At 34.4% G+C, this 72089-nt stretch overlaps 1 protein-coding gene and 1 pseudogene across 2 annotated transcripts; one reads left to right on the plus strand and one right to left on the minus strand.

Moving 5' to 3' along the window:
* Window positions 1-1624: 1624 nt before the first annotated feature.
* On the minus strand, window positions 1625-50700 carry CWC22 (CWC22 spliceosome associated protein). Of its 2 annotated transcripts, XM_039855236.1 has the most exons (21): window positions 50618-50700; window positions 37619-37756; window positions 35889-36024; window positions 33441-33508; window positions 32012-32122; window positions 29557-29802; window positions 26478-26606; window positions 24811-24979; window positions 24366-24419; window positions 22287-22422; window positions 21988-22194; window positions 21831-21893; window positions 17932-18033; window positions 16497-16578; window positions 13546-13606; window positions 10028-10105; window positions 9183-9335; window positions 7446-7573; window positions 5896-5997; window positions 5583-5803; window positions 1625-2474 (listed from the first exon to the last, which is right to left on the minus strand). In XM_039855236.1, the coding sequence occupies exons 3-21, from the start codon at window positions 35970-35972 to the stop codon at window positions 1888-1890; spliced, it is 2781 nt and encodes a 926-aa protein (XP_039711170.1). In that variant the 5' UTR covers window positions 35973-36024; window positions 37619-37756; window positions 50618-50700; the 3' UTR covers window positions 1625-1887. The 2 variants fall into 2 exon arrangements, with proteins under 2 accessions (XP_039711170.1, XP_039711171.1); XM_039855237.1 differs by lacking the exons at window positions 35889-36024; window positions 50618-50700 and adding an exon at window positions 50456-50512.
* LOC120597286 (uncharacterized) lies at window positions 40553-40671 on the plus strand (annotated as a pseudogene).
* Window positions 50701-72089: the final 21389 nt, after the last annotated feature.

A 72089-nucleotide genomic window follows, 5' to 3' on the forward strand; every position in this document is an offset into this window, starting at 1 on the left:
TCATGGCATTTATCACCACTGGATGTATTATGCACTTATTTTGTTTACTGTCTTTCACCACTCTCCCTCCCAACTATAATGCAAGCCCCATAAGAATTGAGATTGTTTTGTTCATTGTTTCATCTCCAGTTCCTAGAATAGGCCTGGGCGCATAGTAGAAGCTAAATATTATTTACATTTTAAAAAGCCTACTTTAATAACTCTTTAAGGTCTTATGTACTCAATAAAAGGGTTTCCCATTTTTACATTTAGAAAAAAGTTAAGAATTAAGGCAGCGGTCCTCAACTTTTTTTGGCACCTGGGACCGGTACTCCTACGAGAATCTAACGCCTGATGATCTGAGGTGGAGCTGAGATGGTGATGCTAGTGCTGGGGAGTGGCTGTAAGTACAGATGAAGCTTTGCAGGCTCACCAGCCCACTGCTCACACTTCCTGCTGTGTGGCCCACTTCCTAACAGGCCATGGACCCCAGAGCTGGGGACTCCCGAATTAAGGTTAAAGTGAAGAAAATAAACTAAAATTTCTAGTCCACTGTTTTTTTCCTTTTTACCACCCCTTATGATCAGTGTTCAGTTATAAAAATAAATTAATTTATTTCATTTATTTCCTTAAATACAATTTGCTGTTTCATAGTTCTGTGAAATGCACTATGTCCCTGACAGCCCCTTCTAATAACTCATTACCTTCTAACCACCACAGCAGGAGAACATGCTAAAAAGAATTTTTCCAAGATGCCACATTCAATTAATACTTATTTTAGATAGCAGGGGGATAGGAAAGGACATTTCTTTATTTACATGGACTTTATTGTTACTTATACTCAAGTTTTTAAGCAACAAAAATAGAAAGCATTTTGAATTAGAGTATGCCTAAAAGCCAAACATTAAGATGGTGGTCTGATTATTCTTGAATCCAGATATTGGCTAAAATGGATCGTGAACAAGCACAAGTTGCCTATTTACTAAGAAGGGTTAAATGTCTGCTGGCAATCTAAAATTTCAGAGGCAATATTTTATTTCAAAAGTAATAAATAATATGGTCACAATAATTGGTGAGAGTTACAATGATGGAAACTTAAAATTCTTATAAAAAATTGGATTTCACAGGTAGGCTGTTCACATTTCTCATGATTGTATGTTTCCCAATACCTATTAAGCCAAATTAAAAATTAAATACACATTAATTCACCAACAATGATATAACTTCAAGGCTGAGAAAAAGCACTAATCACAAAAAAAATTTCAATTAAACGTTGATCTAGCAGTCCAGAGAAATGTTATCAATGAGAGAAGTTCTAATTATAGATAATATAGCTGTGTATCTGTTTAAAGACTAATATGCACCAAACTTCATCAAAACACTTGTGAAAAAAAATTTTACATACCTCTTTTGTTTAAGACATAATATGAAACTTGAAATAATTCCTCTACTTTAAAAAAGATGACTCCTAAAAAAAGTTCACAGCATCTCATTTACAAAGCAAAAATGTTAAACTGAAATTGTTCATTTTGGTCTTCAGTTACAAGTAACAAACCAGTAATAATTCATTATAATAATTTTATGAACAATTGGAAACATTACCAGAAAAAAAATTTTGTCAATGAAAAAAATATCACTGATTCAATGAGCATTTGATCATTTTATTAACAAAATATAAGCAAGAATTACACCCCTCTCTGTGAAACTTTTCTCATCAAATAATTTTATGTGGAGGGCCTTGAGATGTATCAATTATATAAAACATGTTAAAGTGAAAACATTTTTTAAATGTACAAATACAAACCAGTACTTTATACAAGAAATTTCTATAAAGTTCGTTAATCAACGTAAAAAATAATTTGTTTTGAATGAATATAAGGCATGTTCAGTTTCTGTGATTTTGCACAATTATTTTTTTTGCTTTGTTGGAGACTTTTCTCTTCGCCGGTCTTGAATTCTCTTTGATTCTCTGGATTGTTCAGAGTATCTGCTAGATTTTTCCCATCGTCTCTCGGCACCATTCTGATACCTATCTTCATCACTTCTAGAGCCTGAATGTTTTCTATTCTTTTCTCTTGACTTTGACCTATCTTTTCTTCTAAAATTTTCACTGTCCTTATTTCGTTGTCTGTGCTCATTTTCAGAAAAAGAATTTCTTCTCTCTCCTCTCTTCTTTTTGGGATCGCTATACTTATTTTCCAAATCTAGATGCATTTCTTGGTCTCTGTCATTTGTGACTCTACTGTAACTATTTCGTTCAGAAGGAACACCTCTGTCTGAAGTGTATTTTGTCATGGGATCTCTCCAATTTGGATCTCTTGAATTTTTATCTCTGTGTTTTTCTAACCTTCTTTCTCTTTCAGTCCTTGTTTCTTGGTGTCTTTGCTCTGGTCTTCTTTCTTCTTGTTTCCTATCATTTGTTTGCTGTTTCCTGATCAATTTATCTACTTCTTTACTTCTGGTGTTCCCTTGTCCCTTTTTCCTTATATCTTTAGCTGCAAAAATGAAATATAATTAATTAACTTTAACTTAATTTCTTAATTTAACAATCACATTTACAGATACATTGTACATTTACTAATTCAGATAAACTGGATGAAAACCTAAATTGACTGAATGAAAAGTCTGATGACAGAAGATTTCACAATATGTCATTTTTAAGATTATAAAATATATCAACATTAGTTACCAAAGTACTGTTTTGAGCCTTAAGACTTAAAACGGTGAACAGGAACTTTAAATTACTATAGCGAATGTAAAATTTTTTACGAAGTGCCTAAAATGGTGCATTTCCACTGACAAATTTTACTCAAAAACAGAAATTCCAGTCCATGTGCATTATGTCATACAAAATATTGTGTCAGATCTGGTACATAATCAACATATAACAATCACACACACCAGCAACATCACTTCTTAAAGGTGAGAGGGGAGTTGGGATGACTGGGTTTGCTTAACAGCATGGAGATTATATATATATATATATATATATATATATATATATATATATATATATATAAAAAAAAAAACATATATATATGTATTTCAAAAAAAATTAGGGAAGCAATTAACTGAACAAGTAGGAGAAGTATGTTAAGATACATAATAATAGGCTTTATGAGAGCCACTAAGGCTTGATTTCTGAGAAAACTCTTCTAAAAAGGCCGTAAACAATTTAATTTTACTGATATAATTACAAATATGTTAAATAATTACCATGAAATAACATACCATTTTAAGCTACAAGACAAATTTAATCACTTTATTTGTTAGTTTAGGTATGTACATATATCAAAGGTGCCTAGATGACCAACATTTCTGTTGAATTCCTACATGTACTGAAAGAAGGAAATAGGGTAGAAAACTACCTACCCTCATCCTATCTCCACCCAAATCTCACTGTACCAACCTGTACTTCTTCTGCTAAATGCCTACCCTTGGCCCAGTCAGTTGGTTTGCCACTAAGGACTTATTTCTCTGGTTCCTATCAAGCTCAGCCGAGCTGCAGCTACCCAAGCAGAAACCATCTGGCTCTGTGCTAAATCAATGTCTCTCTGACCCTACTCTACACCATTCTCAGTGCTTTGTTGACACTAAAACACAAGCCATGTAATAATATGCAGTCTCCTTACTCTCTGGTGTCTGCTTTACAATTTTCTAATTTGGGGGCAACTCATACTGCTTTTATGCTATTTAATATTTTATGAATAAAACTGAAAGCTATCTACTGAAATTGTATAATGAAGCAAATTAATTTTGAATCAGGAAGCTTTCTTATTGCTGCAATTCATGCTGTGTTATCATCTGTTCTCAAAACGGGTATCATGAAATAGCAAATTCTTTAGAATTAAAAGAGGTGAATGTTAAATGAACAAAAGTTTGTATATTTCAATTCAAGAAGAAGATTTCCTGTGAGCAAACTGAATCTTGCTCTAATAATATAAAACACTGAGAGTCCAAAATTCTGGCTGGCATAAGCCAAGGAATAAGAGTGAAAAGACCAGGCTTCCAACCTAAAGGTGTAGAGAAAAATGCTCCTTCTATAATATGCATTAAAAAGGAAGACATGACATGCATTTTACACAATTAGACCATATTTTATTTAAAAAAAGAGAGAGAGAAAGAAAAAAGAAAAAAAAAGGACTAGAAGGGCCAAGATTCAAGAGAAGGCAGAACCACAGAGAGGTAAGCAGACACTGCAGCCACCCCCTCCCTGCGAGCATCTGCTGACTCGGGGCTGCCACTGAGGGATAGAGACCAGCAGAGCTCAGGCAGTCTTACAAGGCTAGAGAGACAGAATGGGATTAGTTTTTTGTAATAAGTATATGTATATATATCTTTGACAAGAGATACATATCCAGAATACATTAAAAAACCCCTAGAAATGAATAGGACAAGTTAATTTTAAAAATGGGCAAAACTTGAATAGCTACTTAAGAAAATTTCAAATGGCCAATAATCTATAAAATGGTGTTCAACTTTATTAGTGATCAAGAAAATGCAAATTAAAACTGCAATGCAATACCTTTACACATTGACCAGAATGGCTAAAATGAAAAAAATGATCAATTAGAGTGCTAGTGAGGATAGGAGCCACGGGAACTCTCATGCATGGCTGAAAGGGGCGTAAACTAAAATAACCACTTGGAAAACTGTTTGGCAGTATCTACTAAAGCTAAATATACACACAACCTACAACCCAGTGATTCCACTTCTAGGTACATACTCAATAGAAATACATATATGTACATACATACATACAGACAGACATATATGTGTATAGTCACCAAAAGATATGTACAAGATATTCATAGGAACACTAATTATACATCTAAATTGCCACTGAATAAAAAGGATGTCAAATATACTGTGGTATACTCATGTAGCGGAAAACTATACAGCAAGAAGAATGAATGACTATTAACTAAAGGCAATAATATGAATGGATCTAACAAAATAATTTTGAAAGATAAGCTAGATATAAAAGAGTTCATAATATATAATTATAAAATTAAAAATAGGTAAAACTAACTTATGGAATGACAAATCACAAAATGGCTGCCATGAGGCAGTGGATGGGAGGAGTGGCAGTATCTGGGAGAGGAAACAAGGACATCTGGGATAGTGGTAATTCTTGTTCTGCGTGCTAGCTACATGGATGTGTTGTTCTCTTTATGAAAATTTATACAGCTGTACACTTCTGAGGTATGCACTGAATGTGTGATACATGTCAATAACTAACATAAAGTATCACTATTAAAAGTAAAAACTAAAATTTCTTTAAAATATCAACATCAAGAAAGCTCCTGTAAACTAGGTTATAGATATTATGAATGGTATTTCAGGTATCATTGAAATAAATATTTGCCAATGAAATATCTTCATTTCTATGAAGTTTTCCAAAAGTTAATCTTAGCATTGTAAATGTTTTAATTCACTTCAGACTGCAACAGTAATAGGTGATCATGTATATTAACTGTCGCTTTTAAACAATTACACTCTAAAATAAATAAAAAATCAAATTATTATTTCCCTCATTGTAAACATCGCCAGCAATATACTTGTTAGAAAAGAGCATGATCGATTATAAAGAGTTTCGATACCTGAGGCAGAGCTCTGACTGCTGGTAGATGAAGAATCACTCTCTTCGCTGGAAGATTCCGAACTGCTGCCACTGCTGTCCGAATCAGAGGCAGAGGAGTCAGACTCTGAAGAGGAGGACACGGAAGAGGAAGAAGAGGGGGAGGATTTATTTGGTTCAACATCTGGTTTCTGTGCCACAATGACCTTTGGTGTATTTTTGAGATGCTCACGTAATTCATCCCTAAATCAAAAATATAATGTTAGATTTTGCTTTGAAGGCAACTGTGAGATAATTTTGTAAGTTGAAAATAAAAGTCTGACAATAATCCTTACGTTAAACCTCCAAGACCTATAGAAGTAAAAAAGTTGATGGCAAACCGAGTGTTTCTGGGATTATCTCGGGGTAACAACCCTTCGAAGAATGGCTGTAGGGTTCTAAAAAAGAAAAAAAATGAATGAAAGAGAATGAATGGCTTAAAGATAAAAAAAGCAAAGTTCTTATAAAATTATTTTTCAGATTTTCTATGTATTAAGTCAATAAAATACAACCAAGTAAATGATTTATATAATTTATTAGGTTAGGCTACCTGCTATCTAAATGAAATGGGTAGGGTCATCATAATTTATTAAACTTGATTTCTATAATTATACAACAGAAGTTAAAAAAAAAGTTTTATATACATCTCATACACACTCAAAGGATGTATATGTAAACAATATATATGAACATATTTATCTATGTACATATGCATATATATGGTATATGAATATATATACAGGAAAGTAAAAAATACTCCAGAGGAGGGAGGAAAAGCAGTTAACAAAAATGAGAAATCATGAACAAAGACTGCATAAAATTATTTCTAGGGAGGGGAAAGAACAAAAAGCATTCACTATATAATGTGGTTTTGGACATGTGGTTTTTAGTGTCATGAAAAATTGTTCCATAGAAAAAGGTAACAAATAAGAAGAATGATTGAGTTTGCAGGATAAAATGAAATAGAGGTAAGGAGGCATAAATGAGCCAGTCCTGCTTAACAAGCTGGACAATGTTGGTGTGGCTGAAGCTACTTACTGGAGAGAGCTCATTAAAGTTGAAAGAAACCCATTAAGTATATAAAGCCATGGGAAGTGGATGGAATAGAACAGACAGGGCATGTAGAACCTAAGACAGACTTTTGGTGATCACTGGAGAGAGGCAAGCTGAGGAAAAGACAGAGACTGAGAAGAGTAAGGCAGAGTGAGAAGAAAGTGAGAAGCCACAGTGAGCAATCGGTCAACTGCATAAGTGAGGCCAAGAAGTCAAAGAGCATGAGGACTGAGAAAGACTACTTGATTTGGCAGGCAGTCACCAAGACATTTGAAAGGATGATTTCAGTAGTGTGAATGGAATAGAAGCCAATGTGAGTGGCAACGGGAGATGTGAATAAATAGGAAATAAGAAAGCTGGAATAGAGATTACACAACAGTCCTAGAACAAGACCCTAGTTCAGTGTAATAATTTGAACAATTACATTACATATATCTGTATATATTCAAAACTGTCCATTGATAATAAAAAGCTAATTATCATTCTAAGGTTCAAAATTAAGGTAAAAATGAAGATAAAACTGGAGAAGTCCAATGAGCATGCAAAAGTAATTTTCTGTGTTTTAACTAAATTAAAAGAGGCATCAATTCTGTGTTTTCTCTACTAAACTAAAAACCATCATCAAAAACTGCATGTTTTCCTGGGCCACGGAACATGGGATTCATTGTAGTAACTAACAAAGAAAGTCCTAGGGGCTTAACTCTTGTTTTACAACTAAGGGTGGGCATGTCATTATAGTGAAAGAAAACATCTGAGGACAGTAAGAATAAAGAGTGCTTAATGATAAACTTACTCATCCTTTAATCTTGCATTAAGTTTAGGAAGACCCATGTATTCACATAGTTCTTGGAAAAATATTTTAACAAAAATTCTACTGGAGGACGTAGTGGTTTCTTCACTCAGCTTTATACATTCAAGAACCTGAAAATAAAAATGAAAAAAGACAATTTAATTTTCTTCAAAAGATAAGACAAACTGACCATTATTTATAATTCTAAGTTGAAATTATGACTTAGTTTCATCTTCAATCAGAATTATCTATGAATATTTTCCCTGTTCTGATATGTATTATTTCTTGGCAAAATTTAAGACTAGTTCTCTCTGTGCTGATTTTCAAAATGTTAAGATGCTACAGAAATAAGAGTGCATTCTCTTTCTTGAGTAATGTGCTTTTTATAGCAGAAATACAGTCTGTCTTGAGTATATAATGCTAAAGTAAAGATTACTAGTTCCTAAACTTCACTCATCAAAATGTGGGTGTATGCGGGTTTGGGGCAAAATGCCACTTAGAACATTAGGCTATAGTTCTGTATAGCACATATAATATACAATAAGGGTAGAGACAGAAAGAATATAGCTTGTTCTGAATACTAAGATTGAGGCTTTAAAAGTGAAACTCATGGAGACATGTTTTAGGACAAATAAAAATAAAAGTAACCTCCAGTTGTTGAGTTAAATGTTCGAGGAGCCCATTTGCTTCAATTGTTTAAAACTTTAATTTCGTTTTCTCAGAGAGAGGAAAACAGAAGTAAAAAAATATGCTCTGGCTCCTAGGTTAGCTTACAAAATGCCTATTATTGTGGCTGGACATACTTAGTACTTAAAATATTACAAAAATCTAGCCAATGTTATAGGCTCAATGATGTTGCTTCATTCTATCATTAAGTTATGGTATTCTACAATGTGATCCTCTTCTTTCTTTCCTCCTAAATGCAATTTCTTTCTTTCTTTTTAAATATCCCTTCAGCAACTTTATTCTCTTATAACCTATCACTTTTTATTTTGTATTACTGCTATGAGCATATCTTACCTCTTCTCAAACAGTAAGCTTCTGGAAAGCAGGGACCATATATAATTCACCTTGGATCCCCTGTATCTCTCTCAGTGACTGAGTATATAGTTGGTGGCTAAATAAATGATTGTTGAATGAACAGTAGTTTTACAATAAATGCCAGCTTAATGAATGCATTTCCAATTCCAATCCAGTGCACATCTCCTCATCGAGAATATCTTTCCTTGTTCTAAGTATGACTACAAGAATTCCTCCCCATCACTTACCCGAATTCTGCTAAAAAGAACACATCCTGCTAGGACAATCATTTCTCTCATGTCCTAACTAGAGGAAGCACTGACAGTTAGTCTCTCAGAAAACAAACAGTAACTCAGAGATGCATGAGCACCAAACAACTGGTGTATATTAATATGAGTGTGCACAGGTGTTTGTAAACAAAAGAGAAAAATCTATATTATTTTTCCTGAAAATACTCATAGCCATCAGTATTAAAAAGTACTTTGATGTTTGGACTTTTAGTATTATCCAGACTGGTATTTTTTAAACTCACATGTTATTTACCTAGCTTTTGATCCCATGTGACATGAATATAACCTCAAAAATAGTCATTATAGTAAAAACATTTCATTTTAAAGTACATTTCCTACATAGGAAAAGTATGGTCACATTACCTTAATACAAATTTGAGAATAACGGGAGATTAGAAAGGAAGTATAAACACTGACCCCATCTACTTACACTCCATGGAAGTGAATCAGTGTACAGAAGGTGAGCAAACATCTTAGCAACATTTCTCAATTTGTTTGTTTCCAAGCGATGGATGGTATCATATTGTTCTTTGAATATACTTTCAAAGGATTCCATGTATTCTTTCTTTAGCATGCAAAATCGCTAATAAATTAAAAAGATGAATGCCGATACCATTAAAAATTGAATATCAATACTATGATGAGCATATTAAATCCTTCTAAATTTACTGAATCAAAAATTAATAAATATTTTGCATATCATATCAATCTTTTTGTGATATATTATGGGATGCTCAAAAAATAAGTTAATATATATTATCCTTAGCTACCTGGGATTTATATGCTACAATAAAATTATACCAATCATAATTATACAAATTATACAAAATTATATAAATCACAGACACATACATTTGAATACTATACAAATACACTTCTCTGTGGGTCGAGTTTGGATTTTAAAAATTATTTTAGCTCATGCTCTATTTGTGCTGCCTGAACATACGCCTGACTTCAGAAGCTGCATTCAGATTTTGAAAAGATAGCATTTAACTGTTCTCTTTGGGAAATTTTAACAAAGCATGTATAATTTCAGAAAGTTCTGGAAAAGTGATATGCAATAGTAAGGGGCTACAAAAATGAAGTGGGAAAGGAAGAAGGAGCAGAGAGTGAGAAACCACTCTGGGGAGAGGAAGAACAATTTTCTTTTAGCAAAGATATGTTATTATATTAGACCAGACCACAAAGCAGAGACATTAATTCGCAATATTTATGTTAAGAATTCCCTTTGTGATTCCATTAAAATCCAACAAGAAAAATGAGGCTGGAACTCACCCCAGCTAATAAGCCAAAAAATTTTTCATATGTCCTTTGTTGGGCACAGCAGTCAAGTATCATGTTGCAGAGTTCTTTCTATTTGAAAAAAAAATAACAGTAATGGTTCAAAATACAATGACTCCATGCTGTATGATATTTATCAATACGCTAGAGACAGCTTGAATTTTTAAATAAGGTTTTAAAAACACAAAACTTCCACAATTTTGTAAACTTTAGTTATTAATACAAAATTAAAAACTCAATTTATGCGAAGCCTAATTTTTAAAAGCCTTTGGTCTGGCTGACAGTTTCCATATATTGCTTATGCTAATTAGACTGATTATAAAATTCTAAATTCATATAAGTATGAACCACTTTAAGAAAACCTAGCATATGAAACAGACACATCAAGAAGAGACTGAATATACTGTATTCTAAAATAAATCTATACAGAATTCTTTTAAACACAGATCAATACATCTAACAATTCACTTATACACCTTCCAAAGATTTAAACTCAATTAATATATTTAGTTAGTATGAAAAGGCAGAACATGATGAATCTTTACAGAAGCATATAGGCACAGCTTTCAATGTTAACTTAAATGACCCTCTGATTGATAACACACACACACACACACACACACACACACACACACACACACACACACAAAAGAACAAGGAAAAAAACCCTCTGTGAATGAGTTTTCTAGCCTCATGTTATGCATATAGATATGCCTATAGCTGGATCTATACAAATAGATAAAATCCTTCCACAACTGCTAGAATATATTGTCCAATCAGCTATTTATGTGTCTTGAAAACTCCTAAGTGAAAATTCTGTTAAACTAATAAATGCAAGAATAAAACCAGGATCAGGAAATATCATCACCATAAATGATTTATAATTAAAAAATATTATTTGTTAATTCTTAAAATAATCCTAATAAAATATGTGTTGATCGTAGTAGCAATTTCATAGATGAAGGAACTCAGGCAACATGGACAAATCAATGGAGACAAAATGAAAAAGACATAAATTCATTCTTTAACCACTGCTGCAGACTTGACTAAGTATCTTTTTCTATAAAATACTTATCGAAAAGTTTAAAATTTTTTTCCAAATATAGTAACTATTTGATTTCTACAAATAAAAAGCCTATAAAATTACCATATATACTCTCAGTTCATTTTTACTTTTATTTAATTTACCCTTATATTTTCAATTAAGGATTTTGACATTTTTATCATATTTAATAACACAAGCTGTAACCTAAGTAAATATTGTAAATACTTTTAAAAATTAGGTCAATGTGTATTTACTGAATATCTGTATGTGCAAAGGAGAGGAAGGGGACACTGGAGAAGCACAGAACAGACACTCTAAAACTATGCTGTCCAGAATGGTAGCCTGTAGTGACATGTAGCTATTTAAACTGAAATTATTTAATATTATATAGTTAAAACTTTAGTTCCTCAGTCACAATGGCCATATTTTAAGTACTTAAAAGCCATATGTGACTAGTCACTACTGTACTGGACAGAGCAGAATATGAATATTTCCATCACTGCAGAAAGTGCTATTGAACAGCACTGTTCTAGAAGCTGATAAAGCAATCTACTCAAAGGATTTACTTCACAATGCAGGATTATTTTTAGATGTCCTTATACTGCTAGATTATTATTTTTTTAAGACTAGTCACAAGTTACCTCAATTAAATGTTTATAAATGTATAAGTTCTGAAAAGAAGCACTTTGTCGAGATTTAATATAGTATCAAAACTTAAAATGAGGCTTTTCTGATTTCTACCTATATTAATTTGATATATTAAAATGTATTTTCAGCTTCTCTACCAATGCTGTATTGTACAATAACGTAAGAGGTAATCAGGTTGCGAACAGTATAACATGCTAATATGCTGATAGCATTGCTAATAAAGTCAGCAATACCTACAGAACAAATTACTTTCTTCCCTAGACTAAATGCAATTACAAGAGTTATTCCCCATGGCTTATAATAATTAAATATTTTAACATTTTAATTAAATATTATAGCAGTTTTAGGACAGTCTTTTGAGTGCATGAAAATAGATGCACTAAACACTTTTGAAATGTTATTGAACAACTATCCTCTGGATTAATATTAATAAAAATTACAATGACTTAATTATATTCCTTAAATAATGTGACAAGATGATACAGCAGCAATTTCAGTTTCAATTATAATTTTAAAGGATAGTTCACTAATTTATTTCCTTCCAATGACATCGAGTGTACCTAGAGCACAAACAGGTACACTATTATTAATATATTAGTAAACAGACTTTAAGAGGAAGAAAATAATTTCTAAGTTTGAAAATAATTTCATAGTATGGAATTTCTTCTCAAAATTCCATACTATGGCATTTCAAGCATAAATCTACATTCTAAAACAAAGGTTGGCAAACTTTTTCTGTAAAAGGCCAGAGAGTAAATATTTTAGGATTTAGAAGCCATACGGTTGTCTCTGTTGCAACTAGTCAATTCTGCAGCTGGAGGGCAAAAAAGCAACCATACACACCAATGGGCATGGCTGTATTTCAATGAAACTTTATTTACAAAAAAGGGTAGTGGGCCTAGGCCACAATCCCTGTAACAGGTCATGTTTAAAGCTGTAAGACAAAGGACTTACACCTAATATTAACAGTTCAGATAGTCAAGATCTTTTAGAAGAATTAGAAATGAGAAAGCCTATATTAGACAGTGGCATCTGTGCTGGGTTAGCACATGTAAGGCAGGGTGTGAAAAAAGAAGCCTGAAAAGCCTTGGCTCGGGTTCCAAAGATCTAAAATCTAGATGGGCAGTGAGCAACACACACAAGAACACAACTAGAAAAAAATAATCTATTCAATCTAGTCTTTATTATCCATGGCATAGAACCATAGAGTTCTATGATATTTTGCATAGTGAAGTATACTGAGTTTTAAGATTATGAGTCCGATGAGCTAGGAGGGGGCTAGTATGTATTTTATGGAATGCTAAATCCCTGACACTTTGCAGAGTGCCTTACTTATAGCATACACTGACTATACTTTGTTGAATTAGTTAATGAATGAAAAAAAGATACAGGTTCTTCTACATCTAATTAAAGCAATGTAATAACATAAATGATGATGTTTATAATTTTTACCACAAAAGAATACTTTAGTACATAAAGTAGATAGACCAGGTAATTCACTGAAGAACAAATTTCCTACTGTATTTAAGCCATAATTTGATTTATAGGCAACCACTAAGAAATTTATGTAAAGTGTGGTGATTCAGAGAGACTTCCTTCTTTCTTACATCCCATTCGAGCACTTGATTTAATTCACGGAAATGAGAAGCATATATGAAACACACCAGAACCCCTAAATTTTGAGTTATTTTAAATTTTAGAAAATCCACATTTAAATAATAAATATTATAGTTATTGTTTTAATTCATGAAAATTATTAACTGTCTTAAACATTTTTATAACCAATATATTTCCTAGTAGGAAAAAAGTATTAACTTACTGTTTGGCTTTCAGGAAACTCCATTTTCAGCAATTTGTGAGCGCATTCTTCAAAATCTAAACTGTAAAGATAAAATGGTCACAATAGATTAAAAAACTTGCAGCATAGTTAAATTGTAGTATTCTTTTATATACAAGAATCTTACTTTAATAGTTGTTTTAAATATTTATTATAATTTCATATTATTATACTGTGTATATAAAAAAGACATAGCTCTTAACTCTACAAAGAATGAAGTACTTATACATATTATTATATGGATGAACCTTAAATTATGCTAAGTGAAAAGGTCAGACACAAAAGAGCACACACAATATGCCATTTATATAAAATGTTCAGAAGAGGCAAATCCAGAGACACAGAAAGTAGACTTAATTTTTATACAGTTAGTTATTTCTACTTCTCTCTGATCCAAGTCAGGAAGAGGTAAAAGATGCTCCAAGAGCCCAGCATGACATCTAGTGCTTAATCACCATTTATTACAAGTTATCTTGATTCATATCCAAACACAGGGCTTCAACATTAAAAAAAAAAACAACTAAGTATAAAAATAGCAATTAACCAAACTGACTTACAAGGAAAAAGTTTTGCTTTTTTACAATATTTATATAAATTGCATTTAAAATATCTTCAATGTTTCACCTAAGAGAATTATCAAACAATGTGAACTTGACTCAGGAATAATGCTAATATATCTGTACTTTTTGTAGAATGTGCTAACCTTCATTCTTTTGTTAACAGTAGTATAAAATAATCATCCACTGAAATATAAAGATTACAAATTTAGTTTAATAAGTTCATCTGTATTCCTCAGCTTCTGTTAATTACTGGATTTCATAAGCGCAACAGGGTAATAACTCAGGATGATACAATCTAATAAAATTAAAAAATTATAATAAAATTTTAAAAATTTATTTCAGGAAAAAACTTTATACCAGGTAGTATTAAGCAATATCTAGCATTAAAATATTAAACTATAGTTGATAAACTTCAATAATACAGCAATACCAAAATGTATTTAAAAAGATCTGACATTTTATTTTCTAAAGCATTATTTCTAAAATCTGCCTATTTATCCAGTTAAGATAACACCTCTGGCATGGTACTATATAGGTTATGTAGTTTTTTCCCCACTTAACATTATATCAGATCACTTGTCTACATCAATAACAATGTTCCATTAACCTAATTTTCCATAGTGGCATAAATTGGACATTTTGATTATTTGTGTTGAACAATAAAATTGTCTCCTGTTTTTTCTTTTTGCATTGAAATATTCTGTATATAATTCTCTGCCAATATGTGTGTTTTTTTTTTTTTTAAAGAAATATAATAATGAAAAAAGCAGGTCAAATGGAATGGGCACTGAGCCCTTAAATTCATGTTACCAAAATGCTTGCCATAGTCTATTAATAAGTGTATCTCAGTGAAATAATCATTAGTACTGAGTACTGTTGCTTTAATAAAATTAACCACTTCAGCTATTTTAATGACTGATAATAGCACTTATTCGTCTAGAGTGATATGTCTGATAACTAATACATTTTTTGTTTTATAATCCATTACATGAACCTCCCAACCATATCCTTTAAATACATTTCTATCAAAGTCTTTGTGTTTCTTTCCTAAAATATATATGAGCTTTTAAAGTATACTAACCTTTGTCATATATAAATTTTTTACTAGGCATTTAGAGGCTCAGAACTCTACAAATACCAACACATAAGGCAGAAGCTACTGCTACTACAATTGGTGCCATTATATAATAATGGCTTGTCACTTGTCTCTTAATGCTTTAATTTTTCAAGTCTTTTGTGTGATTCAGAGATCATTAAGGTTAGGTCAATTTTTTAAAAAGTTGCTTTTAAACAATTATTAAAAGAGCTCCATGGTAAGTCTTCAAAGTTAATGTTTACAGCAATATTAAAACAATGAATCTGCTGTTTATTAACTCATTACTGTTGAATTTCTTAAAAAGGACAAATGAAAGGTCAAAGTAGGAATAGTTATCCTAACAAAAATTTTTCATCTTCAAGTTTTCATGAAAAAAATCGAATAGTTTTTTCTCTCATGTGAAAGGCAAAGCAATAGGATAAACTAAAAAATTTCTGACCAATATCTGCTGTTTAACATTTCTTTTGGAAGATGAACCTAAGCCAAAAAGTTTTCAGACAGACTGAAAACAAGATGACTCCTCTACTGATGAATCATTATTGCTATTACATCATACTAAATGGAAATATACAAAAACTAGTAACAAAGCAAAAAAAGCCAAACAAGGAAACATTCCTACTCCAGTATAAAATGTAAACACCGTGCCCACTAAATCAGTAAGTTGATTTACATATAAAATAATAGAATCACTAAGCATTTAACATTTTTATTTATTTTTCTTCAAAACTTGACTTACAGCCTTCAAAGGGAATAGGTTTTGTTTTCATGACATGATAGTTCTTACTTAACATTATCTCAAAGGGTTCTAAAAACTTTCCTAAGCCTAATTTCTATTTCTATCTGCACAACAAATTAATGTCTGAAAGTTAACATAACTGTACTTCGCTACTTAGAACCAGAATTAAAAAACAAATTAGAAAAAATATATACTAAATTTCTATTACAAATTAAAAACCGAACTAGCTCTGTAATATAGAGCTGTTTTCAAGATTTCATTAATGATATCTAACTATAAGAAATATAGCTAAAAAAAGAAAAAAAGAACCATTTAATTACGTTAACATAGACCTTTCAAATTTAAGTAAAGACAATTTGCTATTAAAGCAAAGAACCAGCAATAGGAATCTATCAGCTTGGGTTTGGAATAGAGATAGAGAGGCAGGTAGTTTGAGAATTCCTGAAATGGTATCAATTTTCCTGTCATCAGATTCTACAAATACCTATCTCCTTGCCCATTTGCTATCAAAAATAAGAATCAACTGAACAAATAATCTTACCTTGACTGAATAGCAAGATAAATTGTACGACGAAATGAGACTAGATTAATTTCGGTCTTGTCATGAATAGTCACTTTTTGTCCTGAAATTAAACATAACAAAATTAGGAAATTATAAAAACAAATGTGAAGAACTGAAAATTTCTATATAATAATTTTCTAAATACACTTAGAATCTATGACTTTAATAATAACGATATTCTTTTCTACAGTGTAAATTAGTATTTGTAGAATTCTAAGTAACTATTTCAAATCTTTTGCCATATCTAAGAGTATTTAATAAGTTAGTATATATAATATAGCTCAAAGAAGTCCTGAACCAAGCCAGATTTTGTGTCACTTGCTCATTTAGATACTATAAAATGCTGCACTCATGCTGTTGTTTGATAAACCATTATTTCTAGAGTTCCAAACAGTATCTTGATAATTTGGAAGAACTATAACTTATGGGTAGAAATACAGTTTCAGAGAACACTGGATTATCATGACAGGTTAATGGGTCCAATATAAATATGTGTATTTGTCAAAATTTTCTCATATCTAATACATGAAGCTTTTCCTTACAAATATTTAATCAGTTTTTTGAACAGTATTTTCACATAAAACAAAGAAATTCTAAAGTAAAATGTAGCACATAGTTAGAAGACGTTTTAAAGAAAGACATTGGAAAAAAATTAAGCTTATTTTTATAAAATATATTATAAAGAGCAATTATACTCTAAGACAGAACTAAAATACATTATGCCCTAAAAGGGAAAGATATACCTTTAATAATTTCAAATATATAAGACAGAACTAAAATACATTCTGCCCTAAAAGGGAAAAATATACTTTTAATAATTCTGAATATGTAATACAAGTAAATAGCAACCACTGTATACATGTTCTGATGTTTGAACTGAAACTCAACCAAAGCACTTAGCTAATTTTTCTGTAAAATATAATGTAATCAAAGTTGAGGAGGAAGAACATCATGCCTGCTCCTGTACAAATATAGCTTTTGGCCTCCCTACTCTATTTTGCCAAAATGAACAGCAAATATCTAGTCATTCTCATCTGTCACATTAATGCCAGGGTTACATAAATTACACATACTCAACATGAATGTACCTTTTTCACAGTTTATAATCAAAGGCATAAAATGTCAAATTAAAATTATGCTGATGTCAAAAATGAATTTCCTTGTTTAATACTTTTAGAGCAAAGATTTTCAACCTTGGCAATACTGACATTTTGGGCTGGATAATACTTTGTTGTCGGGGACAGTTTGGTGACTTGTAAGATGTTAACAGCATTCCTACCCTTCACCCACTAGATCCCAGTAGCAATCCGTCCAATGCCCACAGACTGAGAACCACTGTTTTAAAGAATTACACTGGAATTAATTTAATTTCAGAGTATTTACAGTATTATTTTAAAATAAGCCATACTTTTACCTTCTTCATCTTCTTCTCCCTCTTCCTCTTCTTCCTCCTCCTCTTCACTACTTCCAGCGTCTTGGTCTGTGTTTGAGTCACTATCTCCTTCATCAAGAATTTCTAAAAGAACAAAGTAAGTTTAGGAAAATATTAACAATCAAGTGATATACACACAACTCATTCTGAGAAGATAATTCTCAGTTCACTGAAATCCATAATGGTGTAACAGTCTGTCAACCAACAAGATCACACAGGCCTTGTGTTATTGCCTAGGTGGTCAGGGAGCATTATAATTAACTGGATTAGAGAGAGCCATATGTATCATTCTTCTGCCAGACAGAAAGTGACCATGAAACAAGGAATGAAATGGAGAAAGTAGATGAAAATTTTCCAAAAGAGCAAAAGCAGTGGAAAAATAAACTTGGAATACAAACTAGCATATTAGAGTCAAAATATTCTTAGTTCATCATCAAAAAGAAAGCAGTCTATTACAAAAAGCCAAGGCTAGATATAGAAAACAAGAATTTAGGAGGCTAAGAATTAAGAACATTTTATGAAAGACAAAGAAAAGAGAAGAAATAATTACGTAATTTAGCATTCACTTAAATAAATACCAAAAAAATTTTTAAATACCAATACCAATGAAATTTTTATTAAAACATATATCTATTCAATAGAACATTATAACCAATCCAAAGACTTGCTATATTTAAAACAGAAGCCAAAATTTAAAAGCCTTTAAGAAAATTAGTTAAATGAGCACTTCATTGGATTATTACTTCTTAAAATGCAACTCCCATTCAGAACTGGATGAAAATAGTGATGTAAGTAAGAGACTAAATAAGGATAGTCATCATGTTAATATAATTAAATAATAAAACCTGAAATTATATTTTGTCCAATGGTATGTGCTCCATTAACCTGGCCAACACTTCACTTTTTCATTTCTATTATAACCAAAGAGTTTTACTAAAAAGTTTTGGGGCCAATTCACTTTCAGGAAATTCTAATTTCTTTATCTATACAAAGCAGTACAAATCGGGAGCCACATACAATATTTAATGTTAGCAGAGAACTTCATGTTATGAAGAATAAATCATTTTAGAAAAACAGAGTTGTCATTCAGCCCTTATCTGACATACAAATCTCCTCAAGAATATTTCTAACACATGTGACTTCACGAAATAATCTGAAGTGTCTAGTTTATTATTACATAACATGGTTTAGACAGACTTTTAAAAGAGGAAACTATTTAGTATTCAGTACTTGGAAGACAGGCATTCCTGCTGTTTTCCCAAATGCCATAAGACCTAAAACACAAGAACACCTGAGTCACTCTAAGGTGCTAATTACTAAAGCTGTGCCCACTTCCTGCTGTGGCCATTTTTTTAATGCCAGGTCTAGAAGAATATTTAATGGAAGAATGAAGGTCAAATGAATTGTCTAGTCGTTTACATCATCCTGTCCTCATCTGTCTACAATCTACTTATTAAAATCACTTAGGCAGTGACAATTGGGTTTTATTGAATGGATAAAGCAGTAGTTTCTTTTCTTTTTTTTTCCAGTAGAAAAGACAAGTTTTATTAAAAGGGAAAGTACACTTCCGGAAGTGGAAGTGGGCCTGAGCAAGAGAATCCTGGCTCAAAAGGCCTAAAGCAGTGGTTTCAAAGTATGGTCTGTGAGTTCCTGGGGGGATCGCTGACACTTGTCAGGTGATCTGTAAGGTTTAAACTATTTTCATAATAATACTAAGACGTGACCTGCCTTTTCACTGTGCTGACATCTGCAATGATGGTCCAAAAGAATGGAAGTTAAAACTGCTGCAACCTGAGCACAAATCAAAGCATCAAACTGCAGTAGCAGTCATGTTCTTCACTGCCACATGCTTGTGGTAGGGGGAAAAAGCCATTTTCACTTAAGAATGTCCTTAAAGGAGCAGAAAATTATTAATTTTAGTAAATCTCAACCCTTGAGATCTGAGTAATAAAACATGAAGTTCATATACAGGACTTCTGTTAAAGACAGATAAACAATGATGATGGTTATGTCAAGGAAAAACACTGCAATCATTTGAGTTCCAAGATGAATCAGCTATTTTTTTTCATTTTTATTTGAAAAAATGGTTGACAACCTATAGTTATTAGATATTTGGCACAAATCTACTCAAATATATATAAAGTAAGACTGTTGCATAACTAACTTTATTTGCCACCATGATAAAATTAGAGTTTTCAAGAGAAAATTAGAATTTTGGAAAACTTGTATCCATCCTTGTGAGTATGATAGCTTAGTAATACTTAGTCTTTTCTGACAAGAAGGTGGTAATGTTAATAAATGTGATTTCTTGATATTATGTTAATGTGTTAATTTAATTTCTTTATTACTCCAATCAAAACAATCTATTGCGACAGATTGAAATCAGAAACAATGAGAATCCAACTGTTTCCTATTAAGCCAGTCATTAAACTGTACAAAATATATAAAACATGTCATTCTTCTAAATTTGTTTTATAGTTACTCATAAAAATATCTAACATGCTAACATGTACAAAGTTTGTTATTGTTATTTTAATATAATATATTCTCAGTTTTAATTTCTAATAAAGTAAATGTTAATAGATATAACCCATAAAAACAAAAGCTCTTTGGAGTCCTCAATAATATTCAATAGTATAAAGGGAGCTCAAGACCAAAGAGTTTAAGAAGGGCTGTGATAAAGAAAAGTGCTATTTTCCTGGCAGTGGCCAACTGACCATGACCCTAAAGAAATAAAATTGCCAAGTTAAAAAAAAATCATACGAAGTATAATAAAAGTTCCATAAAATCATTTAACATGTTTTAGCAGACTAGGAGAAGTTCATAAGAAAAGATGAAAAAGGGTCTAAGGGGTTCTCCATGATTAGAAACTAATTTAGTTTCTGGCCGCCGTTGTACTGAAATGCCCCTAGGAAATCAGGATGTAAGAGGAGACACTAATTTATTGTACCAGATTTTTAGGATAACATATAGAAATAGATTCTTACACCTTTACTTTCCACTTCAACTTTCTACTTCCAAGTATGATGAAAGCACAGAGTACAGGCAGTGACAGAGTTCTAAGTCTCTGCTTTCTTCTTAGGAGTTTTTAGAGCAGTTAAGTTCTCCAGTAAAATCACAATGCAAGGAAATAAATCCATAGTTATTACATAATTATAACATGTATATATATACTTATTATATAAATATATCAGCAGCTCTGAATATTAGCTTTAGAAAAAAAATACAAATGTGAAAAAAACAGTATCGATGTCTAAACACTTGCTCGCAGTGAAAAAAAGCACTTTATTTATCCTTACATTAACAAGGAACATTTACTCTTACATCAAACAAACAAGTAACTTGTTCCAGGTCACTTAGCTATTAATGGTAAAGACAAAATACAAACCAAAGTCTGTCTAAAGTATATTAATGGTGTACAAATAAAAATCAATTTATTAAGCACTGATATCATATCTAGCACTGTGACTGATGTTATCAGAAAGCTATCAATCTGCACACAAGAAATAATAAAGTATAACGCTTTATAATAAAGTATAGCACTTAATTGAATATTAAACTGGATGGCATTTAAAGCAGTAATTCTTAGGCAGTAGTGAAGTTAAATAAAGGCTGCTAATAATACGTGAATATTTCTTAAGAGGGATAAGACTTAAAGGCTGCATAATTTAAACACAGGGAAAAAGAAGAGAGACAATTATGTAAATAATTTAGAATGAAGTAATAGCATGGATAAGCACGAGACCGCAAAATAATGCATGAGGAAACAGTGAGGAGAACAGCTTCAAGAACAGAGATTTCTACCTTTCTATCAATATTATATAACTACAAAAATTGCTCCTTTTTATCCAAAATAAATTATTTTATAAAATTCTACATACCCTTCTTAATAACTTTGTACTTCTCTTCATTTTCCATAAAATTAGGATCCATCTTGAAAACATCTTAAAAAAAAAAACCAAATTAAAAGTTAAGTGTTTATTTTCTACATTTACATGTGTTGGTGCCCCGTTCCCCAAACCCCACCTCTTGACTTACTAAGAACATCTTCTGGATTATAGTCATCCTCTAGAGGGAGCATATGGGTGAACTGATCATCTTCTTCCACTAAGTCGAGCCCTTCTAGGATAACAGGGTGGTCCTTGAATCCATCCTTCCGTACAGCGAACATCACTTCAATCATATACTGAACTCTTTTGTCAATTTCAGACTCATGGAGAATATTTCGAAGGCGTTCAAATATAGCTAAACAGAAAAAAAAAAAGACAATAAAATAAGTAATAAATATTCTAATCCTTAAACAAAAACTCAATATGAAACCTAGGATATATATTTACCATTTATTCCTCTTGGTGACACTTGTGTTAATTTGAGGCCACATTCCTTGAGGAAACCAATAGCTACTTCAACGCTATCATCTGTTGGTCTTTCCAGGAGCAAAGTGAGCATCTCTAAGCATAAAACTTCGTGTGCCTTGAACAGAATAGACATATGGAATAGAGAAAATATTTTTACATATATTAATCTATCATTGGTAATTTTAAGTCATTATATCTAGTTTTTGTAGTGACAATATTATACATGTGATGAGCAGTTTTATTATCATGTATATAGAAATATATACATAGGATATGATTATTCTTTCGCTTTCATTATGTACCTATAAAATATTTCCAAATAATTGTTCCAAAATCTAAATTACACTGAATACAACTATTTGACTTATCTCCAGAAGAAATATTCTTCATATATGTTATATATAGGAAATATACATTATCTATAGGAAATACAACTAAACTCAAAATAAAAGTTAAAAATCATGTACTAATTTTTAACCTGAGATATTTTCATAATTACTATATAAAGAATAGTGATTCTCCACAACCACAAATTTTCATATTCATTTTCCAATTCATTCTATAAACAACTGTTAGATAGCAAATAGCTCTTAAGATACATGAATAATAATTTCATCAGCAACTATATTAGTTTCTGGTACGCAATGAGAGTTTTGAATATATCCTCTATTTTTTTTTTTTTTACTCAAACTACACTGGCCATGTTCAAAAATACTTACAAACAATGCCAGGTAAAGTGGGAATAAAATTCTATTGAGAAGTTTTACTGTGAAAAGAAAAAGAACTAGAAAGCATGGTCAAAACACCATACATATGCTGTTCTAAAGTCACACTTATTTGAGATATAGAGAAAAAAAGTCTAAATCTCAACTCAGGAAATTATCTTCTTTACACTGACCATACCAAAAATACACACTATGTTTTTCTTTTCTCTTTTTTTTTGGGGGGTTGGGGTGGGATTGTCAAACAGTCTTGTCAGTAACAAAAAAAAAATAATGCCCTGTACCACAGTTGGAAAGATCTAAAATATTTACCATTTTAACTGTTTTTGTGGTAATGCCTAAAGTATCTCCCATATAAGTAAAATATACATTCAAAAACTGAAATATATTATCTGTGCTGTTACTGACATGCAAAATAAATTTCTATAATTTTAAGCAGCAAGTTATTGTAATAATATGACTACGTTAAAATCTAAAAAGTTTCTAAGAGTAAACACGGGAAAGAATTTCATGTACGAAAGAATTAAAATATTATTTAATGTTAGAGAATTAGGATTAAGCGTGACTTTGAAATTTTCCTTATATAATTAAATATGATAATATATATCTGAAGGATACCTTTGAGCATGAACAAGTACAATTTTACTATTTTCTAGTTTAACCAGAAGCTGAATCAAAACTCTCAGTGAATGAATACAAAACACAAAAACTGAAAAAGATAAAATTATTTGCATTTAAAACTGATTAAAATTATTTAATCTATAATATATGTTATAAACTGATGCTATGAATATATGACAAAAATACCATGTAGTTGCAGAGAACAGGATTTTTTTGTTTTGTTTTTTAATTCTCCCCTCCACTTCCACTCCTGACCTATAGGCGGGGTATCTCCTCCCACGTGCTCGTGACGCACACCCGGTGCCTGGCACACCCGGGATATGGATTGTGGCTCCACTGAGGCACGAACCCAGGATCTTCTGCGTGTAAAGCAGACATGCTAACCACTACACTATGGAGCCACCCCAGAGAACAGGTTTGTTTGTTTTTCTTTTTTTTTTTACCAGACATTAGGTTGTCATGAACACCAGGTACAGGAAAAAGGCATGGAGGAGATACCAACTTTATTGCTTTACAAAAACAAATTACTTTCTCTGAAGAAATAATCTGTAATTAAGTGACCATGTACAGAATTAATATCAATTTGATATTATTTAAGATGCTTTTCCCAACGACTATAAAATCAAAACAAAAATAGAGATGTATGGACTGAAGTGCATCAAGCCTGTGGTCTAATGTCATGGAAAGGCATCAAGTTTTGAAGATAATTACTTACCACATTTTGGTTAATAAGATGTGCCACAAATTTTGAAGCAGTGAGACAAAGTTGCTGAAAAGTGAAGGAAGAGACAAAGTTAATCTATAAACTAAAACAAATTTTTATTTACCAGTGAAATCTACAGATTACTAACACATTCTATTTAAAATATGTAACACACAAGGATAATTTTTATGTTATAAGAAAGTTAAAAGATAAAAACTAATACATGTAAAAGGGTGCCAATTCTGGCTAAACAGTTATAATTCTACAGTTATAGCTATCATTTTTGTGGCTCATCATTAGTGGGCAGGAATATTTACTAGAACAAAAGAGTTATCAAATATACAGTTTAAAAAAATAATGTTTATGTAGAAATCACTACTGCTCACTATTGTTGATATTGGTTTATTATTCTGTCCTTGTGTGCATGCCAGTCTACTTATAAGCTCATAACATATACCTTATCATTTCTTCGATAGCCTTTTCGAAAATTAAGAATTAATCTCTTGAGGATTAATTCTCCGATTTGTGGAAATTTTGAGTTGATAATTGCCACTAATGCTGCATACACATGGGTGAAGATTGGAGATGCACTTTGTGCTTGCAAAACAGATCTGGACAGCAGGCCTCTGTTGAAAAAGGGAAAAAAAAGGAGTTGACAATAATCACCAATTTAATTAGAAGAAAAAACCTCATTTAAAACTGAATAATATTACTTCTCCACAAATATTCATAAAAGCTAAACCAGGACTAAATTTATACCACTTTATCTAGGAGAAGAGTTTGTCTTTACTAATAAATAAAAATTGCTTCTGAAAAAACATTCAATTTGTGATTTTATATAACAGATTTTACTACAATTTTTTCTTCAAATTTTTTCTCTGAATATAATTCCTCTTTTCCTATTTCTGTTTGTTATATCTAGTAATAAAATTTTAAACTTCTTAGGAATAATTTTAAACTTCTTAGGAAAATAGTGAAGGAAAAAAGGGTCTGCTTCAAAAGGACTAAATTTAGACAATGTAAAATTTCCAGTACTGGTCTATTATTTTACATAAAATTTAATATGTGATTAAAAACGAATTTGGGTGGTTTCTACCTTTTAGCCTATTTTCAGTAAAATAAAAAGATGTGGAATACTCCTATTAAAAATAAAGACACAATTAAAGCACTGCAAAAATAATTCTAAAACAAAGACAGAAAAATAAAAGATTGTACTTCTCATTTTGAAATGGCATGTTTCTGCATGCTTTTGATAAGGGGAGAGATGCAAACTGGGCTAATTTAATAGTTATTTTCAGCAGTGTAATGACACATATTGGATTGCCAAAAGGCAGGAAAACAATGTCTTAACAGTTATCAGATTTGGGTATGACAATGAATCATTAAAACAGAAAATGAGATAAGAACACAGCTAATAAATTTTAAGATCTTAAATAACCTATATAACATTTCTTAGTCTGCTTCTTTCTGAGTAAAACAGAAGAGCTCTACCTATTTTTGAGAACATTGGCTGCCTCTAGGTCAACTTTCTATATCTTCACAACATGCTACACATTACCTTATATCCCCAATGTTTTTTGAGATGAGGAGTCAAGATCATGTGAGATGACATGGGAAAATAGCCTTCAGATTTTAAAATAAAAAATAGAATGAATATAGAATATTTCTATTTCCTGATCCTTTTAAATATCTCCGACTACTAAACACCACACGGAAAATGCTAGGTCATTCTCTTCTGCTTTTCTAAAGTTTCTTGCTGATCTTTCTTACTTCTTTCACATTCTCAATTTGCTTTCATTAGAAATTAAAATGCTTTGAGGCAGCACATATATATAATATTCATTATTCCTTATGAGTTTAAATTATTTACAGTATTCAGTAAATGAATGAATGTGCACAAATCATTAGATGAATCAAACCTCAAAAAGCAAAAATTCTACACAACTTCTAACAGTGAAGTACAAGTTATTTGTTAATAGCTTACATTTTTATAAAAACTGCATTTTAAATATTCTCAACTACCTTTGAAATAAAGTAGCATAATAAATCAATAATTACTGTTCATGTAGATACTATGTTCCTTTGAAAAACTAAAATACTACAAATAAAATAGCTGATACTTACCTGCCTCTAACTATATTTTCTTGAAGAAGTTCTTGAATAATAATGCCTATATTAGAAATGTTGACTTTGTTGATAAGACCATTGATTGATTTCTTTAGGGCTTCCCAGCTCATCCTCTGGTATGCTAAGCTAAAAAGAATAGATTTTAATAAAGAATAAAACTTAGTCAACAATCACAATAAAGTTATCCTGGGAACATAAAAACTTAGATACTTTATTATTAACATTATTTTCACAAAATGACCCCAAAAGGGTGTATATACTGACTACATAAACACATGGATTATATACTAAACTATGTTTGATTTTATGTAAATATGATGCTTATGTACAGTCTGCTTTTCTTTAACAACATAAGATTACTAAGAATATGTAAGGATAATCTTTTGCTCTTTCATCCATGTATGTTGCAATTAACATCTATTAGAGTCAATAGATGCTTATTTTACATTATAACACTTCATTTACTTACACGTATCTTCGAAAAAATATTTTAAAATAAAAGCTATTATTTATTTTAAATTACAATATGAAATACCCACATGTAAGCCATAAAAAGGGAATTATTATGTCACTTCTAGTAAAAGCATGATAGACAAAATTAAAGGTTTTAGGGCAAGTCATATGAAATCACGAGACTATTCTAAGTATTTTAAAGAACACCTGTACATTTAGGCAGTAATCCCACAGCTATACTAGGTGAATGCTAGATGACTATACTGTTTTTTAATTTAGATCTAGGGTAAATTCTTTAGCCTAATTGGGTTTCTTCAGGTTGAATGTGATATTATCTAAGTCCTTTTAAAGGTCTAAAATTCTATGGTTTTTATAATTATTTCTCTGTGGAATGATTTCAGTTTCAGGAAGTCTTAAATTATTTTTTCTTACATACACCTCTCTTGGGATAATATATACAAATACATAGGATTACAAAGGATAACAATCATACTGAAATATAGTTTTCAAAACATGAAAAGAACAAAAGTTTAATATAGTATACTCTGTGATTCTTAACCCATTAAATAACAAGAAGTGGTGGAAGGCCTATTAACTACTTTCTAGGTATCGTGGCCATAAAAAATTATGAATATTTGCAATAAATAGTCCTTTAATACTATGGTCTGTTGCCAACATTCCCAACAGAAAGAAATGCCAAATTTTAGTTAGAGATTAGTAAGAATAAAGATGCATTTTTTTCCCCCATTCATGTTCATGGATTGCCTGAATTCTATCCATGGACTTCTGGAGCGATATACTAAGGGGTGGTGAGTACAGTCTGCCCAAGTAGGGAGGAGTATTTTATCACTGACAGTGTCTTCAGCAAACATAGAGGATAAAAAGCAGACTGAACTGTAGTTAATTTTATTATTGCTATAGATGATGTACCCCCTTACTGCCTGCATCTGAGGTAGAACGCTCCACTGCCCCCGAACCCAACGCCCTGGTGTGCTATTTCAAGAGAAATAAGATTTATGGCTTAATAACTAGCCTGATCAATAAGATGTTACTAATAAAAAAATCACAGCTTCTCCTATTAAGTTTTGATCAAAAGGCTATATAAAGTACTACTGTACTTCCTAATTAGGAAGCCTACAATTCACCTGATTAAGTATCTACTGAAAGCGATGACTATCGACTTCTTTTAGAGACTTGCATTTCTCTGTCCCCTTTACAATCTATAATAGACTTCAAAGTCATAAATAAAATTATCTTCTAGGAATCTGCTTAAAATTTCGTATACTGCTGACTGCCTACTTTATAAGGAAATAAAACTTGGATTAATAACAATGTTTCTGGCCTTTTACAATTAGGATTACTTTGGATTAAACTGGAGAAATTAAATACTTCTCATTAATGCTGCCTTCTGCAAGACCTAAATGCCTACATGATTATGTAGCTCCCACTAACCACACAAGCCATCTCCAAATCCCTTGTCGACATAACACTCTAAACATCACTACCAAGTGCTGGAATACGATACATAAAAAGAAACTTAATTATTAGTTTTATTTTAATGTCATCTAATGTCCCTTTCTAGCTCATAAATATTTTATTTTAGATCTTTACACTTTATTTTATATAAATGACATTCTGCTTCAAATCTACTTTTGAAACAAATTTACATTTCATTTACATAAGGTTCTCAAGTATCTTCGAGTTGCTATTGAAATATCCATGAAAGATGTAGGAACACTCGTGACTCATGCAGAATCTGTTTTTCTTAATATAGCAACCTTCTATCCCAATCTTTTTACTAACTACCTGATAACTGAGTGACCATTTCAGTGGTGAACCATACTTTTCATAGATACTGTCTCATTCTAGTAGAGAAAGGGGTCCCAATTATTTTGAAAAGGAAAGAAAAGGTATTTTGGGTATGAATTTTGATTGCCTTAGTGTAGCAAAAAAATTATAGTTTAAGATGTTACTGTCTAAGAAAAGGAAAGAAAAGAAAAAATTGTCATGTAAGTTTCACAGATTAGTACAGGGGTTTGCAAACTATACCCATGAGCCAAATGCAGCCCACAGCCTGCCGTGGTAAATAAACTTTATTGGAATACAGCTACTTATCTGTTTACATATTACTATCTATGACTGTATTCACATTATAATATTGGACTCAAGTACCTGCAACAGAGACAGAATAATGTACAAAGCATAAAATACTTACTGTCTGGCCTTTCATAGAAAAAGTATGCCACCTCCTGGTTTGGTACAACCAGAAAGATTCTTTTAGGTCTAAAATATCAACAGTACTCTTGATTATTCATGAAAAATAGACACTACTAATAGGCAGGCATCATGCAACTATGAAAGGAATAGTATAAAAAGTGATCTTTCCTCAAACTTTTAAATTCAAAAATGCAAAGAAATAAAGAAGTTATGAGCTAATGTCAAGGCAAATAGTACGCAAAGCTTCAATGGAGCTTATAGAGTAAAGGAGGAGAGAAGTCTCATTTGAGGTCTCTATCACTGTGGACTAATGTAAATTCTCAACAGCTAAGGTTAATTAGACCATAGTTGATTATTTTTTCAATGAGGACATCATTGCCTTATATACTTAGTAATATCAACATACCTGTTTTTATCTGTAATCTGTTCTTGCATCATCCTAAGCTTTGCAGGAGGAATATATGCTCCACCAGTGCGCGTAAGGAGAGGATCCAGCTCATCTTTCTTCTTTTTTGCAGTAGGTTCATCCTGAGCAGAGGAACTCTGGGTTACAGATGGTTCTGGGCTTCTTCTCCCAGGAGATGGGGATTTCCGGGACCTTTTCCTATCCACATCTCTTTCTCTTTCTCTGCGTTTTTCTCGGTCCCGACTCCTGCAATATTAAATTTTTGAAAATGAAGAAAAGATAATATAAAATACATTCTTAAATGTATTTTTGCATACCAAATAAGTGAGCCCATAAGTGGGCCCCATAAATATAGACAAGAAAAAGTGGTTTGGAGTGATGAGAAAGTACTTCACAGAAAAAATGCAACTTAAACTAGTATCTTCAAAACTTGACAGAATTTATATTGTGGGCAAGAAGGGACGAAGGGAGAGGGAAGGGAGAATGGCACTTTGCAACTAGTAGAAGACAGAGTAATTACTAAAAAACTGAGCAAGGGTGTTCAGGCCAGAATAGAACAGCTGAGAAACAATAAAGAATCATTTGTAACTGGTTGGAAGGGATGAATTCAAGTGAAACTGAAACCTTAAAAAACAAGCAACAAATATTTTAAGTTTTTTATACTGGAGGTGATGGGGAATCAATAGTTTCTGAGTGGGACAGTGACATGCAAATAGTGTTTAAGAAGACAAACTGGTCTGTGATGTACATGACAAATTGTATAAAGGAGAAATCAGAGTTTATCTCCATTAATGACAATTTAGGAGTAAGGTTATTGAAAAAAGAAAAAGTAATATTTGAAATTTTTCCTTGATAGAACTGTTATTTTTATTAGAAATCTCAAAATATTAGAAGCTTGTTTGAGATAATTAAAAAAAAAAAATCAACCATTTTCAAGCCAAAATTACTCTTCCCTACTAATGCAGGTGAGTATCTTTTCTTAAGCTAACATTTTAAAAATAATCAGGATATTGTTTTCTGACACTATCAAGAACAGGAAAAGGTGAATCCTTGCTTTTTGCTACCTTTCCCCAGAGAAGAGTTTGTCCACTTAGCTGTTTTTTACATATACTGCCTTCGAAACTCATCATTCTCCTTATGCTTTGTGCAATGAATTGTTTGAATACAGCAAATGAAAAGTTTCATATTATCATTATATCAATGCAGGTGCTGTACTACCAAGAAATCACTGGAGAGATTTTAGCTGAACCTAGAGGGAACATTTGAGATGGTCTGTCCTAATATACAGTAATACAACCCACACAGAGAAAAGCAGTCAGTTTTAAAAATGAAGTATAAAGAGATCTGACTGACTGCTCATAAGGACAGACTAAATGTACTAAGAGTAAACAGAGCGGGGAAAAAGTGGTTTCAAATAGAAACCCCACTTAGTCGCAAAGGCAGGTGCTCTGAAGTCGAGGCAATGATTAACTGAGTTGCTTCTTATTATGAATATAAGATGTTCCAAGAGAGTAGCTATAGCAGCGATTTACTGACATTGCTTATGATTCTTCTAAGAAACACCAAGTGATTGCTAGTTGGCTGATAAAATCATGTCCTGACAATTATAGTGTTTGCTCCTTTAGAATGAAGAAGTAATAGAGTCTTCTTTGAGTAAAAATAGAAATATTTCTCTTCAAATGCTTTTGGACTGTCAGCCTTTATAGTCTACATAATACATAGCCTGCTTTCTTCACAGTGTGACAGAGGTGGTCAAATGAGACTTTATGTACATACACTGGCCCAAAGACAGGTTTACAATGAAATACAGGCAGGGATAACAAAAAAAAATAACAAAAAAAAACATGGGCCTTGGAGTCAGAATTAACTTCAAATCCCAGTTTCATCATCTACCAGATATGTAACTGCAATGTCATGTAAGTTACTTAATCATTTCACACACATTTCCTCATTTGTAAATTGTGTTTGTAAGAATTTTGATAGTGTTTGAGAAAGTATGCAAAATGCCTAGCTCACGAATTATGGTGGTAGTAGTTGTTCTTATTAAAGTGTTATTAAGGTGACAGTGGATGAGTCTGGCCTGTGGAGGTTAATTTAATCTGACATTTTAGGACTAGGTGTATGTTAGAAAGTAAGAAGTGAGAAGGAAATTTTGGCTGCAGATATCAAATAATGTGTTTATTAGGTCCAAACTGCAGAGGGATTTGATCAAAATTCTAGTGGGGGTATAGTCTTGGTAGTCATGGAGTGGATAATATGAGAGACATCAAAAAGGATATAGAACTTCGTGAACAATAAAACATGGCAGACAAGTTTTTGAAACTGAATGACTAATAAGCCTAAGACTTAAGATCATCCATTTAATACTAGCTGCTATTACTATTGATTTTATTATAAAGCATAAAGAAAATTTAAACAAATATAACTTTTCTATAGTTAAATTTCCAATACTAACCGTGATTCCATACTACCATCATAAGAACGTCCTCTTCTTGAACGCTCATAGTCTGATCTGCTGTAATCAAAGTAATCTCTCTCCCGAGGAGATCTTTCTTGTTCTGCATATCTAACACAAAGAAAACCAGTTATGAGTTGAAAATGACTATGTTATAAATATTTAGGGAAGTCATATAATGGTAATGTAAAGCAATTCTATGACTGAACAATATCTTATCAAACTATTTTCAAATAACAGCTCATTTTGTTGACACCCATTCAGTTGTGATCATAAAAGCTTTTAGTTTGTATACAAAAAAACTCATGGAATTTACTTAACCAAACTTGTTAAACTTGATTCACACTGCTTTTAAGTAAAAGATATGTATCTAGATATCGTATATAGTCAACATGAAAAGAATATTCTGCAAATGACTCCTTTTGCTTAGTCTGTATATATGCATTTTACCAAAGCACAGAACAAATGAGACCAATGTCATGTTAGCCTCCTAAAGACCAGTTTAATTCCACTCCAAAAGACTATATTCATCAGCTGTTATTCTTAAAACTGCAATTTTGGATAGCAGTGAGAATGAAATGAAATTATTAGCAAAAAAGAATGGACAGTATAAGATCTACTATTTGAATCTTAAAGGTCAGTAAAATTAGAGAATCTTAAGAGAAGTTAAATATATACTTACATAATAAATATGCATAGTAACAGAATCCATATTTTATATACACATTTACATTCAATTTATACACACAGAGATGTGTGTCTCTGTGTGTAAGTATATATATATTTAATATACAGAATAGGTGACTGATGAAAGGTAGTAAGTAGCTGCAAACCATGGCAATTGACTTGATGTCCATAAAGAAAAGGTTTTTAGAAATAAGTGAAACAGGATGTACACAGGGAATGAGCAAGAGGTTAGACAAATGAAAGTTTAGAAGATGCTTTTCCTTTCATAAGTTATTTTTAGTGGTCATCGTTTACACTAAGTGAAATAACAAGTCCTACTATGAATAAATAGCGAATATAATATTTCTGGATCTTTAATCTTAACATGATTATGATTAAATGAAAATATTTTGAAAACTTATAAAGGGCTATGTAAATGTAAAGGAGAATAGTAACAGTAAAAACAGCACTTTAAAATAATACGATTTCAACACAGTTTTCCATTTTATAAACTTTCATTCTATTTAGTACTGGAGATATTAAAATTATTCATTCTCACCTAAGAAATTACTTAAAATCTAGATTTACTAGAAACTTCTAGAACAGTCACTCAAAGATGATTTATTCTCAAGCTCACTGAAGTAACATTGCTTGTAAAACAATCAAAAAGGAGTTCACCCTAAAATTAGGAACCTAAGAGCTACATAATTTCTTAAACTTATAAAATATTTCAACTGCATTCGAAACACGTGAAACTGTTTACCTGTCTTCTGGAGAGGAAGTCCTCTGATATGAATTGTAGTTTTCCCTTCTGTCATGACCAGAAGAATGCTTTCAAAGGGGGAAAAAAAGGGGGAGGAGGTATTTAAAAATTTATGTTAAAAAAACACACAGACAATAAAATATATATCTCAGAAAACTGGAAGTGCTTTAGAAATTACTTCAAAACATTTTTTAAAATCGGTTTTTACTATGGATCACAGACTTTGTTTTAACTAAAAAAATTCAAAGTAGAAAAAATAATTCACAAATTTTCAATGCCACTTAAGTTGATATTTTATTACTATGTAGTAAGTTATACATTTATAGACTACCATTTTTATGAAGACCTCCTCCTGGTGAAAAATAAGACCAAAGCTTTCTCTTGGTAAAAAACTTGACTAAGGGCCAGAGGTTTTCTAGCAAGAGCTCATTTTTGTGTTTATGCCCAAGTCTTAATACTTTACTTATCTCCTTACCTCTTTTGGCTTGTAATAACCATAACTCTAGTCTAGGTTACTAAATCTGAATAGCTAGAAGAAACTAACTCTAATGTATTTATGAAAATTCATTTTTGTTTTCAGCAATAGTGTCTAATATGCACGACGCTATGATAGGCTCTAAGGATTTGAAAAACATGACTTGTAACATATAGCTAGCTCCTAGGCCAAAACTTTTGAAAAATAACAGACATACAAATAAGTCATTCCAATATAAAATGAGATTGAAGAGACACATAAGACACAGATATAAATCATTAAATTTGAAACATATCCTAATTAAAAAATCCAAATACATTTAAGATGCCAAAATATTTATCTTTATAAATAAGTGATTTTTTCATATCATTGGTCAACATTTATAAAATCCATTTATAATGATAAGCTTTTTTTAAAAAAAGAATTAAAATAATTTTAATTAACCTAAGTATAAGAAAAAAACAGTAAGTTTTTCAAAGTACCTTAATCTTGAAATCTAAGAAAAAGTAAATCAAATGAGTAACTCATTCTGCATATTTACACCCTTGTCTCCTTAATGAGGAAGAGAGATTTAAAAATAGAAAATTATATTGCATAGAAATGTAAACAAGCTCTAACTTCCTTATTTTGTGACTATCTAATTAATAAATTTGAATCTAACATTATCCCAAGTAAACTGCCATAAAGTCTCATTAGCTATTTAATATTTAAAATAGTATACACTAACTAATCTATGTAGGAGAATAAGCATGTGATCAAATTTACAATTTATACTAGCCATGGCTTGGCTGTTATTTTACACTCAATACGACCACCTTAAAATCCTGTTTCTAAGGTATATAGCAAAATTTTAAAATTTCCCTTAGCAACACAATGAAGTAGATTTGTTCAATATGTATGACACAGGTTTCCACAAAACCTGACATCAAGATCCTAGGCCAAATATGGAGCATAAGATTAATTCAAGTCATGGTAACATCAAACATAGTATTTACTGATAATTATTATAAGACAGAGCCCTACTCTGGAGGATACAAAAGACAGGAAAATCCTTCAAGAACTTATGGTCTTTTGTGGGAGAGAAATGGTTATAAAGATTTCTACAATTAAACATAGATGATATGTTATTGGAAGAGAGAGAGGAGGAGGAGGAGGAGGAGAGAGACAGAAAGAGACAATAAAACTGCAGTGTCTACTTCTTTTACAAGGCACTGCAATTATTTTGATTACATTAGGGAGACGGCCTCAATTCTGTGCTAATGATTTTTAACACATCTCCGCAACATCTGTTGTGAGCAAGAGGGAGAAGCCAAAAATATTGAAGTTGTGAATCAGGATTTCGTAAACATGATCAAGTTAACTAATGACTGGCACACACAGGAAGTACTAAAAGGGGATCTTGAGTAGGGCACAATCACTATGGTATAGAGTACTGAGGGATGACAGTGGGGAAAGGGAACCTAAATTGGGCTTTAGTAGCTGAACAGGATTTCACAAAGTGAAAAATCATCGTGAGGTGTGATCCAAATAATAATAACCAGAATTTTCCTATTTCCTTTATCATAGACTTTAGATTAAGTCAAAGCAGTAGTTAAAAATAACATATTGTCAAAAATGTCTTTAAAAGTTCTCTAAATTGTTCATTAAGCAAAACAAATATGGTGCACTGTACAGTCACCTGCAGTCTCTACAACATAAAGAGAGCAGCACAAGGAGGTGAGTGGAGCAGGGAGCCTGAGTCCAGTGGCTCTGAGCATTCATAAGGCTCAGGAAGCAAGTCCTGAAGAGAAAGGGAAAGGGGGGTTGGGGCACTGAAGGAGACAGAGAGCTTACTGAAGCTGTAGTAAGGCTCCTTGGGAAACAAGGGATCTTCAGCTAAAGCCTCCTCAACCTAACAGATGAGTCCTCCTAAGCATCAAGGGAATAACTGAGCTTCACCTGAGGTAAGACGAGGCCCGACCCAGTTAGTGTACCTGCTTGTGGCTATCAGGATGGAGAGGGAAGCAGACTAAACTGACAACTGGCTGGAAGGCCAAGCCTTTAACTGTGAAGGACATGCTGACTGAAGACACCCACTCCTAGGCTGGGGGAATATCACAAAGGACCCATCTGGAACTCAAGAGAGAAAGGTGGAAAAGCTCAGTTTAAAATGAGCAGGAAGAGGATTCTGAGAAAGAAAACTAAACACTTCTCCCGCTGTATAAAAGCTTAAGTCTAAACCTGAGTGCTCATCTAACATGGCTTAGTCAAGAGCCAGTTTCACATAAGCTCTCATTTTTTTATGCCTCCAGCTCTTAACACAGTCTGCAGTCTGCCACCTACTAGGCTCACAATTAACTAACTGTTTAAATGCCATTGGACCAATGATTACAAGTCCCAAAGAGGCAGATTTCAGAACAATAAGTGAACGTATCTATTGACAAACGGGGGTAGCTTTGGCAGGTGAGCCCCCTGCCAAAGAAGATATGTGAACACAGTCTCGATATCTACCTAAGCAGGGAGGCTGCAATATGTCTTTCGCATAATCAATAGACTTTATAAATGATGGCAGCAGAGCCTGCCTCAGTTTGTAAGTCTATCAATTCAGTTTATTAAGTACTTACCATACACTGGGCCTTATAGCTGGTGCCTGCTGTTAAGGAGCTCAGCCTACTGGTTCTTTTTAAAGGAGAGTTAGGGGAACAAAGCTGGTAGAGGAGAGGAAGGGAAAGGTACCCATGTTTATAATTAAATAAAAATATATCTTCTCTTTTAATGACTCTGAGACCCAGGTAGTGATGCATGTACCGTACCTGCTTTGAGATGCATGCAGTTGCAAAGAAAAGGAAGTAGAATGGTCTTCTCTCTCACTATGTCCACTCATTGCAGACAGTTTTGAAAGCAGATGGAGTTACTGGTCCCTGTTACTGCTCTGACCTCATCTCTTACTACTCTTACTTTTTTTATAATTTGTTCCAGCCACACTAGACCTTTTGCTGCATTTGCTGTTCCTTCTGCCTGGCACTTGCTTTCCCCAGGCACCTGTATGGCTAACTGCCTTATATCCCTCAAGTCTCTGTTCAAATGGCTACCTTTTCAATGGGCGCTCGCTATCAAAAATTGCAACCCCCAATGCTACTGATCAACCTTACCCTATTCCTTTTCTCCACAGCACAAGTCTGGCACTTAACACTCTAACATACTATGTAATTTATTTATGGATTAAGTTTATGATTTATTTTGTCTCCCCCTCAACTAGAATGCAAACTCCACGAGCAAAGATTTCTGTTTTGCTAATCGTTTCACCCAAAGTACTTAGAAAGTTACTGAGACGCAGCAAGAATTCAGTAAATATTTGTTGAATAAATGAATGTATAATGTCTAAAGAACAGCACAGAATAAAGAGTTCATTTATATACATGAAATATGCAACAAAAGGCTTCACTTGTAGACAGACATGCAGGAACTGTGACCAGTTAAGGAGATAGCTTTCGTTTCATGATCATTAAGGAAAGCCTGCTTTTTAAGAATGATGGAATTTCCTGTCCTGTTATTTATTTTTCTTTAGCATGTGGTCACTTACGTACACTTTTTTGATGCATGTGTGTGCGTACATGTACACACACATCTTGTATGTTCTCCCAACTGCTCTTTTGCGCATTACTACTCCCATCTGACCAAGTATCTACATTTGAATTGTGTTCTTTAAGTTTCAAAAACTTACTTTTATGTGTGCCACACTACTTTTCATTTTCTGTTGCCAGTTGATCCTATAAATCAGATTCCTTAAGCTGGTCCAAAGAACAAGTACCAAATGGTATGGATTCTTTGAGAATTTATGTTTTTTGTCTGCGAAAGTCACCTATAAAATATACCAAAGAAAGCTTTGTTAACTTTAACCTCCTTAGTTTTCTAAGTCAGTAGGCACAGATATAATCAATAATTTAAAAATTTTTAAAAATCCTTAAATAGTTCCACATAACAATATGTAAATAGTACATATTATTAGAAAAGACTCTGAATGAGAGAAAATAATAAAAAAGGCATATTAAGTATAATATTTTATTCTAATGACTGAGAGGAACAAAAGTTAATTTAATAACTGATGTCAGATAACCTTATTCAACTTGTTCTCAGTGAAGGAGATCTATAGATACATCATAAAACAGTACTGTGACATTATAAAAAAAAACAAGCAAATAGAAGAAACAATTTTAAGAGGAACTCTGTATAAACTGAGTATAAAATATCCAACATTTCTATATAAACTAAGAATAAAATATCCAATATTATTATAATAACGAACATTCAGGAAAAAATATACTCTGCATGGAAACATAAGATGCTATGCTAAAATAATCAAGTCTTAATGTGATCTTTCAAAGGTACAAAGCTTTAGATATATGCGTATATGAGAACTAAGTATTTTGGCTCAGAATAAATCTAGTCGTCAACATTAAATGCCAAAATAGAATGTCTTTCAGTATCCACCTGTTAAATAAATTTTAGGAATTTCTGAAAAATGTTGAATTGATAGTTATGTTTACATAGAACTGTCATTCAAGTATTTTATTGGAATTGCACGTTTAAGTGGTTTATGGTTTATGAGAATTGAATATCTAAATGGCTTATGGTATAGAGTATGGTAAGAAAAATTTTAAAAAATGAAATAGAAGAAATTGAATCAAAAGAGGTAGAGAATATAAAGAAAGAACTGTGCTCAGTACCAAAATAATTGAATATAACCAGAAAAAGTGTTTAATTTGAATGCCAAAAAGGATGTTACAGATTATCTGGCACAATTTCTCTTTTAAAGATAAGAATACTAAAGATCAGATAGGTCATTTCAATGTCCCAAGCTATAATACCAATTAGTAGTGGACCATAGCTAGACATCTAGCTTGTGGACCCCCAAGTAAGCATTCTTTTCACTAGACCATGTACACAAATAATCTTGACACTATGAAGTGGTGGAGAGCTGCTATAATTTAATGCAGATGGGGATATACACAAATCACTAAGGAAAGTTTTTAATACAATGGCTAGTATGCTCTCAAGGTTAGTAAATATAATATACATGAGATTCTTTACAAACTTATCAATGTAAAAAATATAATTTCAATCTAAAGCACACTACCTCTTATGTATTTATAGCTGCAATTAGACTAACATGGCTCTAGGGGACTCCCAGAGGGGAGAGAGCTAGAGAAAGTGAGCAACACAGGCTAGGTATAAACGCTTCCAAATCTCTAACTACCTCTGCACCAACATATGTACAAAACAGAGCCCTGCTAAGGATCAAAGAACTGAACTGAGATGTGAACAGCTGTCTAAGACAAAGAATTTGCAATGTAAGTCTAATCAAGTTAATTGCCTAAAAAGTCACCACTCCTTAGAGGAATATAACAAGAAGTACTCACACAATATTAGCAATGTCCAGAACACAATTAAAAAAATAAAATAAAATAACTCAACTTATCAGAAAACTGTGGCCCAATCTTAAGAAAATAGACAATCAAAGTACACAAAAACAGAGATGATCCAGATGTTGGAATTAGCATACAAGGTTTTTAAGGCATATTTAAAAGTGCAAAGAAAACCCTGCTTACAAGGAATAAAAACAGGATAGTTCAGGGGAAAAAAAAGCAAAAACCAACCAACCAACCAAACAACAAAAAGTGATATGAGAGAACCAACCTGAAATTCTAGAAGTGAAAAATGTATGAAGTGAAAAATCCACTGAATAGACTTAACAGCAAAATGGAGATAAAGGAAAGTCAGTGAACTTGAGGTAAGATCAATAGAAATTATCCACTCTAAACAAGAGAGAGACAAAAAAATTTTAATGAACAGTATCAGGGACATGTAGAACAATATCAAAAGACCTAATATATGTGCGATTAAAGTTTAAGAAGGACAGAGAGAGCAAATGGGATAGAAAAAATATTTCAGGAAATAACAAAATAACAGTTTCCCAAGTTTGGCGAAAGGCACAAATTTGCAGATTCATAAAGCTCAGAGAATCCTAGGCAAGATAAATATAAAGAAAACCACACTGAAGCACAGACATATATAGTAGTCAATAATCAAACTGCTAAAAACCAACGATAAGGAGAAAATCCTGAGAGCAGCAAGAGAAAAAAAGAAACATTAAATACAGGGAAAGGATTCAAATTACTACTGACTTCTCATCAGAAATTAAGGTAACCAGAAAACAGTAGAATAATCTTTAAAAAACTGAAAGATAAAAAACTGTTAACCTAGAATTCCAGCAAAAATAACCTTAAAATGAAGACAGAATAAAGACATTTGCTGATTAAACAAACAAGCAAAATCAACTAAGAGAAACTAAGAGACTGTATCACCAGTTGACTTGCATTACAAGAAATGCTAAAGGAAGTTCCTCAAGCGGAAGAGAAATAATATCAGATGGAAATTCGAATTTTTCAGAAAGAAATGAAGAACACTGGAAATGGTAACTTTCTCAAGAAATAGACTTTTTCTTTTATCTAAAATACATACCTCTAAAAAAATAAAATGCATAGGTCTGTTTAAAGCAAAAATTACAATATTTTGAGGAGTTACAGTGTATCTGTTCTAAAAACAGGATCATCTACTGTTCCAGCAACTCTCTAGTTTACAAATTCTGCCCAATCCTGTCTATGGCCAAGCTACCCTGAACAAGCCCGATCCCGTCTGATCTCGGAAGCAAAGCAGGTTTGGGCCTGGTTAGTACTTGGATGGGAGACCACCTAGGAAAATCAGGTGCTATAGGGGTAAAAAATTTCAAAAAAGAAAAAACCAAAACAAAAACAAACAAAAAAGCCAACCCCAAAAACCAAATTCTGCCTAATCCCTACCAAGATCTGATGACTACCTCTAGTCTCACAAACTCTTTTAAGTACCTTTCCTTAACCTTTTTTTTGAGGCTCCCTTGCTGCAGCAAATAAATGTAACTTTGTCTACTAATTAGGTATCTTACTGGTGAGTTTTTATTTCTGGGCTTTAACATACAAGATGAATGAATCAGTTTCTCCAAAAATTCAATAGCATGAGAGACAAAAAAGAAAAGAGCCGGACAGCTATAGAATAAGAGACTTAAAAGACAACAAATATAATGTGTAGGTCCCGAATTGAACGATTTGCCCTACTCTAAAATGGGATGTTTTTACATAGTAAGAATCCACATTAACTTGAATTTAGCACTAACTTAATTAACTAATATCCTCTATCAAGCCTACCTTCTAAGAAAGAGGGAGGCTGAAGATCGTATCACTGCAGAGGGGACAAAATTATGGAAGAGAATACTTTCTAATTCAGTAAGACTGTAAACTTGCTGACTATTATATTCACATTGTGGTTTTCTGCGCAGAAGAATGAGAATAGGGTGGGATTTGGTCTCTCAGAACTACTTATATCCTTATAGATACATATTTTCTACCCAAGAGAACTTATCTTAATATGTACTTAAAAATAAGACTCATTTTAAAATCACCTATTCTGTGCTCCAGTTAATAATGGAGATTTCTAAGCTCTAATGCCAATAATACACAAACTTTTAAAAATTATTTTCCTCAACTGTATTATATGTATTCCAGAGACAAAAGTCATTTTAAAATAATGTGGAAAGAAGTGTCCCAGTGGGGACTGACATGCAACAGTGAAGGCAAGCTATCAGCTTTTCAAAACCAGACAATGGGAGGACTGTCAATGTATACAGAAGATGTGCAACAAACTAATATACCATCTACAGGAATAGATTCTATAGCACATTCCAATGATATTCCTGAGCTATCCAGAGATTAATTACATTTCCTGTTTTAGAAGTCAGAAATGTGTAACTTAAGATAACAGTAACAACAATAATGAATAATGATAAATTACTGCAGCCACGAAAACATACTAGGCACTTCATTAATATAATCCTTTCAATCCCTGTATGTATCCTGATGTGGTGATTTTTTTTTCACGTTATTTTTCAATGGGAGAACTGAGGTATAGAGATTTGAATCAATGTGTCCAAGTAAATTAGAGCTAGTAAATAACATAGCTAAAATTCAAAAAGGTTTATCTAATACCAATACCATCTGATATTGCATCCCAATGAAAATGTCAACATTAATAAACGGATGCCAAACTGGTAAATTACAAAACGTAAATAGCAGTCTCTACTACCCAGAAATTTTCCTATCCTAAACTGATCCGTTCTTCTAAAGTTCAAGATAGCAAAGGTTTTGATGTTAACATATGAGGCAATACTTCTTTTTAAACATGCATAATAAAAATATTAATGATTCCTTTATTTAGTCAGCATACATAGAATTCACTGTGACCAGGCACCACATAAGCAAATTACTCGACTCTAATATTCCAAGATTTAGCATTTTCCTTTGCTTATCCCTCTTGGATCTTCTGGTTTCTCTTCTCAACCTACCAACACATTAAAAAAAAAAAGCAATTTTCTACGTATTTTATTTCCAGTTACCTGACTTATTTAAATTGAATGAGTTTCATTTCTGATCAGTGTTATCCTTCTCCTTTCTACCCTTCAACCATCATTACCAAATAATTTTCTGGCAATCAAGTACATACAATCTGTTACATTTCCATGTCCCAAAATGTAAGTGTGAAATTGACAATAATGTAGACTGCTACTGCACTTCTAACCACCGCCCCCCCCTCGCCAAAAAAAGGCACAAAGTACTATCATCACCCAGATTTCTACAGAATATGCCTATAGGGAAATTCTGAGAGTTCATATGTGTATGCTTGATACTTAGATTAACTGGAAATTCTTGCAATGAGAACAATTTATTTAGAGTTTATAGCTCTCACTGTATTTCTTAGCATAATTAGGATGATTTTATGATGAATTATTAAATTTCTCTCTCCTGTCACAAGGAAGCAACTCGGCAGAACCACACCTGCTCTCCTGAGCAAGGAGATTTTACAATAAAGAAATGTAGTTTAAAAATGAAGATTTTTCTATCAGTTTTGGCCAGCTTCAGAAAGTAAAATATTTAATAACATCTGTAAGGACCTTAAACTGTCATCTGGAAACTATGCAACTATAAATTCTGCAATTACTTCAAAAATTCAGAAAAGGAGAAAATATTAAACTAATGGCCAAGGAACTCATCAAAATACACTATCATAAAATTGTTAAAAGGGAATCAACAAAGTGGATTCTCTTTAGATTGCTCTTCTGCATTCTACACAGTAACAGCAGGCTTGGCAAACTTCAAACATTATAAGCTTAAAAAAAACAAACACCCAAACCTTAGTTGTCCAATGGGGTAAGTGGTAGTATTAAACAATATTCAAAATAAAAACTAGTTTATGTCTGTTCTAAATGCAGAAAAATGTAATGGGTGGTAGAGGTGGGGGAGAGATCTTCAAGAAAATGCCCAAATAGGACCTAAGTCCCCACCCCTTCCAAATAGTGATTCTCCTTCACAGAGAACAGATAAGAGTAGCAGACTGGCCACAGTTCTGGAGCATTAATGACCAAGAGTGCTATGGCTTCTTCCTATCTTTACTGAAGGAAATCCCCTTAGTGTAGAAAAATCACTTTAACTTTTTTTTTTGCTTTTTTTGATATATACATATCAGTTAGAAATTTGCCCCGTGATATTCCACATAAAGAAAAATGATGTAATTTGATTTCAACATAGTTCACAATTTCAAGGACATAAAGAGGCCAACATACTCCTGTCCCTTTCAGGAAAAGTCACCAAGTACAAGGTGACAACTCTTATCTTCAATTCTGAAATTTGAAAATACAAATATTTTTTTAAGCTCGTGGTAAACTCATTTGGCAGCAAAACTTGCCATGCACCAACTTGAGATTTCACGTGACTCTTCATGTGATACATTGCAGAAATACTAAGGTGTTTAACTAGAAGAGGTTGCCCAGAACCCCAAAAGGGGGGTTTAATGTTTCTGCAATGTATTTCTTCCCCCAAATCTGAAAAATTCCAAATGTCAAAACAGTTCTGACTCCAAGAATTACAAATAAAGAATTGCAGACTTGTACCCCCTGTCATTTGCTTCCTGGTCATTGTATACTAGTATGGTTTCATTCATAACCATTTGAATGACTGAAGACTCCTATGTTCAAGTACAGTGTTGGAAGCTGTGCAGATAGCACTGATTGTAAGTGATAAAGATTGTAAGTGATGAGGTATAAACGCAATATAAAAGCCTTTGATTTCTGACTGTGTAGGGGAGACAGCACCAATTTGGAGACATCTTAAGACAATTTCAAATGAGTTAAAAAATGATAAAATCTAAAAATTTTTATATTTTTAATGAACTCAGTGATACCAATAACCTAGTGATAGCAATGCTAAAAATTACTCATTATAAACTGAAGAGCTATTATTCTTCATTCATTTCCTACACTATGTAGCCAGTCCATATTGGTCTGCAATTAAGTAACCTCAGAAATTAAAGCTATTGATATGATCATTTGGATGTGCTACTTCAATTTTAAAAATTCTTTTGTTGGTACATAGGAAGATCCTCTAATATGCTCCTTTTCACCAGAATATAGGTTCTATGAGGACAGGAATTTGTCAATTTTTGTTTGTTTCAAAGTATCAGCTATTTTTCGATTTATAGTACTGATTTCCAATTGAGTTGGTTTTAAAGAAAAATTCTACATGTTGAACTTCTTTACTGATTCATTTAAATGTAAATTATAACACTTATGGGGCAAATTCTCTTTTTCCTCTTTCCTTCTAGTTCCTCTCTTTAAGAAGCCAACTTTTTTTTTGGATAGATGAATCTACACTTGATTCCTCCAATTCTTAACCTCCCATTAACTTCTCTTACCTCCCAAAATTTGGTTTTCCATTCCCACTACTCCAAAGTACTTATCTAGGTTACAGAATGACCTCTTTGTTGCTAATTCCAGGGGCCATCTCATTTATCTGACACTGCTCTAGCATTTGGTACTGCAAACCCCCTTCTTAAAGTTCTTGCTTCTCAACTTACAGGGACACCAAGTTCATCTGTTTTTTTTTCTGTCTCTTTTCCTTTGTCCACCTAACATTGACTATCCTGTAGAGTTTAATCTTTGCTCATGGATTTTTGTCTGTTTTGTTCATTGCCACATTCTCAACACAGAAAGCTCTTAATACATACTTGTTAACTGAACAATAGTCCTTATCTTTTCTCCATGTTCCCTCTGGAAGACTATCTGTACCCCACACCTTCAACTAACATTTTTAAGAATGACTTCTATTCCAGCCCAATCTACTCTACAGAGGTCCAAATCCTTATGTCTAAATGCCTACAGGAAACCTCCCTGTGGATGTCCCAAAGGCCCTCTGAACCAGGGAAGTCCAAATTGGAACTTACCATTTCTTCCTCTCCTCAAACCAGCTCTTCCCCTAAGGTATTACCTGTAAAGCCAGCCAAATGAAAATTTCCTTCTCATTCCCAGTCGGTCTCCAAATTGTATTAACCTTCCCAGTTAATAGGAGACAGAATCAAATCTGCTCCTCATCCAATTCTCCATGACATTGTATATGGGAGAAGGTAGGGGGAAAGATCCATTGGGAAAGATCCATTAGGAAAGATCCCATGAGATAACTTTCATTTTAGAAGGCAAATTGTTTTTGACTTCTCTAGTAAGATTTCTCAGAAGGTCTACTTTATCTCTAGACTATAAAAACTTTCACAACTTGCCTCTAAAAATATAAATTATATATGTATATACTGTTAACTAGTAGGGCTCCACTGCATTCCACCCATGCAGCGCAAAAGATCCTTTAAATATCTGTAAAACTGCCCACAGAGAAACCCAGGCCTTAAATTAAAAGCACATTCCACTATAATATTATAATACATATAATATAATACTATATGCAATATTATTCCATACTTTCCAAATTTCCTAAGTTTTTAAAATAGAAATTTTGTCTCAATGTCCACTATATCAACAATCTGTCTTCATATATTATCCTATAATAGAAAAGAGTTCTTCAGTAGCAGTCCCTCTAGTTACCGAATAAAAGCAAATTCTAAAGAACATTTCTACTACTAAACCCTTAATCGCCTGTATTTATATCCTGCTAAGCCCACCCTGTCTTGTCTTAGTTTCCCTCCTACACCCCTTGGTTCATGGCTCATCTGCTTGGCAACAGGATTTACCTTTCTTCATGAACTCTGGCATCTCGTTCATTGAACAAATATCATTATGGGGTTTTTTTAGTCTAGTGACAAAACCCATTAATACCCATTTTTATGATACCAAAGAAGAGACAAAACTTTAAATTTCAAACCTATACCATAACCCTCACCACTTTACTTAATATATGCCTTATGGTAAAGAAATAGCTCTAGTGCTTCTAATTACCCACTGAATGCTTCCTTATTCATTTTGTGATAACGTTTGTATTTGTGCAAAAGAGTCTCTTTGGTAAAGTAATAAAAAATGAAAAATTTTGTGCAGGACAAACAGGAAAATGGAACTAAAAAAAAATGATGAGGCTGGAGCCATAATTGATCCTCATATTAAGAAGTGCTTCACAAGAGTATTTACAAAGAAAATGAAGAAGTATAATAAGGTTAACAGAAAGAGCAGTATGGTCATGGTCTTTTTCTACTTTTTTACTTTACCTCCTATTCTTTGGAAATGATAAAGGATAGAGGATTACAGGCAATGTCTATGTACAGTGGGGTGATGTATACCTTAAGCTGCAAACAAGACACTGTAGTCTGAGAGATCTAAGTTCCTATATCCAGGCAGAGATGAAAAGTCTAAGTGTTTTAGCAATGTTACAAACACAATACTACTGGAAAAGAGGAAGTGCAACTAAGCGGGTCTGGGGCACACAGAAAAAAGTGGGTCTGGAGGCTGAATCTTGAAGGACAGTAGGAAAGGAGAAAAAGGTCATTCCCCACATGAAAAGCGGGGAAAGGGCATTAAAGCAATGAGATCAGCATGTGTAAAAACTCAGAGACATAAAAGAATTTAGGGAATTCCAAGTTGTTTGAGTAGAGTACAGGGTGCATATAGAAGACTGAGTTGAAATAAGAGGGAACATGAGACTCATGAAGCTAAAGCATGAAAGATCTTGTATGAGAACACTGAATACTTAAGTTCTTGATCATGGCTACATATCCAGAACCTAGGACAGTGCCTGCCACTTACTAGGTTCCAAGTCTAAAACTAAATTTAAAAGAGGGTGTGCAGACTTTTAATGATTATTCCTATTTCTCCCTACACAGAACTCCCTATAATGGTATTCTGACTTCTTTACCAAGTAATACCACAGCAGCCTTGTCTCACCTATTAACCTCTACTTCTAGGAACCCCTGAGCTATCTATCATCAACTGCATCAAGATAGCACTATCAGGTGCCATCCTGTCTTCATCCATGTTAACTCGATGAGTAGCTTGAAAAAACCTCCCTATTGAGATGAAAAAAAAAAAAATAGCCAGTTCCTTTGACGACATTGCAAGAGGAAACTGGACCCTCGAGGTGGTTACTTCGACTTATAAAAACAAGTCTAATTATTGAGTGTGCTGTATGCCTTCATTCATACCACTTTGTTCTCCCTCTCAGAGTATTTGTTCCTCAGCTTGCTCAGTTAAGTATATGGGCTGGATATGTACTGCCAATGCTCACAGTACAGCTTTGAAAGTGGACTTTCTAATTAATTAGTCATTTAGTAAACCACATTCTAAGTTTTAAAGAAAACTTGGAAGTGGTGGCCTCCACAGAAATTTATGAAGTAGCCCCTAGTCACATAGTACAACATTCCATTAGAAGTTCCTGTCATCCATTGTCCTGATAAAAAAGATAATTCAGGGAAGGATTCGCAAGGTAACTTTTCAGGTGGAAGTGAACTCTGCCTAGCCTGATCGATTCGTGAGTTAGGCATAAAGTCAAGTTAAATGTGAATCTCCACCAGGTCTCCCCTTCTCATTAGCTAACCTATTCTATAACCTCAGGATTCCATATGTCCTCAGGCCAAGGCAGCCCATACCATCTTTTTGGTTATCTGTTCGCTGGGAAAGACTTATTAGCTTGGCTACAAATAGCAAAAGCTTGCTTTAATCCATTGCTTCCTCTCCTGATTTTATTTTTGAAGAGAATGCTTTGAAAGTTTGCACTTTATTGTAGGCATTGAAATGTCTCTTCCAATGTCCACTTGTGACATGCATATACTAAGATAAAATATTTAGGCTATAAGTTTAATAAGCCTGGAAGTTTGCTGAAATTAATATGCCAAAGTCCTTTTGTTCCATCATCTTCCCATGCTAGGATTCTCAGACTAAAATAGAAAAGGAGAGAAATACAACAAGGAAGCCCTCAAAATCTTCAGTGAGATCAGCTATATTACCAATAACTAATTCTTAAACTAGCTCTAGGTTAGCCATGACTTACAGCTAGTTAAGGATACATTAAGTAGTACAAAATTCAGTCTAAATACATGTGGGCAATAAACAGAAAATAATGTTCAAATTAAGGCATAGGCATTATAAATACACAATGTGTCATCATGTACTCTCTTAGGTGGTCTCAGATACAATGAGCACTGTAGATCACTTGGAAATAAACAATCACCACAGAGTTGAGTTAACCTCTAACAATCCAGCAGCAGGGAAAACTGATAGAGCTAAGAAGGTTTAGGAAAGATGGTTAAGTAACTAGTCTTCGTGTCAGAATTCCAGAAGCAATTGGAGCTAAACTATCTAAAGTGCAGAAGGACGTGATGGCATAGCAACAGGGAAATATTGACTGGCCATAGATCAAATACTTTGAAGCAAGGAAGGCAACAAATCTGATTTGGGTGATGGAGTTTAGGGTGAACCATAACAGATCCATAGGGTATGGACTAGAAAAGTGGCTCTCAAACTAACTGGCATGAGAATGATGTGGATGGTTTGACGGTCCCCTATTCCCCAGTTTCTGATTCAACAGGACTGGGATAAAGCCCAATAATTTACATTGCTAATAAGTTCCATGGACATGCTGTGGATTCAAGAAACCCCATTTTCAGAATCACTGGGCCAGAGTACTAGATCAAGGTTCTTGGATTCTTAAGTCCCAGAGCCCCAGCCAAATGAGGTGAGAAAGGCTCCATAAAAGTGGCATGTGGCATGGGCACAATAAAGGTGGAAGGGCAACATTTAGAATCAAAGAAAAAGAACTAAGGCACATAGAGAATGAATCAACTATACTGTAGTAGTAACAATAATAGCTAACACTGTATGCCAGCACAGTGCTTTATATGCATTATTTTTCTTCATTTTCAAAACAATCCAGAGACAGGTACTATGATTATCCACATTTTTCAGATGAGGATGCTGAGACTTAAGACATTAGGAAATCTGCCCCAAGTGACTGACCTAATAATGTGCGGAAGACTGAAATCTTTGGCTTACTGTTCCATCCCCCAGGATCAACACAAGTAGGTCTCCTCCTCCTACAGATGCTGTCTGTATCAACACTTTTTTTGATCAAAATCACACTTTTAATACCAATTCTAAATCTGTTTTTCCACAGTAGGATATTAATTTAGGTTAACTCCGGAGTTCACAGACAATCCTATAAAACAAATCTAAATACAGTTGAGGAGGTAAACTGAAGCCTACGTTTGCTTGTTTATCTCTTTCCAGTCTGTAGACACCTAAAAATGCAAAAGAAACTCTTACCGCAGTTTTCAATCACTTAATTTTGCAACAGGAATAGCCTTACTCCATTTTTTCCCCTCTCCATTAATCTCAAAGAACTGTAAGGATGAGGTGAAAATAGGTAAAGCGCTATTGCAATAAGACTCAGTGAAATTAACTATTATATTACCAGTACATGCAAGCGTACTGTAGGATCCTGAGCTCAATAGAGGGGTGGAGACTGGAGACCTAAGTTTGGGAGTTATCACCTTATTAGAGGTAGATCACTTTGTGGAAGGATAAAGAATGACAGAGGAAGAGCAACATATACTGAAGATCAGAGTGCCCAAGAGTAAACATTATTTATGGGAAATGTGTGAAAAAGAAACGACTAATGAAATTTTAAAGAAGCAGTCACAGAGAAATTACGCCGGAAAGAGGTACAGGAGTAGATCTTCTATTTGTCAACTAACTACAGTTCATTAATCCCACTCCCATGGCCTCGGGGTCCAGGCACTAAGGGGCTTTGGGAAGCCCAAACGACTCGAGAGGGTCTACGTGATCCTGGGCCGAGCACACTGCACAAGAAAGGAGAACCACCAACGGTTCTGGATTTCAGCAACAAAGACACTGTGTAGACAGTATGAGGAACCTCACTAGGAAGCTAGGTCGGTCCGCGCAGGCGGGCATGGAGTTCCCAGCCGCCCCTTCCCCATCCGCTCAGACTCCTCCGCCCGACCGGCATTCACACTCCAACCTCGCGGGCCGACGCGCGGCGGGAAGAGAGTCGCGCCCACCCTGGCGCCGACTACGGCCGAACCCGCGAGCCCGCACCCGCTTCTGGGTCCCCTTCACTTCCCACCGGGTCCGACAACCCACCACCCTCACTGGTTCGCTGCCTGCGGCGAGTCTACGGAGTTGGGTAATTACCTGGAGCTCCACCGCGCCGCCATTACACCGGAAGCACGTCACTTCCCTTTCCCGCCCCTGGCAATAGGAAGGAGTTACGTGAAATACATAAAAACCTTGTGCAACATTGGCTTTGATATGTTATCCTGTTAACTTATTTTAAAAAAAAACATATTGTAATACCAAATTCAGAGAAGTCGATCCGGCCACGCTTTCTCCTTCCTAAAACGGCGACAAAAGAACTTGATAAAAACTACGAAGTCCAGCATCCACCGCCTGTGAAGGTGGAAGTGACGCAAAGCGATTGTAGTTTAGGCTAATAAGGCCGCAGTGTATGTCGGGAATTGTAGTGCTGGATAAGCACAGAGAGTATATTCAGGAAGCTCTCCGAAAACCTAGTAATGTCTATAAGGTGTAGCAAAACCTATTTTAAAACTATTTCTTTGCAGATGCAAAAAGTAGACCATAGTGTTCATTTCACGTGAAAACCTTAAAAAGAGTAGACACCTTTTTCAGATTTTACGATAATTAGACCAAGAACCGATTACAAGCAAAACTATTACCAAGTATTAAGTGCCTACTAAATTCCAAGATTTCAAGCCTAACTGAATAGGAGAGTATTGGACCATAACCAGAGTGAAACAATGAGAAGCTAATTCTGTAGAGAAGATAATGCTTCTATTTTAGGTTAAGGTACAGACTGGCGAGACATCGAGGAGAAGATTGCCTGGACGACTTGGAAATAGCGGTCTGTACAAAGATCAGAGGTAAAACAAAACAAAACAAAACAAAAATACCGCGTTTTCTTAAGCTTTACTTTTCAATAGTAGGAAAACCTAAAATTTCGCCTACTTCTTACTTTTATGGGATCCAACTTTCCCTAAAACAACTGTTTCTTCATGTTCCCCAATCTTGTGTAAACCAGGCCTGTTTCTCCAGACACTTCTCTATTACAGTTTTATTATGCTACTAACCCTTAACTAGAAGCAGAAGAATATAATGCCTACGGAAAAAGACACTCGAGACCGACTTCTTATGTTTAAGTCATGAATTTATTGATACGCTTATGGACGATTGACCTTGGAGCAAGTTATTTCACACTGTTGCGCCCATTTCCTTATGTGTTAGATAGAAGTAATAGTAGTATCCACCCCCACAGAATAGTTTTAAGAATTGAATTAGTTAATACACTTGATGCTTTTGAGATAATTTCTGCTATATAGTATTATCTACCCTTTTTTCATATTTAAGATATTCAGCTATAGTGCATTTTGGTCTCCTGAAATATTTAAGTGAATTGATTTCATTTGTACCAATAGAGGATACAGGAGATGAATCTGGTAAACATTTGTGTGCATATCTGAAAAAAGCCAGTGCCACCACTACAATTATCAGTAGAAATAGGAAAGTTCGAGTTGAACCTAGGGAGCTTGATGGAGCTGGAAAAGGTGAGGTTTGTCATTTGGGTCCTTCAGAAAGCAAACAGTGAGAGTTAAGAATGTAAAAAAGGTATAAGGAATAGGGAGGAAACCGGATGGGACAGAGGTAAGAGTCCCACACTGGGATAAAGTAGGAGGCCCTTGTAATACAGTCTTGCTCAGTCATTGGCTGGAGCCAACCCAAGAAGAGTATGGCCTCAACTCAAAGCCGGAGTTGGTCTTGAAAGTGTTAACAGCTGAAGGTTGTCACTTTAGGACACTCCTCACAGCTATGCTAAAAGTGTTTTCTTGAAGTATCAGCAGCACGCACATCTGTGTGTCACAGTCCACCCCTTGCACTATGTAGATCCATTCTCTCTACACAATCAGGGAACAGTTCCTCCAGGGTTCCAGTGAGCCTCTCTTCCTGAAGAGAAACGAGAAGAGAAGTTAGTGGACAAACTGCAGTGCCCATCTTTGCAGCTGGTCTTGAGCCACAACTGAACTCATTGCCTCTCTTTTTTACTATCCATTCTAAATTTCTCTCACTCAACTAACACCTCTGCCAGTCTTAATGATTAAACAGGTGGTGTGAAAACCCTAATTCCTGAGAAATTTGAGCCCCTGGTAATAATCTCTTTCTCAGGCAAGTGTTGCCGCACTTGTCCATTTACAGTTACGATTGGCCAAGGAAGTACTAAGAGGTGCCCAAGTGGATCACCTGAGTACTAACACATATACTTACTTGCCCACATTGTGTAACATCAAGCCTACCTCCTCCTGCTGATCAGGGTTAACTTCTCCTGCTAAGACATTAACTCCTCTTCTTGCCTACTTGTCCCTGAACTTAAGAAGACCAAAGTGCCTATGCAGCAGATGAAGCTTAGTTCGATGGGAGTCTTGCTATGTCTCCTAGCAAGAATGGGAACTAGGACCTTTGGGGGGTAGGACCTCTAATTCACAAAGCTCAGAGTTGCAGGAATGGGAGACACTATGTCCCCTAGTAGGTCATTAAGATTGATAGTAAATTGGGCTATTCCTGTTTTAATCCCTTGTTTCCTGGCCCCAAGGATTGTTACTATTAGGGACTCTGAGCCATCTCAAGATCTGCTGCATCCTAGGGACCAGCACCTCATTCTTGCTGAGTATTATATCTTAGCAGGTGCTTGAACTTCACCTGTAGCAGGCCATTCCAGTGCTCTATTATGCCAGTGGAAACTGTGATACAACCAGTGGAACCTGTGGTCACAGGTACCCTCCTGCAGCCACCTTTGCTGTGAAGTGGTTTCCCTAATTGGATGCTATATTATATTATATGTCTGTGGATCAGGCATTTTGTAAGTCCCCAGATAGTGGTGGTGGATGAAGATTGGTAGGTAAGAAATGCAAATGCATACCCCAAATAAGTAATCCATTTCCATGAGATGGAACTGCTGCCCATTTCAGGAAAGAAAGGTCCCACTGTAGTTAACTTGCCACCAGACGACTCCTTGAGCTCCTCAAGGAATAATGACATATCAGGAGCTCAGTATTGGTGTGTCTTGCCGTCAGGCTGAACTTTCAGATGAGGCAGTAGATAGGTCAGCTGCCATCAGTGGGCTCAGTGCTGATGGACCTATGCTTAAACTCCATTTTTGTCAGTAATTCAAGCGTTCATTGTGCCATGGCCACTAGCAAAGATAGGCTAACATCAACCAGCTGAGTAATTTTGTCCACTTGGTTGTTTAGTTCTTCTTACATAATGTACACTTTCTGGTGGACATTGATATATGATAAAAAAATCTTCACATTGTTTGCCCACTTTTCATACCAACATGTAGTATATCCACATTACCTATAACTTCCCTTAGACCTTCTTGTCTGCAATCTTTTAAATCTCTTTTCAGACCTCTGACCAGCCAGCCAGGATATTTAATAGGCCCGTTAGCCTATTTATGTTCTAACATCAGGCTACTTTTCCTTCTACACAAAGTAGATGACCAAATGCACCACCTGAAGCTCTGCCCATTAGGAAGATAGTCAGTCTCCTCTGTTTTCAAGGATACTTCTGAGTAAGGCTATCTGTCAATCTGTTGTCTGGTTTCAACTTTCATCCACATACGTAGCCAACTCATCTGCAAACTAAGCTTGGCCATTTTTAATTCCTTCAGTTTGTTGTCTAGACAGCACTCCTACCCTACATGGCCATCAGTGTGAGCTGAGAGAGGGGTATTGGTGCAACTGTAGTGGTGACATCAAGGCCTGAGCTGCCTGCTCATATAGATTGTGCCCTCTGATCTTTGTGCTTCATCCCAAATGTAATACTTTCATCTTATGATGAATTGCACCTAGGTCCTCCAGAACTTATGACATGATGGGTTCAACAAGACACATTTCATTTTGTGTCACTAGTGTTTCATGATCAAGCATTCTTTCTTTACCAGTAGCATGCCAACAGCTAATTTTTAAAAGACATGCAGCTTTGCCCAGAACCCCAGGGACCATAATCGGGATTTTCTTAAGATTTCCATAATCTCCGTACTGCATCTTTTTCTGAAACTAACAACTCTAACATCATAGAATCTGCCAGATTCTATAGCCCAGATGTCAAGGCGCTTACATCACTGTTCAGACCTGCTGCCGTGCTCTTTCCTTTGCCAGGTTGTAAAAGTAGCAACTTTTTATGTCACCCGGTGTATGGGCCAGGAAAATGTTCCGAGGTGTAGAGCATGTTGCTTACAGAACCCAAAGCAGCCTCCTAAGCACTGTGCTTTCTCCTTTCTTATAAGCGATGCAAGATGCAGCAATTTGGCTTTTACTTTGAAGAGGATGTTCTAGCCCTGCCCTGAACACTGGGCCCTTAAAACCATTAATGCAGGGGCAGGTTCCTGATTCTTTGTAGGCTTAATAACCTCCAACAAGCTAGCTACCTCTTGCTCAACCTGTTTGATCAGCATAATGTCATTGATATAGTGGATCAATATGATACTCTGTAGGATTTCCAGATGATTCAGATCTCTTTGGATCATATGAGAGAAACACATAGTGTTAACAGCCCTGGAGCTAAAGTGTCGATGCACATTGTTGTTTGTTTATTTCATGTAGAAAGCAACTATTTTTAATTGTCTTTTTTGATTGGGATAGAAAAGAATGCACTCTATAAATAAATGGCTACATGACATGTACCTGAGGCTATCCTGCTTTAGCAATGGTACTATGCATGGCATGGCGCTGCATTTGGGGCGACTACTTGGTTGAACTTGTGATAGTTTACAATCATTCTGCTAATTCATCTGGTTTGAAATTGAGATGTGATGGGAACTGTTGTTCCTGCATCCTGTATATATTTCAAGGTTTCATTGATTTCCACCATTCCTATGGCATTGTGATAATTGTTTCAGATTTACTCTCTTGGCCAGGAGAAGCAATTTCAAAGACTTCTACTTGGCCTTCTTCATTATGCTAGTTCTTAGTCTACAGGCAAAAGACAATATATGGAAATTATTGCAACTGTGAAGTATGTCAATCTGAATTATACACTTGGGACCCCTGAGTCCATCTCTGAACCTGGTGAACCCATTGTGAGCCAGACTCTGGCTATAACTCCATTTATTACCTGGCCTTTTTGTGCTTCCATTCCAATAGGAGATCCATGATGTTGTTTTAGTTTTCAGGTATTACTGTCAACTCTGACCCTATATTTAATAGTCCTCAAAATGTGGTTATTCTCCTTTCCTCAGTGTACGGTCATTTACATAAGTGCAAGTGGGCAAGGGCCAGAGAAAGCATTACAGTATATATTTGACATGATGTTTGCAGAGTGCTTCTTCCTGAGATTCAGCTAAGTCTTCAGTCAATGGTTTGAAAACTGGTACAGGTCTAGGAACTGGGCAAGAGATTGTAACTTTTTATTGTGGCAACCCCCTTTAGCCTCCTGTTTATCCATTTTTTCTTTTAATTATGTATTTTAAGCAACACTCTCATTGGCTTCTTATATATTTTGCTCCTAGTGGCACCATATTCTATTAACCATGTTTAAACTCCCTCTTGGCTGCTACTCTGACATTCTGGTCATTATAATTGTGATCCCCTAGCTTCAGAGGCTTTAGTGTTGCCTAAGCTTCTATTGCTTCAGGGCCCCATCATCCTCACTGCTACTAATGAGCTAAGTTTTGAGGCAGCCTCTTCTATAGTCAACCCTACCCGTAAAGGGGAGCCAGCACTGGGCATCTTTGCCATGCTGGTGACCTTTTTACTTGCACATTCCTGGTGGCCTTGGTGAATGATAGGTCCTCAGAGGCCTTCTATGGAAAATAATTGTCTGGTAGGTTTTCTGGCCTTACATAATATATTTACTCTAGCATGTCCATTTTCCTGGGCCTTTTATTTCCTTTCTCCATGATCTGCTATAGCAATTCAGGCATTTAATTTCCCCTAGCATGAGCCATTACTCTCTTGGTATCTAGGAGTCACCCTAGCAAGGAATTTGCCCCACCCCCTTAGATCCTTTCCAGAGTGTTTCAGCCTATTTTCTAAGAGAATGCCCCAAAGTCAACAAACTCCCTATCTAGTATTATGTTCCAGCACTCTCTGCCAGTGAAAAGTTTTAGCAATCGCACTACTATATTGTGCCAAGGACTAATTGTGTCCCATATACTACCTGGGATGGGCTCTTCTTTGCCACTCAAGCAGTGAGGGATAAAGTTTCAAAATCCCAACCTATTACTTGCTTTTTTGGGTCATTCCTGGTACCACTCTGTCAGTTGGGTCCTTTGAGAAGTGAACACTGAGATGAAGACAGTAGTATAAAAAGTTTACGGGGGAATAACACCTGTTAAAGGAAAAGGCAGGAAACAAGATTGAGCAGAAAGAATCAACAGACCACAATGCAGATCTGACAGAGTCTCTGAAAGCCCAACAGAGAGGTCCAGAATGAAGATTACTTACGAGAAAGTTCTTACATTGTGAGTAAAAGTCTAGGCCCTAGTAGCATGTCTTGCTTGATTATTGCAGGATCAAAAGCTGAGGCCATCCTGAAAGAGTTAATAGCTAGAGTTCAAGTCCTTTCTTGAAAAGGGATCTGAACATCTGAAGGATGCATTTCTATATTTTCCACAATAGATACTAAAACTAGAGAGATACTAGAAAAAGATTTGTTTGGTATACTGCGTGTTTCTTAATTACCTTGCCACTGTTATAAGAATTGCATGGGAAGAAGTGTCAGATCAGAGCCTTCCCTAGGTTAAATTCATATAAAAATTTCAGAGATTGTGGATTTTAAGGGAAGGCCCTGGAAATTTGTCACTGCCCTCACTGTCAATAACAGGTTCTTAGTCAATGAGAAACGTTGATTAGACTCTTATGAAATAGCTAATAGAGAAATTTCCTCTCTCTCATTCTGATATTATTGATACTGTAATAAATTGACCACAGCAATTCAGTCACATTATTAAGCTGGTTTATTTCCTTCTGAAGCTTGCCTGAGACTCTAGGCAACAGGCTAGTGATTGTGTCTTCAACAAAAAACAGCCTCAGAGTCCTGTGGAAAAGACTGCACTAGCTCCTCTGAACTATGGGTATTTCAAAGAAGTCTTTTTTTTTTTTTTTTTAACTGTGGAGTTGTATTCCATTTTATATATATACCACATCTTTATCCATTCATCTATGGATGGACACCTAGGTTGCTTCCATATCTTGGCTATTGCAAATAATGATGCAATGAATATAGGGATGCATATATCTTTTCGAATTAGTGTTTTCATTTTTTTGGGTAAGTACTCAGAAGTGAAATTGCTGGGTCTTACGCTAGTTCTATTTTTGATTTTTTGAGGAACCTCTATATTGTTTTCCATAGTGATGATACCAATTTACAGTCCCACCAACAGTGCAGGAGTGTTCTCTTTTCTCCACATTCTTGCCAACACTTGTTATTTTGTTGATTTTTTTGATAATAGGCAATTTAACAGGTGTGAGATAATATTTCAAATTGTGGTTTTGATTTGAATTTCCCTGCTGATGAGTGATGTTGAGCATCTTTTCATGTCTGTTGGCCATCTTTTTATTTATTTATTTATTTTTGAGAAATGTTTATTCAGGTCCTCTGTCCATTTTTTAATTGGATTTTTTTTTTTGATGTTGACTTGTATGAGTTTCTTATTACTTTGGTTATTAACCCCTATTGGATACATCATTTGCAGAAATCTTCTCCCATTCAATAGGTTGTCTCTTCATTTTGTTGATAGTTTCTTTCTCTGTGCAGAAGCGTTTTAGTTTGATGTAGTCCCATTTGCATAGAGACAGAAAACAAGCTGATGGTTGTTAGAGGGAAGGAGGTGGAAAGATGGGTAAAAAAGGTAAAGGGGAATAAAAGGGACAAGCTTCCAGTTATAAAATAAATAAGCCACAAGATTGTAGTGTATTTCGTAAGGAATGTAATCAATAATATCATAATAACTTTATATGGTGATAGATGGTTACTAGATTTATCATGGTGATCACATCATAAGTTATATAAACGTCAAATCACTATGTTGTATACCTGAAAGTGATATAATATTGTATGCCTACTATACTTTAATAGAAAAGTTTTAAAAAAGAATAGAGTCTTGGGTACAATCTTCTAAGATGTGTTTCTTAGGAAACTTTCAGACTGTACCAATGGACCAAGTCAGGATTTCCAGGAATCTCAAAAGCAGACATACTTCATCAAAGCTAATTGCTTCATCCAAGGCCCAATGAAATAAGAATAATTACAGTGGACTTAATAAACTATTGAGGGAAACTTTAATGTGATAATTTATTCAGGATATTTTGGGTATTATTTTAATGTTCTATTTTGTTTTGTTTTTGCTTTTTTTTTTTTGTAGATATATAAGGGAGCCCTTTCTTTTTCTTTTGAAGTTATTTCAATTCTTTAATTTAGTGCAATCTGCCTTTGGGATCTGATTCTCACTGATAACCTAAGAAACCTAAGAATTGAGAAACATTATTTTACTGAATCTTCTTACTCTCATAGCAAAAAGAATTTTTTTTAAATGAGAATAATTCTCATTTAATCATTTATTACAAGGGTTGACTTTATATGTAGAGACCAGGTCATGAATGAAATACTAGCCGTTGCCTTTAGCCTTGAAGGGCAGTCAGCTGAGTAATGACCATTTCTTTGGAGACCAGAGGACCTGGGAACACTACACTGATCTACAGTTCCTCACTCATCTCTTTTCATATAAAGCCCAGATCCCTTCTTAAAAAGGTAGTGAGGGAAGGATGGATTTGGCACACTAGAGGGTTTACCTAAATACTGAGCATTTGTTTGGAAATGTGTGAGGGTGATTAAGGTTGTCATCATGCCATGCTGCTGGCATTTTGTAGAAGAAGGAGGTAGGAATGAGGAGGGACCAGGGTATGCTAAATGTCTGCAGAGCTCTAGGAAGAATTGTCCCACTCAGCATGTCACTTGAGTTATAACAAGAAATACAGAAAGAGGTTATCTAAATCATACCATCCATTTGGGTTTAGAGGAGTGGCTTTTGTTTGTTTGTTTGTTTTTTGATATTTTTCTCCATATAACCTAGTGGGTAGGGTTCTTGAGGAAGATAAGATTAGTTTAAATCAAATAAAGAATTATCTTTACTACTCATATCCAACATCTCATGTGATTGGTCCTGTTACAGCTATGCTTAAAAACATAGTTAATCCAAATGCAAAGTAATTGGAGCCATATGTTTTTTAAAAGCTAAGAGTATAGATTCCTGGAAGGAACAAAAGGTGTTCTTTAATTGATTTTCTTTAAAATATGTTTTTATCCAGGGTGCCTAAATTTCAGATGATCATATTAGTCACACTAAAAAGCTAAGCTTTGACCGACTGTTGTGTGACTCAATTCATATCATATTTTGAATGTTTTAACAAGCCTCCAGTGCTTATGTAACCCACATGTAATGACTTAAAAGTGCTCTTGGAACTATTTCTGACAGCTCCTTCGAAAACACTTTAATTGGGGTGGCCAACAGTTTTTAACTGCCACAGGGGATGTTTTGATATGGGAGGCTGGTGGGAACAAAAACAAAAAACTCGCTAAAGAAGAGGGCTCTCTTGCACCACCCCCCACCGGTGTTTTTCTTTCTGATGATGTTTCCAGAGGCTGTTCTTTTCAGATAAATGTTAAGTTTCCAGAAGGCAAATAGTGCTTTTTTGTGTAAGGGAAAGTAGAAGTAGGAGAAAACAGATTGCAGGAGAAAGTGGAAATGAAGAGGAAAATGGAGTCTAAGGGTAAAGAAGAGCGAAAATGAGCTCAAAAGCAGTGAAAAAAGAGAAAGTAGAAAAAGGAAGAGAAATAAATGAAGTGGTAACAAGAATGGATATTTCTGAGTCGTAATCCAGCAGGAATTACAATAATGACCTTGTAGTGTAAGCAAGACAAGGAATCTTTTTTTTGGTACAAGAGGAGGAATTAATTATGGTATGTGTTATGTGCTAGCATCTCACCATTGGGAAAGAGGAAGAAGCGGATTAGGCTTGACTGCAAATGGTGGCCTCTGTGAGAGAACCTTGGAAAGCCAGTTCCAAATCCGAGGCAGCAGTAGAGCGTGCTGGCTAGAACATGATGTCCATGGAGTCAGGAATCAGGTACAGCTTAGCCAGGTCCTCTGGTTTAGGATCTCTTACAAGATTGCAAACAAGGTGCTGGTGAGGGCTTCAGTCATCTCAAGGCCCGACTGAGAGAGTCTCTTCCAAGTTCACTCACATAGTTGTTGGCAGGCCTCACGTCTTCTCTGGCAGTTGGCCAGAGTCATCAGTTCCCTGCCACTGACGTGGACCTCTCCCTAGGGCAGCTCACAATATGGCAGCTGGCTTTTATAAGAGGTAACAAATAAGAGAGAGTGAGAGAGGGCACAGCCTCATTTCAAAAGTGACATCTCATTATTTTTGCCCTATTCCTTTTGTTAGAATCAAATCACTAGGGTCATTCACACTTAGGGGGAGGGGCTGACCCAAGGGCATGAATATCAGGAAGTTATCTCAGGGGCTGCTTTAGGGTAAACCTCAGTTTCCTTCATTCTAAAATGAGGATAAATAATAACATTTGTAACATTTAACAATACAATAAACATTAAAGTTGTTTAAGGATGAACTAAGATGCTGTATGTAAAATACTGAACATAGTACCTTATACAGAATAATAATTTTGAAATATTGACCATTTTTTCTTCCTAGGGATTTTTTACCCTTTCCCTCATGCAAGCAGTTCGTTTCCTTAGCTCATTTCTCAGGAGAGAGATATGGCAGACCAGGAAGCTGAAGGCCTGCTGGTCTTCCTGGTTTGGTTTACAGAAGCCTAGATTCTTATGGAAACAGAAAGTTTGGGGGTGAAGCCCAGATATATGGGAAAAACAGTAGGGAAAAGGCTGGTCCAAGGAAGAAAGTGTGGACTGAGTGCTGAGCTGTCTTCTGCTTAAATCAGGCATTATATATTAAAAAGGTCTTTTCTAATTTTTTTGAGTAAGCAATTTGGTGAAAGTTATGGACATTTGAATAAATAATGCAGTGAAGGAAAATAGCCCAACTATGTTATGAAGAGGGAAAGTCTTTATAATCTCATTCAGTCCTGGAGCATGTGTTCTGTAATCCTTGGATTAAATAGAATGAAAGTATCCTGAAAAAGCAATAATGAGGATTTCACTGCCTGAAGTGTAGATTTATATTAAGTTAAAATTTAATACCACTTGATAGTATTTTAAAAGTCATATATCTGTAATCAGAAAATTAGATAACATTATCTTAGAATACTACAAGTATTCTATAATACATTCAAAGCTATGCTAGGAAAAATGCTGACTGGATGGCTTAAAAGTTGGTGTTCAATATATTGGAGCATTTAGAAATAGAAATAGATAAAGGACATTTCTCATATTCGTGTGTTTAATCGGTATCTAGGAATTATTACAGCACAGGTCACAGAGTCGCCATGAGGAGTCACCATGAGGAGTATGAAGTTTAGGAAATTATTCTCTGTTTTCAAATTTTCTGTCTAGTTGAGAATTTCATGAAAGCTGATTTTTTTTTCCTATCCAGTTGAGAGCTTCTATAAAAGGCCAGATTTCACATAATGTTTTTAAAATCAAAATTTCCTCCTGATTTCTGAAAATCCACAAGGAAAAGGTCCTTGTTCCACAAACCTGTCCTACGAGACATGTTATTACAGTGGTTGAGGTGACTGGCCCTAAGGCAAAGGCTGGAATGTCTACCTTGACTCTGCCATTTACTAACTCTTTGATCTTGGTCAAATAACTTAGCATCTCTGTACCTCAGTTTTCCTACCTGTAAATAGGAATAATAATATTACTATAGCATATAATTATTGTGAGAATGAAATGAGATAGTATGTGAAAACCTTAGAACATTGTCTGGTTTGTTAAACATGAATATATTATTAGCTGGTTGTTGCTCACTTTTCTCCACAAAATGACTGTTTCAGTCTTTTCTGCTCATAACTATCTAAAAAGCCCTTTATCTGGTTGCTATTTTTGTCCCATTTTCATTATGCCCCAAGACAGTTATGGCTCCTAACATTCAATTGTCCAAAGTACAGCTGTGGCAGTTTATAAAACTTTACTGAAGCATCCACAAGATGATAATATAATTTAGAAAAGGAAAACCTAAGATGAAGCATTAGGCGCCATTTCTCCTAGAGTCTATTAGTCCTGCCTTTCTAAATGGGCTCCTTGGCAAGCCATTTCTGTCCTTTCCTCTGCCTTGCTGCTGTGGTCTGGGGCTTGACTCATTTTCCCCAATTGATATCCTTTCACTCCTGCCCTTGCTCTCAGGGTCCAGGGTCTCCACCTGCTCTATCTCCAGCTTTCTCAAGGAAAAGCAAAACCTAGCTAACATTATCATAGTCTCTGCAGAGATAACACATGCCAACAAGAAAAGTAGAGCAAATGTTCTCATTATCTGAAGCATCTCTATTCCCGCTTTCTTTTTTGCTTTGCATTCCCTAAAGGCCCATAAAGATGCATTTTACCAAAGAGCTGTCTTTTCCCCATAAGTTTCTGCCAAGTGTCAGTTGAATTTTATCTATTCTAAACTCCATTTAAAAAAACCTCTTGTAATCTTTATCACAATTCCTAAATTAATGTTTTCAGTACAGAGGAAAGTGGAGAAGATATTGCAGCAGAATGATTGGGTTGTTTGCATGGCAGCTGCAGCTCATTTCTGCAGGAGACCCTTTAATAAACTACGATGTTGTTCAACAGAAATGTAATTATGCAAGCCACATAGGTAATTAAAAATTTCCTGGTAAATAAAAAGCTCAGGTAAAAGTAATTTTGATGTAATATTTTATTTAATAAGATATTATAACTTTTTAATATAGTCATATTTTTATTATAGTCAATAAAAATATTAGTGAGATAGTTAAATTTTTTCTTCATACTACATCTTTGCAGTTCAGTGTGTATTTTACACTTAACATGCCTATCTATTTGGACAAGCTACATTTCAAGCACTCAGTAGCTACATTTGCTGGTAGCTGCTATATTGGATAGCACAGAGAACATCCCTCACATTTGCCCACCAGTGTGATCCTTCACTGACTGAGATCTGCTCCTGGGAGAGTTAACATCTTCTGGCCGGCCTGTCATTCCAGCCACTCTTGCTCCTGCAACCAGATAAAGGCCTCAGGCATAGAGATGGTTGTGCTTATGCTGAAAAAAACCAGTGGGAAACTCCACCAAGCTGCAGGTGACTCTGCAGAGGCCAAAGAATATGGTCAAGGTAACAACAGGATTTGCTACAACCACTTGAAATAGTAGCTCGCACTTTACTGTTCCAGGCTAGCTAAAAACGATCAAGCTAATTACAAAGTTAGGATTTTATCAGAAAAATTACTAAACAAATGTTCTTTTTTCTTCTCAACAAAATAAGTCTCTTATTTATGAATATGAAATCATAACATACTATCCCCTCCCCCATACTCTCTATATACCTTATTTTAAACCTGCAGATAGTAGAGACTATACTTGCTTCAGGAAAGGTTAGTGATAGATCTGGAAATAGAAGCCTCTTGTCCTGTTTGCTGGCTTTTGTTTTCTGAAGGCAAGCACCTCTGGAAGGAAGTACAGTCATGTGTTACTTAGATACGTTCTTAGAAATGCACTGTTGGGTGATTTCATCACGGTGTGACCATCAAAGGTGCACTTACACAAACCTATATGGTATAGTCAACTATATACTTAGGCTATATGGTATAACCTATTGCTCCTAAACTACACGCCTATACAGCATGTTACTGCACGAATACTTTAGGCAGTTGTAACACTGATATTTATGTATCTAAACATCTTAAACAATAGGAGATTAAATCAAGCACAAGAGAAAATGATGCATGTGTGAGACTGTGGCTGGTGTAACATGGCATACTATTTCATAGCCAACATTGTTATTATTTTTTTTTTTTTGCAAGTAGGAAGAGTACACTCTAAAATAATGATAAAAATTATAGTAAATATGACATTAGGATGGCTACGATGTCACTAGGTAATAGAATTTTCCAGCTCCATTATAATCTTATGGGACCATCATCGTATATGCAGTCGCTTGTTGACCGAAATGTTATCCAGCGCGTGCCTGTATGCTCTAGTGGAGGGAAAGAGGCTCACTTAGTGAGAGATGGAAAGCTGCAGGGACAGAGAAGGGTAAGTCTGCAAGTGGGGGGAACTTGGGCCCCATTCAGTGGTAGTGCCTTGGCACATTGAGAGAGATAAGATGACAAAACTGCAAGAAGAATGACTGCTTACTCTCGTAAGGTGGCAGGATCCTTGGTTAGCACAGATTTCATCCTGTAGGCTGGCACAGAAGGGGCAGCCATCATAAGTCCAGAGGGCAGCTCCATGGTGATCAGTGTGGACCAAAGACTGGGTGGGGCCTCCCTGGAGATATTGCTGTGGGTGAAATTCTGGACAATTTCAGGGCCCTGGACCCTAGTAAATTTGCATTTTTTTCTGGATTAGTTACTTTAAGGTGTTACCATTATCTCAGAAGCTTTCGAGAGGTTTTTGGGAAGGATGAGCAGGATTTTAAAAATCCTTTTTAAAGACACCTTCAGAATCTTACATGATTCCTTCCTCTACTGGTGAGAAGTGTATAGTCCTTATTTTTGCAGAAGGGAAACTGTAAACCCAACAAGAAAACAAGCAAAAAAGAAAACAAGCAGTTCCCTTACTCTTCTACGTGGTCCATTTCCAGACTGCTTTAGAAATTGGCTTAACTAAATCAAGCCCTAGTTTCCCTGACTCTAGTTCTTTCAAGCTTAACTTTGAATGGGCCCAGAGATATATGAAAAGGTCAGAATCTATCTTTCTTACCACACCCCATTAGAAAATTTCTATCACTAGCATGTGCCCTTACATTATAGGTATAGTACAGTTTCATAAGAGTTGATTTGTGAAGAGAAGTAAGGAATAGAAAGAAGTATAAGTTGAGAGATAAACAAATTCACATTAGACATATGTAAATATTTAGAAGGTTTCTCTCAACTATTTTATTAATATGTCTCGACTTTATTCAAGTTGCTTTTTCTTTATCCTACAGCCGAAGGCAACTTTGTCTTTCCTTTGTTCCTTCCTTTAGTTCTCTTCTGCTTTATGTATTCATTCATTAATTCAGTAGGCATTGGGTGCCTACGATCATCTTATGAGTTTCTATTAGGTTTTTAATTCTTCAAGGCATCCCTGTGACATAAGGCAGTCTGTAGATGCAAGACTATACCAGAGAGTAAGAAACGACCAGAGTAGGTAAGTCTGCAACTAGCGAGAGCTTGGGCCCCATTCAATGACTGTTAGCAAACTTGAGGGCCTATCACATGTACTCCAGTAATTGCCCTGCTCTCAAGTCTGTTCTTCTCAATTTGTACAGGGAGCTATATTGGAATTATTTCATTAGATAGTATAAAAAATTAGAGGATAGGAAGGAATAGAGAAGGTATCATTATAGTTTACCAGTAATGTCTGATCTATGTCTGGTATTTAGAACAAGTAGAATAAATCATCTTAGTTACTAGGGATCAAGAAACATTTGAATAGTTCAATGGTGTCATTACTGATATTGCCATTTTACATTCAGATTCCAGAATATTAAAATAGAAAAGTTATTTGAGTGCCTACGTTGCTAGGCATAGTCCTTTTTTTCCCTTATAATATTGTGATATATTTGTAATTTATTGTCCTTTTTCTGTACAGACAAGAGAACTGAACTTGAGCAACTTGTTCAAGACTACACAACCAGTAAATGAAAGACAAGGGATCCAAACCCAGGACATTCTGTTTTCAAAATTTCTCTTAGCTTTCTGTCTTGATAATTGGCCAAATTTAAAATACTAACTAGCTACAATTTTATATCAAGGAGGAATAATTTTATATACTATACCAATTTCACTTTAGGCATTCATAGATTGGCACTTTAAGTCTTGTGACACAGACATTTTCTCTTTATAAAGACATCTACATGAAAATGAGCCAATTTCTTAGTGGTTTATCTGTTCACATTTTCCTTATTCTTTACCTGAAAGTACAAACCTCTGTGTGTGAAAGATGACAAATAAAGAATTAATGATCAAAACCTGGAGGAAAAAGCTGGATCTAAGTGTCCCTGAAAACCAAAATGTGTTGCGCCAACAGGAATGAAGTCAAATTAGTAAGGTTTTTTTACTGGCAAACACAGTGTCTGGGCATGTGCCTGTGGGGAAAGGCATGGTAAAAGCAGGGACATTGTAAAACTTAGCTTCCAATACTTTAGGAAGTCCTGTCTTATGTCATATCAAACACACTTAAATGTAGCCACATGTCACATTAAATGTAATTTCTGTGCAGTGAACAGAATGTAAATGCTTTTCATAGCTTTATTTTTGAAGTTATTTAACTTATGTTTAGCTCTGATTTCTAAGGAATCGTTATACTTACTAGGGAACCATTTTGAAATGAGAATATCTAACCTACAAATTGCTGTCCAGGATAATTCTTATTAATATTAAATTTAATGATCATAGACATTTAATTATTTTGTTTAATTATTGTATGTGTGTTTGAAGCCAATAACTTCTATTTTGTTTTTCAAACTAGAGCCACGCTTTTTAAAAAACAGCTTCATTGAGATATTATCCATATACCGTACACTTCAGCCATTAAAATGTACAACTCAGTGGGCTTTAGTACATTCACAAATATATGCTACTATCACAACCATTTGAGAACATTTTCATCACCTCGAAAAGAAACACCATGCACTTTAGCTATTACCCTTCCTACTGGTTACCCTTCACTGCCTCTCCAGCCTTAGGCAACTACTAATCTACTTTTTATCTCTCTAGAGTTTTCAATTCTGGATCTTCTATGAACAGAAAAATACATTGGTCATTTGTGACTGGCTTCTTTTACTTAGCATAAAGTGTTCAAGATTCATTTATGTAGCGTGTATCAGTAGTTCATTATTTATTATGGTTGAATAATATATCCATGTTTAAATGTGAGAAATTACTAGACTCCTTTCCATGGTGGACAACATTTTACATTCTTACCAACAGTGTGTGAAAGTTCTGCTTTGTCCACATCCTTATGAACACTTGTTATTATCTTGCTTTTAATTCTCACCTTCCAGAAGGTATGAAGTGGTATCTCATTGTGATTTTAATAACATTTCCCTGATGACTAATGGTGTTGAGCAATTTTTATGTATTTATTAGCCATTCATTGGCCCATCTTCCTTGGGGAAATGACTATTCAGAATATCTGCCCATTTTAGAAATCAGTTATGTTATTGAGTTATAAAAGTTCTTTCACTTTCTCAGTGTTATCTTTTGAAGCACAAACATTTCTGATTTTGATCAAGTTAAATTTATCTATTTTTCCTTTTGTTGCTTGTGGCTTTTGATGTCATATCCAAGAATCTTTTGTCAAATCCAAGATCACGGGACTTACTTACACTTTGGTTTCTTTTAAATGTCTTTGATCCTTTTTTGAGTTAATTTTTGTATGTGCGTGTGGCCCTTGAGTAATTCCAGCACCATCTGTTGAAAGACTTTCCATTAAATGGACTTGGCACCATTATTGAAAGTCAGTTGGCGATAGACACATGATTTTATTTCTTGACTCTCAGTTCTATTCCAGTTTATCTGTATGTCTGTCCTTTTGCCAGTACCACACAGTCTTGATTACCATTGCTTTGTAATGAGTTTTGAAATCAGGAACCGTAAATTTTCCTACTTTGTTCTTTTTCAAGAGTGTTTTGTCTCTTCTTCCGATGTAATTCCTCATGAACTTTAGAATCGGTCTGTCAATTTTTATAAGTCTGTTGAGATTCTTATTGGCATTTTGTTGAATCTGTAGATTAATTTGGGGAGTATTGCCATCTTAACAATATTAAGTCTTTCAATCCATGACCATAGATTTTTCTCCATTTATTTAGATCTTGTTTAATTTCTTTCAACAATGTTTTTCAGATTTCAAAGTATAAGATTTGAATTTTTTTTGTTGTTAAATTTATTCCTAAGTATTTTATTCTTTTTGGTGCTTTTGTGAATGGAATTGTTTTCTTATTTTTATTTTCAGATTGTTCATTGCTGGTGTATAGAAATACAATTGAGTTTTGTATATTGACCTACAACCTTGTTAAATTTATTATTTTAGTTATAATAGTTTTTTACTAGATTACTTAGGATAGTCTATATACAGTATCATGTCATCTGTAAATAGAGAGAGTTTTACTTTTTTCCAATCTGGAGGTGTTTTATTGATTGATTGATTGATTGATTGATTGCCTAATTTTCCTGGCTTAAACATCCAGTACAGTGTTTAATAGAAGTGGTGAAAAAATTATTTTTGTATTTTCCCTGATCCTAGAAGGAAGACATCTAACATTTGTCATTATGTATGGTAGTAGCTGTATATTTTTTATAGATGCTCTTTATCAGATTGAGGGAAATCCCTTGTATTTCTTGTTTACTGTGTGTCTTTATCATGGAAAGGTGTTATATTTTGTCAGACACTTTTTCTGAATTTATTGAGATAATATGTAATTTTTGTTTTTTGTTATGATATAATGTATTACGTCAATTTTCAGATAGTAAATCAACCTGGCATCTGGCATTCCTGAGGTAAATCCCACTTGGTCATGGTGTATAATTATTTTATATGTTACTAGATTCAATTTACTAGTATTTTGTTGAGGATGTTTGCATCTGTATTTGTAAGAGATATTGGTCTGTAGGGTTTTTTCTTGTGATGTCTCTGGTTTTGGTAGCAGAGTTATACTGGGTATCATTTGGAAAATGTTCCCTCCTCTTCCAGTTTTTGAAAGAGTTTGTAAAGAATTGGTATTAATTCTTTAAGTGTTTGGTATAATTCATCAGCAAATCCATTTGGGCCTTGGCTTTCCTTTGTGGGTATTTTTTTTTTTTTTTGGCTAATTTATTTTCTTCACTCGTTATAGATCTTTTCAGATTGTCTGTTTCTTCTTGAATCATTTCAGTAGTTTGCGTCTTCCTAGGAATTAGTCCATTTCACCTAAGTTATTTAATTTATTGCCATACAGTTATTCACAGTATTGCTTTATAATGCTTTTTATTTCTGTAAGGTCAGTAGTAATGTCTTCTCTTTCATTTCCAATTCTGGTAATTTGAGTTTCTCTTTATTTCTTGGTTGATTTATTATCTCATTAATTTTGGTGTGTTATGTCTTCATTTTTACTTATTTTAAAATATCTTCTGTTTCCCTTTTGATTTTGTCATTGACCCATTGGTTATTTAGCAGTGTGTTGTTTAATTTCTGCATATTTGTAGTTTTCCCCATTTTTTTCTTGTTACTGACTTCTTTCATTTTATTTTGATTGGAGAACACATTTTATATTATTTCAACCCTTTTAAATTTTTTGAGACTAGTTATATGTGATCCATCCTGTGATCTAGCATGTGATCTATCTTGGAGAATCTCCATATGTATATTCTGTTGTCGTTGGGTGGAGTCGATTATATAGTTTTCTGTTAAGTTTTGTTGATTTCTAGTGTTTTTACAGTCTTCTATTTCCTCGGTAATCTTCTGCATAGTTGTTCTATCTGTTATCAAAAGTTGAGTACTGAAGTCTCCAGCTATTATTATTGAAGTCTCTTTTTCATTTCATATCTTTCAGTTCATACATCTTTTATAATCTCACTTTTCTAAGGCCCTCAGCTATCACAAGTTAATACCACTATGCCTGTGGTGCCCAAAAAGAAAATGGACAAGCTAAAAGGTCTTCACTGACAAGGTCCAAATATCTTGACAGATGTGAACTTATTTTGTGGATTATTTGCTACTGAAACCTCTGGATTTCTTGTAATCTAATTTCCAGTGGTTGGATAGGGGCCTACAATTCTGATTTCAAGAAGAGAAAGAGAAAGGTTTTTTGGCTTACCGAAATCGAAAAACAAAACAAAATTCAATTTGTGAACTTGGAGACAGAGGGTGATAAAAAGAGAAACCAATTTCTTACTTAGATATTTGTGTGGAAGCAACAAAACAAGAAAGGAACAAACAATTACAGAACTATGTAATTTATTATTATTTTTAAAAACTTCATAATTCATTCAAAACCTTATTTGCTTTTATCAAACCCACATACCTTCTAATTACTATTGCTGTGCTTAGATTCTCGAGAGCTTCAATAACAAAAGCATTCCTTGCAGATGCTTTCTTTATTCCTAAACAGGGTTTCTACCCTAATTATTTTCCACTTTCCTTCTCAAATGATTTAGTAATAGATAACTTTTTTATGACCATCCCTTAAAATTATTATAAGACCCAGGTCTGGACATCCAGATTAGTTCTCTCTTTCTCTGGGGTAGTATCCTGGTCCCCTTTGCTAACTACAGTCAGAGGTGTCCTGAAACAATAGCGTGGATCCCTAAAGGTTTACCAGTACAGAAGAAAAAAATGCAGGCTGGGATGTCATATTACTGCGATCCTTTCTTCTATCCATGAAACATTCCATCTGCTTGTACTGAGGAAAAGAGTGAGGTCAAGGCATCATTTCACAGTGGCCTTAAGTGTGCCCTTAACATGGCATTGTGCATGACAGAATCCCCACTTGAGGCATTTGAGGCAGGGATACTGCTGAGGATTCCTTTGTCACTAACTCTGGCAAAGGGTCTTGTGGAAAAATTCTGTGGACCTTTTGAACTTGTTTTTAATATATTAGTATTTAATGTCAGAACCAATGAGTAATAATGCTTAACAAACTTTAAATTCATAGCAATAAACAGTTTTTAAGCTAAAAAAAGAGTCTAGTAAGAGTAGACTCTATGACGAGTTATGACTAGAAGTTAGTGTGAAGTAAGGACCTAGGTAATGAGGACTTGTTTGGGATGGGCTGGTCAGAGGAGGACACTACATGGGAGTATCCAGCCCACCAGGATGTCGACATCCAGAGAGATCTGAGTGCTAAGGGATCAAAGAGACAGAGTGTAGAGTAAATGATGTTTGCTGGGGGCCAAAGAGGACTTTTGTTTTTTCCTTAATTTCTCTACAGCTAACTCTGCCCTTTTGACAGTGAACTGGGCATCATCAATTTCTGGATCTTAACACATAAAAGTCAAAATGTTATGTATTAGCTAACTAATTTTTAAATAACACCATTTATAACTTTGGGACACTTCCTCAGATTGCATCAACCCATGACAGCAAGTAATGGTGGACATTTATCACTTTTAGTGATCCAAATGTGCACTCCCTGTACCTCCCATACTGTTCCCCATGGTTAAGTCCTTGAGAATGCAGATTCTGGATCACTCACTTTGAACTGTTTGTAGGACTTCATGGTTCGAGAAATAAGCCTTTAGAAACTTAGAAATCTTTACATACATGTTTAATGCCCTGAGAGAACCAGTAATTCTAGAGACAGTGTCCTTTTTGGGTACTCTTAATTGCATGCAGTCACCAGAGAGATCATGGAGGTAAAAATCATACCTAAAGCTCTGTTCCTAAAGCCCCAACCTCTGCTAGAACAGGTTGTCCTACATCTAGAGGCCACAAGTAATGAAAGACCAGGCCTCTGGGCATCACCTTCAGAGTCCTAACCGACATGAAGACTGAAGAGTTGAAGGTTACCACAGGAAGCGTATTTGGAAAGGTAGTATTGTGTATATGTTGGAAGGAAGAATCAAGGAAGAGGCCAATTCCAAATCTTGTTTGACTTTAAAGCTTGAATTTTTTTTTATTGAGCAAGTTGGAGCC

The sequence above is a fragment of the Pteropus medius genome, unplaced genomic scaffold (genome assembly GCF_902729225.1).
Source record: "Pteropus medius unplaced genomic scaffold, Ma_sr-lr_union100, whole genome shotgun sequence".
NCBI lineage: Eukaryota > Metazoa > Chordata > Mammalia > Chiroptera > Pteropodidae > Pteropus > Pteropus medius.

Coding starts and splice junctions, on each gene's coding strand:
- CWC22 (XM_039855236.1), bottom strand. CDS start 35,972: ATGTCCTTCACAGTTAAAGGCTTGGCCTTCCAGCCAGTTGTCAGTTTA. Junction 7,574..9,182: donor CTGATTCACTTCCATGGAGT/GTAAGTAGATGG, acceptor TTTTATTTTCAG/GTTCTTGAATGTATAAAGCT. Junction 5,998..7,445: donor AATGCAAGATTAAAGGATGA/GTAAGTTTATCA, acceptor TTTCTTTTTTAG/AACCCTACAGCCATTCTTCG.